The sequence below is a fragment of the Lycium barbarum genome, chromosome 2 (assembly GCF_019175385.1).
Source record: "Lycium barbarum isolate Lr01 chromosome 2, ASM1917538v2, whole genome shotgun sequence".
NCBI classification, from domain to species: Eukaryota; Viridiplantae; Streptophyta; class Magnoliopsida; order Solanales; family Solanaceae; genus Lycium; species Lycium barbarum.
The window spans coordinates 123,220,100-123,281,047 of record NC_083338.1 but is presented as its reverse complement, the minus strand read 5'-3'; the positions used below and the strand labels follow the sequence as shown (position 1 = coordinate 123,281,047).

The following is a 60,948-nucleotide window of genomic DNA, read 5'->3' as shown; positions in this document are numbered from 1 at the left end:
AATCACATCAAAGTCGACCATCTCCAACTCAATGAGGTCTGTCGTAGTCTCTCTATCCTGAATTAATACCATACAACCCCTACATACACGAGAAGCAATAACGGAATCTCCACTGGAGTAGATACTAAGAATGGCTCAAGAAGTTGTTCTGGTTCTACGCCGAAATCCAAAGCAAAATATGGGGTGACATAGGAAAATGTGGATCCAGGATCAATAAGAGCATAAACATCAAGTGTGCAAGCGGTAAGTATGCCTGTCACGACGGCGTTACTTGCCTCTGCATCAGCTTTGGGAACTAGTCCAAAAATTTGGGCCTGCCCACCTGAAGTAGAAGCACCACCACTGTTAGTGACTCGCCCAGCCTGGGTAGTAGTGCCTCGAGCTGGGGGAGGTATAGTCTTAGTAGTTGTGGATCCGGCCTGCTGTATTAAAGAACCACATTCGACAATCTTTCTGAATGTGTCCTTTAATACCAAAATAGTGACAATTACGGTTCTCTTGGCGATACGAACCCCAGTGGTTCCTACTACACCTCCCACATATGGGTACCTGCTGCGAGGACTGGCTGTTGACACCCAATTTTGTCCCTCCTCTATTTCAATTTATTTCCTGTAGCTTCTAATTTATTGACGAGTTAAACACTTTATTTTCACTATTATTTTTTATTGCTACTACTATTAATATCGATACTTTCATTTTTCACTATTTTTTTTACTATCAACATTACTAGCACTACTCTGTCACAAATCTCAAAAGGGTTCGTCATCATTTTATTTCAAATTTTTGTACTCATTAAAAATAATTATAATTTATCAAGCCTTTTATTTTCTACATATTGATCACTAATTATCATAGTATATGTTGTACTAGTTATTGAATTAGAAGCCCAAAAAATAATTAAATAGAGGAGGAAGGACCAACAATTTCAGCTAAATAAATGGCCCAATTAATCAGCCCACATTTTAATACCCAGCCCACTATTCATTCAACAACCAGCCCAACATTTTCAGCCAACCCAGTCCAAATTTTGACCCGACCCGCCCTTTCATTTAACAAGGAACCATTAGGGTTCCTTGTTCATTTTCCTCCATACGCCGCCGCACACCCCCCCGCTCCCTGTTCTCTCTCTACCCTCTCTCTTCCGCTCCTCCTCACCCCCACTTCACTCTGTCCCCCACGCTCCTCTCTCCCACGCCTCCGCCGCTCCCACTTCCCTCTGTCCCCCACTTCCCTTTGTCCCCCGCTCCTTTCCTCTTCACGCTCCCCTCTCTCTCTTCTTCACAAGAAACCCTAGATTTCGCCCTATAAATAATCGTTTCCAAGTCATTTGACGGGAGGATTGTTTCGATTCATGTAATTCCCCAAGAACAGGTCGTTTTAGCCGTAGAAATCCCCTAGAAATTAAAGTGGGAAACCCCCCTAAAAATATATCAATTTGTAGTAGTCATATATTTTGGTGATTGATAAGAAACATACCAAATCATTTCTGTCCGTTTTTCGCTCTGGGTTCTGTTTCGGATCTATACAAATTCGGAGTGTGGTGTTCAAGTGGATATCGAAACCTTCGCCTCGCTTCGCTGCACCCGAAGAAGGTAATTCTCCATTCCTTCTTTTTATTTTTTTGCATTCGTTGGTTGCCTTGTGTTATTTTGGTTTATTATTCCGTGATTCAAGCATGTTAGTTTAGTTAAGTTGATTTAGTTTGATAGATAAGCCTGTTTCTGTGTTGGTTTGCTTGTGTGGTTAAGCCTATTTTCTATGATAATTTAGTTTAGCTTGTTTAATCATGTGAACAACTCCTCCTTATTTAGTTGATTTCAGTTTTGGCAGTTTAAGACGTGTTTACGTGTTTATACGCTAAGTTCGATATACTCCTGTGTTAGTTGATTCAGTTTGTACAGTTAAGCCATGTTTCTGGTATAATGCTTTTAGTTAGTTGGTTTGGTCTAATATAGTGTCATTTAAATGCTTATGTGTTGGCTAATGATTGTGTTGTATAATTAGATTGATTCAGTTTGATTAGTGTTAAGGTTAAGTTTAAGGATGTACTAACTAATTAGTCTTTATGTGTGTCGAATCTAAATTCACATATGTTTGAATGCTAGTCAATGTTAATCCAGTTCCTTTGATGTATAAACATGTCATTTCCTCATTGCTGAGTAATATGGTGTTAAAGTAATTAATATTTTTAGATTGATTTATAGGCTGCACATTTATTTAACTCGTTTAGCATGATCCTTTGGTGATTAGTAGTAGTCCAATATGGTTATCCACTCAGATTCAGTTGGGGTTTATATCTAGCAAAAGGGCTGAAAAGGGTTTCAAATTAGTTGTATGAAATCCCTACATGTAAAATAAACCTGAAGTATTATTTAAAGATTCTAATATGATTATTCAAGCTTATGGTCCCTCAACTTGATACAGACATACCTTGAATTGCTTTACATCGAGATAATATGCCTTAGCCCCTTAACGAAGCATCCTTTATCTATTCTGTCAATCTGAAGTTAAGCGTATAAAATGCCTCAAACCCAAATGATCCACAATGTCTGTGCACTTATCTGATTTCTTTTGTGGTATATGGTGCATCAATGATAGTCTAAGATATTGATTTGTTCCTATGTGTTGTTTGAACTGCCTTATATTTGCTTTGATTCTTCAGTAATCTATTTGAGAATAAAGCATGTCTTACATACGGTATTGATTAGTGATGCGCTTTTTATGCTTTACTCATGTTAGTCTGTTAATCTAAGTATGCAAATGCACTTGAATAATCATGTTTTATATGCTATTTATAGCCTAAACAGTCTTAAATGAACATGACTGCACTGTGGACTCAACTGGTGTGATTAAGCAAGTTTCCTGCAAGCCTGTGTCATTTAAATTTATGTTAAAAATGGGTTGAGACCATACATGTATGCCGTAGCATTGGACTTAGGCTTATGTGTTAATTAGTACCTTTGGATTAATCTGAGTTTGGTTGCTAAAAGAAGTGGCATACAAAAATGATCTTTTAGGGGCTTATTATATGATTTTTCAGTGTTAATTTACATCTTCAAAGGGGGCTTGAACCTGTTCGACTTTCCAAAATGGAAGTGTAGTAAAATAATAATTCAATGTTGAATAAGAATATATCATGTGCTCCCCTGTTCTCTCAAAATAAGTGGTGGCTGGATTTTGTGTTAACTTAATTTCTTGAAAAGAATGTTGGTTTAGATTTGAGGTCTGTTACTCTACCTGTCTGAGCTTTGTCTCTGATTCGTTGTTTTGTTTTTCCCTTTATATGTTCATGATGAACGAGAAACTGATAGTAAAATGTGAACTGAGAGGCGGCGATATATTGCTATAGCTTTAGTATTATAAGCCACCTGCAGAGATGATTTTTTGCTAGAACCATAGGTGTTTTGCCTTGTTAATATAAAGAATATGAACTGAAATGTGTCTGGATGCCATAAATATTCCTCCAGAATTCAGTAGGTGTTTTGTATATCATGAATCTGCCTTGTTTAGACTTGGTATGCATTATGTGTTGGCAGTAGACTTCCTTCTAAGCTATGCACGTGCTACATATACAAATATGCTTGATTTAAATCCTTCAAATGGTCGAATATCGCGTACGTGTTTAGTCTATATCATGTGCATTTTCGTATGAGCAAATATAGAATAGCAGGTCCCGCATATTAGTTTAATATCAGTTTGGTTTTGTTTAAATTCGGTGCGTTGTGGCAAGCATATTTCAGCTAAAGTATGTATATAAATGTATATTACGAGTATATTGTAGTTAGCACATTGATAGGGAGGTTGGTTGGTCATTAGGGATCAATCTTGAACCCTCCCCGGTGTTAGCCATGCCTGCGATTCATGAAATCCCTTGGAACTTGTGCAACATCGGGAAGACGAGGGCGAAAGCTTTCCAATATTAATCTTCTATACATCCTTATAAATGTGTATACATGAAATATACTTAGATATACATAGTATACATGTAACCTACGGAGTTGTTTTGAATTTGTATTTTTTTACATGTTCAACCTTATTGATCATATGCTAATCTCGTTCTTTCATTTTTTTCGCATGAACTTCGCATACGAGTCCCTTGGACTCGTCTCCCTCCGCATTCGGTGTTGGGCCAAAGCCCAACAACACAATATTCTCTCTGCAACCTTCTGTCCACAGCAAAATGGAAAACAAAAATTCTGGGCCGAGGCCCAATAGCAGCAACAGTCCGCAGCAGCATATAAATTATTATTAGGCCAAAGCCCAACAACAACTCTGATTACAGCAGCTCTTTTAAAAAACTGGCTGAGCCCATTCAAATTATCTACTCCTCTATTCATTTTGTGCATTTAATTTGTATTATGCAACTAACTCTTTGTTTGTTTTGTTTTCTTAGTTTAGATAAATCCTAATTAATTAGTAGGTTTAGTTTTAGTAATGGGTAGTTTAGTTTAAGGAAGACTAACCATTAATTCCATAAGTTATTCTCTTCTTTTCATGTTTTATTTTATTTGGAATAACTGATTTGCAAAATGGCATGACTATATATTTTAAGGGAATCATATTTTTATCCTAAACGTTTCAAAACGTCACTAATACGCAAGTATAAACTCAAATGTATTTTATAGATAACTCTTCAAGTTTGAATCAATCATGCATATTTTTAACTAAGCATAATTAATAAGATAATAAAAGGAGAAAGAAAACTCACTTCCTTTTGAATCCTATTTATAAGCTTAGATTTTTCTACATTGCTACATTCATATAACATAATTTATCCAAAGTTCAAAATTGTTAAATCTTTTCTCAAAAGTTATTATTTATGGGCAAAATATCATATTTTCATCAAGTCTCATCTTCGAATAGTATTTACTATATTTTCATTTAAAGTCTAATCGACATTTGTAAGTCTTATTTTAAAGTAGCGTTCAAAGTCCTCTTTTATACAAATTCTCACCTTAATTAATTAACCTAAGTTTGGCCAGATAACCGTAGTTAACGGATTCTAAAGGATGCCTAACCCCTTCCCTTTAGGATAATATAGAACCCTTACCTAGAATCACACTGATTAAGCAGACTATTAACGGAGGTTTAGTTATCTTTACCTTAGTTAATAATTAGGTGCCCTAATTCACCTTAAAATCAATTAGGTGGCGACTCCTAAAAATAAAAACAAATAGGAATCACCAAAATGTTGCACTCTACTTTAACCCGGTTAAAATGGGGTATAACACTGGCTCCGATGAGTAACATTCTGAGCTGGCCTAGAATGGCCTCTCTGATTCTGTACCTATCTCCTAGATGGAACCCTTCCAACAGATAGTACTACCTCCTCCAAAAGAACTACTATAACCACCCGTTGTACGATCCTTTTTGTTTCTGATCCCAATCTATCTTGATCGGCTTGTTCCACGCTTCCAATTTCTCAGCATGGCTCACAATAGAAGAGAAGGAACATAGGTGCATAGTGGCAGTGGACGCATATGATCTGATATGAAGTCCTAACCTATCAGCAAACCTCTGAACTCTAGTAGCCTCATCTGGAATCATATGGGGAACATACTTTGATAGATAGGTGAACTCGTGACTATACTCTCTAACGGTCATGGACCCCTGCTTTAACTGCTCGAACTGGATGCTAAGGGCATGTCTATCCGTATCAGAAAAGAACTGCTTCATGAATCCCTTGGAGAACTCATTCCAGTAACAAGAGGAGCACTCTCTCCCCTTTCTTTCTCCCAAGTCTAATACTAGGTGTAGGTCACACATTTCAGCTGATAAGAAGCAAACTCGACCCCTTCTTCCACTGTAGCATTCATCACCTGCAAGACTTTCTGGGTTTTATCCAAGTATTCAAGAGGATCATAATCAAGTCTAGTTCCATGGAAAGTCGGTGGAGAGAGCTTTAAGTACTTGTCAATCCGTGAATTGGAATCATGAACATGTGTCAGGCCTTCAGTAACCACTGAGCCTGTGCCGCTACCACGGTAGTAAGTAGCTGGATTGGAAAGACAGAGTATTATCAACCACAGGAGGTGGCACTGCAGATGTATCAGGCATAGGTGGAGGTGTATGCTCTCCTACTCTCTCGGCCCTCGGGTTCCTTGGGGACAGCCTCAACCCATTGGAGCCACTGGCAACCTACCAAGTCACATCTGGAACAACCTCATCAGGATTAGCTGGTGCACTTTGTGTCACGGACGCACGAGTACGAACTATACTGTCGGCGAGCCACAACAATATATGCGTTATAGAGAAAGAGAAATTCATAAGATTAACCTCTACTTGCACGATCTAGAATGAAAAGGAACATGAAACTTTCTAAAATGTCCATAGCCTCTAAGATAAACGAGTGGTCGACCACACACGCATAAGTTAGACTCTACATGACACGACACCATATACTCCCAAGGACATATTAAACCTACAGCTCTGATACCAAGTTTGTCACGCCCCAAAATGGGTTGCGACGAGACCGGCACCCGGTGTTTACAAACTTACACCGAGCGAACCATTATGACATAATAAGTAACCCCAACTCATTTTCACCTAACTCAATTAATTAACTTAATAACAATATGAGACAAAATAAAATAACTCCCTTCACGATCAAAGTACATGAAAACGTAAAGGAAACATAAGTAGAAATGTCATTCGCTATGCTATATGAGTACCCACTGCCCAAAATGATACAAAGTCTCTATGGAACCTCTGTGACGCTACGAATGAAATAATAAAGTTACGGGGTCATCTTGCACTATACAAAAGTATACAACTAAAATAGATGATCCACGAGTGCAAAAGTGGGCCCACCAAAAGTAGAAAGCTGCAGTAACTCTAACTCGTACGTTGACCGCCCTGCACCTGACCGCCCTGCACCTGACCGCCAGCTAAACCTGACATCATTTAACTGAGTATGGGAATACTCAGATATGCATCATAGCCGTCACTCGTGGTGTGGTAAGAGTTAGGCAATATAAATGAAGAAAATAACAAGTGCATAAAAGATAAATCAAATAAACAATATAATTCACTGGAGTATGTCATGAAACACAGCTACTTTATAGCATATTTAGGATTTTTAAAACATCTCTAGTGTCTAGTTCTGATCTATATTTCGAGTCTCAAAATCATATGTCATGTATACACTCGGGACGTCATCCGCGAGGCCTGACGTATTCTCCCCGCCAGATAGGCTATGATACACCGGGGTACAGAACCCACGGGCCCAATTATCCCCTCGACTGGGTGAGCAATGGTACGCCGGGGTGTAGAACCCACGGGTTAGGTCATCCCCTTGACCGAATGAGCAAATAAATATCAAAGTCCTTAGCATTGGTCATATCTATTTCATTAATCAAACTAGAGTAAATAAAATCGATTCAAGTATTAGAGTAGCTTTTAAAACATAAAAGTAACTAGAAGCTCGACATGCCTTGAAGTCTCATTAATTAATCTAAGAGTCGTTCCAAGCGTTTCAAATGGTTCTAACAACTTCAATCTACATAAACGAACTCATATTCATCAATAACGTATCACAACTATGCCAATTAACCAACTGAGTGTCCAACACTAAATTTTCAACAATTCAATATTCATGTGATGTCTTGGTTAATCACCCTAACTAATTCCATCAATCGCGTTGATACATTCATTCTAGCCGTATAAGTCTACCATTTACCCCCATCGACACCATTCATCATCTCTTTCACTAATTTCATGCCCTTTATTACTATCAAGCTAGGGTTTTGTATTTAAGGTCACTCCAACCACCACCAACTCAAATAATACCTTTCACCACCATAGATACTCATAACTCCATTCATGTACCTGATAATATTTTTCTTGTCCTTCGTCATAGCTTACCCACATAAAACGATATTTTCAACCTTATTAGCGCGCTTTAAGTACTAAACTAAATTTGAAATTTTCCGAGGCGCTACAATAAAACCTTACAAAACTTTCAGAGTCACTACACCGTGTCAAGTGGGCCAAACATGAACCAATGCTCTAAAGATGGGTAAGACACGTCGGTGACCAGAGCCAAGTACCATACAAGTTGTTAGCAGTTACCAGCAATCTTACAGCTTTATTAATTTACCCATAACAATGTTATCATGTTTACTTTATTTATTGTATTCATGATATATGATTTTTGTTGCATACTTGTATATCGATTTTATATTTTATGCCTTAATTGTAACGACCCGCTAGGTCGTTATGGGTATTTTGATCATTTTACCCTTGCTGGTACCCTCCGGAAGATAGAAATGAGCTAATAATAACTCAAAGATGTAGAAGTCAAAAAACTGGAATTTGAATTGTTTGTTGTTGCTGTGTTTTGTTGAAAAACCCGAGCTACTAGTCAGTATGGACCGCTGCAGCTGTGGTGGTACCGCTGTAGCGAGTCTGCCATAGCAGGTAGGTCATCTCCACCGTAGGGGCAGGAAAAGTTAATGAGGTCTGCCATAGCGGAATTTCCCGCTATAGCGGGACCGCTGTAGCGAAAAGGTCTACTGCTGCAGGGGTCGACGGGAGACAGAATCAGCTTTTTATATTCCTTATTCTGAACTGATAGGTATAAATTATTCATGTAATTTCAATATAAAAATATAATATTTTAAAAATAAAACATGAATAATTTATATCATATTCTTGCACTTTTCTAACAAATCTTGTAGGAAAAGAATACATGGAAAAAGAGAAGAACCAAGAGCTAAAAGCCAAGAAAGGAGGATGCATCCGTGTCAGCTTCACCAAAGACTACACAAAGTCAAGAGAAACAAAGTTATGACAAATTCTCACCAAAATTTCATGATAAATTGCCATGCCAATTTCTCAAGATTGCATGATAATTTGCGATGCTAATTTCTCAAGATTGCATGATAATTTGCTATGCCAATTTCTCATCAAGAAAATATTATTATATTGAATTTCTCTTGCAATGTCTCTCCAAGACTTCTAGGAATTTTTCTATAAATAGGCATATGTTTTGTAGAAGAAAGGGGAACCCATCTTTCATCTTATTTGCATCCAAGAGTGAAGTGGACACAAGAACTAGTCTTGGTGTCTCTCTTGGCTCTTTCTTGTAGAAAAAAATATTCTCTTAGTATTTATTTGTATTTAGTTTTATACTCCATAATGGAGTAAGTTTCCTTGGTTGAGATACTAGATGAAGCTTGATGAAGCTATTATAATAAATATCTTTATTTTATTATCTTCTTATGTTGAGATTTTCTCTTTATCATCTTTATACACCAAGGTATTTGATATTCATTATATCTATTATTGGATATAATTATATCTCTTTACAAAAATCTTTATCTTGTTATTTTATTTCTTATTCGGGAGAAGAGAACGGCTTAAACAAGTTTATTGATTTAAATGATCTTTATCTTATTTCTTTTAGTCCTAATTCTCGCGGAGGAATTAACTCGAATACGTTATTGATTTAAATGATCTTTATCTTATTTCTTTCAGTCCTAATTCTCACGGAGGGATTGACTCAAATAAGTTTATTGATTTAAGGGATCGTTATCTTATTTCTTTCAGTCCTAATTCTCACGGAGGGATTGACTCAAATAAGTTTATTGATTTAAGGGATCGTTATCTTATTTCTTTCAGTCCTAATTCTCACGGAGGGATTAATTCAAATAAGTTTATTGATTTAGCAAAAGCTAATCGAAAGAGGCTTTTGTTCACTTGGTGCACTCAACTAAGATAATTCTTACTTTATTTGGTTAACTACACTAATGGAAAGAGGTGTTATTAATTAATTATTGTTTAATGTCACTAATTAATTATCAATAAATTACTAGTATAAGCGAGAGTGGTGCTATTAACATATTGTCGTTATGTGGAGTGATTGTATTAGAAATAAACAACCATTCTTTAAACGGAGAAATAAGTGATAAACTTTTGATTTTATTATAATAATTTTATCTTGCCGATTCAAAATATCTCAACCTCTTATCTTTTATTAGAAAAATCCAAAAATATTTCTTATTTTATTATTATAATTTTCAATACTTTTGAACAACTTTCTTTTCATCAGTTTGATCCGCTCAAATAGTAACAAAAATAATAAAAATCTGTAACCTAGGTGGTTCCAATCTCTGTGGGATGATATCTTAAACTTTACTATAATTTGGCAGAGTACGAGCAGAAAATACCTATGCACATTGGTCTCGTCATGAACCCATTCCCCATATAACTCCAAAACAGTTTCTAATAACACTTGTGGAGATTTTCTAAGGCTAGGGCTAAAATACTCTTGAAAGGTAAGTCTCAACCCTTTACTTTGTTCATTCCATCATCATCTTAAGTTCTGTGATTAGTTTAAGGCTCTCTAATGGTGAATGAGAAGGACTAAAACCCTAGAACTTAAGAAAACCCTTTAATAATGAATGGGTTAGTGATTTTATTGTGTTTATTCATCTAAGGTTATAGATTATCATTTTCTAGGGAGCGAATTCAAGTTCTAATGGATGAGAATGATGTATTAAGACTTAGGATTTCATAAAGATGGTAACTTTAGCATAAAAGTTACTTGTCAAAGGGTTGAATTGATTAGAAACCCATGAATTAGAATAGTATGATCATTGGGAGAGAGGTAATGATGAGTTTGTCATAAGTGAAAGTTCAACCCATTAGAAAAAGTAGAAATAAGTGGTTTTCCCTTGTCAAATTATTGTATTGTTTGAGTAGATGATTTGAATACTCATGTAGCGCTATATTTCTAGACTTTGAACGTTCTGAGGTGTTGCGGAAGGGAAAGGCTCACATGGAATAGCTTGCATTGTTTCAGTTCTGATTGTTTCAGTTCTGCGTTGAGGTAGGTTACGGTCTACTTGAGTCAGCCTTCAATTAGTTGATTATATATGTTATGAAGTTGATAGGAGAAAGCATGATTAGGTCTCCGGACATAAAGGGTGGTTGGAAATTCCTAAGTTTGATATTAATTGATTGTTATGTGATGAACTATTATGATATGATAAAGAAGAAGTTAATGAATACTGTTATTGTTGACTTGGAGCAATCCCTTATTCATGATATTGGTGAATTGATTCTTGAGTCTTGATATTACTTTTGGCATGGTGACTTACGTTCCTTGATGTTGAATTATTGGTTGTTCATATTTCTTATTGATTGTTGGGAACGAAAGTACATTGAGATGAGAAAGAACATATAAATATGAAAAGACATATTTGATAGGGGTGAGGATGTGGCCTAGTTATGGGCTCGTGATCCTAGATCAGTTCCGGAGCAAGTGGTACATGGACATCATGGGTCCCCTGCAGGTCATAGCTATTTGGGCAAACAATACCATTTAGCATGTGTGTACGAATATAAGACAGAGTTGAGATAATTCGTGAGTTACGGTTGTTTTAGTGATGACATGGGTTGAGTTACTTTTATTGATTGTTGTTTGTGTGTGCTTATCTTATTTCAGTGTTGGATGATTCTTGTTGATAAATTCATATGGTTATGCGTTGTTGTGCCTATCTGTCTATTCTATTGATTTTATGCGTGATACTAATCTTAGTCGGCCTATGATATCTACCGGTACATAGTGTTTGTACTGATACTACCTTGTTGTATTCTTTTGAGTGCAGATTGTGATCCAGAGACATCTACTAGACCTCGTATTTAGCGTGAGGCCAGTTTCCAACAGATTTGAGGGTAAGCTCCTATCCATGCCAGGCCGCCTGAAGATCTTCTCTTGTTGATGTTGTTACACCCCATAGTTTCGTACGTGAAAATTTATAAGTGTTGGACATTCTAAGAATGGATACTGGAGTTCCCTTCAAGGATATATGATATTATACGAAGTAATCCTATGTTCATGATGGTTTACGTTCATATAATAAGCTATGGGAAACTCCGGGACCAAGCAAATCGAAGAAAATAAATTTGTCGAAAATTTGAAAAAAAGTTGATAGAATTTTGGGTCAAATTTGGAGGGGTATATCTCCTAGTATATTGAGAGTTTTAAGGTGTTTCAAAAGCCTAAAATGAATTTCGTCGAGTCTAGTTTCCAACGCAACAAACCGCTCGTCGATACGATATCGAAGTAGAGAATTATGGACGTTACAAGTTCATCTGACCGAGCAGAAATGCGTGCTACAGTACTGCTACAGTACCGACTTGCTACAGTATTGCTACAGTGACCCAACCCGAATTTGAACTAATATAAAAGGGGCTTGCCCCCTCTTTTTCAGCCAAAACCTCTTCCAAATTGCTCCAAAATCCTCTAGAAATTTCCCCAACTTCCAAACCCAAATTTCAAGCCTAAATCAACGATAATTCCCGAATTCCGGTTCAGGCAACGTATAGTTGCGAGTATAGAATCGTATAGCGACGCGTGTGGTTCAAGTTTAAGGTGAATAAAGTGAAGTTCTTCTACTATAAGGTATGTTCTTGCTATTATTTACATTATTAAGATGATATAAAGGTTTAGCAATTCTTGGAAAGGAAAGAATCATAGGAGAAACATCATAAAGAGTTGAATATAATTCTTTGATTACGGTATTATGGATGTTGTTATGGTTGGTTTGAATATTGGAGAAACATCGTGTGAGATATTTTATGGAGTATATTGGTATTAATATGGTTGTTGATGTTGTTGGTATTGTTTGGAAGTTGTTTTGGTATTTGGAGGAGGTAAAGAATATAGAGGAGATGCTGCCGAAATTTCGGCAGATTGTAGAAAGATTTATTTGAAGGATTAAGACAAGCGTATAAAGGTGAGTCTAACAATAGTATAAATTTTCTTGAATATAGATTTACGAGCCTGGGAGGACAAGCATTGAGTAGTTAAAGTTAAGGCGACCAAAAAGGTATGTATAGCTAAACCCTTTCTTTCTAAAGGCATGATTCCTTGTTTTAAACCTTTGTACCATATCCATAATATCCTTGCCTCCACAAATTCTAGAAGCCTATGAATCGCATGATCCTTACGATATTATTGAGCTTATTCATGATCTTTGAGACTATTCTTTGTGATTGATCTCGCCTCATAATTCTTGTTCTTTCGAGGTGAGATATAGAGGTGACGATTCTATTTCTAATGCTATCTAAGTTCATGGCTCTCGATACTCTCATGATATTATCTATTTCATCTTACGATGGTTGATCCTTCAAGAAATGATATAGTGATAATGATAATGCTAATGATGATGTTGATTTCATTTATGTATTCTTATGTATATGTATGTATGTATGCATTGAACTCCCACTGATCAGTTGGGTATGACACTAAGTCCCGAAAGGGCCGGGTACGGATGACACCGAGTCCCGAAAGGGCCAGGTAAGGATGACACCGAGTCCCGAAAGGGCCAGGTAAGGATGACACCGAGTCCCGAAAGGGCTGGATACGGATGACACCGAGTCCCGAAAGGGCGGGGTACGGACGACATCGAGTCCCGAAAGGGCCGGGTACGGATAACATCGAGTCCCGAAAGGGCCGGGTACGGGTAACACCGAGTCCCGAAAGGGCCGGGTACGGATATGACAGATGTATGTATAGTACGTGTATGTGAATGCATATGTATGTATGTTGTGTATGGATGTGTATGAAATGTTTTTTTGTAGACGAGTAGTTTACATGATAGAGATCTTGAGAAGAGCATGAGGTATAATTACTTACTTTATCTTATGTTATCTTCATTCTGATATCATACTACTATTCATGCCTTACATACTCAGTACATTGTTCGTACTGACGTCCCTTCTTGTGGACGCTGCGTTCATGCCTGCAGGTGTAGATAGACGAGACGAGGATCTTTTATCGTAGGCTGCCTTCAGGTACCTGTTTTGATTGGTGAGCTCCACTTCTTCCTGGAGCATTGCCGAGTCTGAGTTGCATATGTTTTTTTTGACAAGCGGGTATGTCGGGGGCCCTGTCCTGACTTATATACTTCAGTTATGTTCATAGAGGCTTGGCAGACAGTTCCTGTGTACAACTTAGTTGTATTATGTCGGTTGTTATGTCGGCATCATGGGTCTATTGTACATTTACTTATGCATGATATCATATTCATTATTTAGCCTCTTGATCTTATTATTGCCATTCGAGACATAGAGAATGTGAGTTATAAGTTGGTTCGCTCGGTTTTCACAAGGTGCCGGGTGCCAATCACGCCTTATCTAGGGTGGGGTGTGACAGATGTCAACTTTCATTCCAGACATTACTTATGCTATTTCAGACAGTTGTTATTTCCTTAGACAGTTTATATTTTAGAGTCCTTGTACGATGACTTTTGAATTTTGGGGTTGTAATAGTTAGACTTCCGCAATCGTTATTTATTTATGGCATGATTAGACGTTTTGGGTGGTTATTATAATTGTTATATCCTTGACTTTTTCTAAAAGTGGTTAATTAATTGGTAATCGGTTGGATAGTTAGTTAAGTGAATAGTTTGCCCACTAGGGGATTTGTGTGGGTGCCACTCACGGCTACTTGGGTCGTGACAAAGATTATTTGTTAAATTATGCAGTTTTTAAAGACTTATCCCATGGGTAAAATGAAAGGGTAAATCAGCGATCATGTTGGCTTCTTTAGACATACAGTTAATGTGTTTTGCATGTCTGAGAGAGGGTGATCTGCCTATCAAGCAGTGATTCCAGCTAGTACTAGTTCTATCAGCTGAGGTGAGCCATCAGTGGCGGACTCATAGGGTTGCAAGGGGTGTCATTTGACACTGTTGCTAGAAAAAGTTAGTACTAATTATTTATAAATAAAGAAATGAACGTAACGAATAAAATGATTACGGATGACACCACTTGACAAACTGAATTCGCTAGCCGAGCAATAATACTATTGTTATTTTGTTGAAAGGCCGCATGTTCGATTCCTGCAGTTGGGACTTTTTTCTTATTTTCTAAAGTCAAACCCCAAAACACAATTCAGCCAATTTCCAAGGAAAAACAAAAATAACAACAAATACAATCATGACACATTTTTTGAGGAGTAATTCAGCCTAAGAAATAAAAAAAATAGGGGAAAAGAAGAAGAAGCTTTTTAGTGATATTTCCAAGTGGTTCTCCACACTCTCCTCCTAACCTCCAACGAGCTAATAGGCGAGTAATTTTTTTTTTTTTTAGTGAAAAACAGGTATTCTTTGAGATTAGTGTTAGTAAGTAATGATTTTAGATTTTGCAATGTAAATTTGTTTTACGTTTTTCCTTTGGAATGGAATGTGAAAATATAGTTTTTTTCATAATTGAAAAAATACAAGTACATAAGTAATCCGGGTGAAAATATTGACAATCGAAAGACCACATAAAATCAAAGGACATATTGTAGACAAAATATACATTATACACAATATACATTTATTATACACTTTCATATATATATATATATACACCGTAGCCACTGTAATCCTCCACACTCATCTTTCTGCATAATTTGTTTATGATAAATGTTGTTTCCAGTATTTTTCGGTTAGATTCGGTTAATTTTCAGTTAGATCTGAAAGTTTTAAGTGTGTATCTTGTGAGATTCACAACGATGTGACGATGTGAGTGATTGTTTACCCGTAAAACGGTATAGTTAAATTTGTACACGTGGCTTATGGACACTCGGATCAAGATGACCAAATTGACAAGATAATGAACAAAAATGAATTAAAACAACAATGAAAGATAATCAAAATAGAAAACAAGATGAGACTGGATCCCGAGGACTCCGTGGAATCTGGTTTCCAGAGAAATACCCTGAAGAAGCTTGAAAGTATCCTCAAGAACAAGAACTCAAAAGAAACTGCAAAGTGTTTTACTTGTTGAAATCATAATGTGTTACACTGATAGTGAAGCTCTCTATATATAACTGACATATGAGGAACATGATCCACTAATCACGTCCTCTTAATTAAACAGTGTAAGGCGTTTTAGTAATAAAATATTAAAAGGTTGAACTTATCGTATTTAAAGCATGGATCCATCTCAATTATTGTGCCTGTTACGAAGATTTGGTTATAGTTACTTGATTGTTGATTTTCTTAAATGTCGACACCACTTGAATTTAACTTCGACATTTATCTTGAAAAGACACTTATCTTTTTTGTCATTTTTTTTGTCTTTTCCTTCTTATTTTCCTACTAATATAACTAGTCTCTTCATCTTAAATATTCATTTTCTATGAAGGAATGCGATGAGTGGAATGGTTACGTATCAAGAGTAGATAGGTGAGAGAGGCAAACAATAACAACTTTTAGCATAAACATACTGGACACAATATTTAGCATTATGTGTGTTCTGAAAAATTGCTTCCAACAGTTACAATTACCGATTAGATCAATTCCCAAATCAATTGTCTTGGTTCTTTTTTCCTTCCTTATAAAGTCTCTATTAAATGTATGTAATTTGCCTAACAATCGATAGAAGTTTAAGGGTCAAATAATGCATAAAATAAGCCCAAAAAAATAATTGGACCATTTTAGCTTAGCTTATCTAAAGCAGCTTATAAGTCAAAAAAAATAAGTTAACCTATCCTAACTTATTTTTTTTTAGCTTCTAAGCTGTTTCCAGCTTATAAGCTACTTATTTTAAGCCCATCCAAACGGGCTCTTAGAGTAGTCTGTAACTTCAAAAGTCATCACAAAAATATAAAAGTCATGCTTTGACTTTCATTTTTCCCAACATTAAAAACGTGAACGGATCAAATTTTATTTTGAAGTTTGTCAATACTAACAGTAAATTGAAGAAGACCAAATTTACTTTAAAGCTTGTCAATAAATATTTAAAAAAATGAAAACAAAAGAGACCCTACGTGTGCGCACATCCCACCCAATGCTCCTTTCACTCCCTTAGCCTCAAAGCAAAAGGCTAAGTAGGATTAAAAAGCATATATCTAACTAAAAAGGAAAACAAAAAAATATAAAAAAAATAAGAAAGCTTACAAAAGAAAATAGAAATGAAAAGAGAAAGTAAAGAAAGGAAAAGAAACGAGGAGAAAAGACGACAAAAGAATCAAAAGTCGGCGCAATTGTCTACGCCGACCAATCATCACGTTCCTTTCACACCTCCCAACCCCATCCTATACTCATACCGACTCCGTTTCAATTTACATTCACTATTTGACTTTGATATAAAATCTAGTTTTTTTTATAAAATTTGTAATCTAAAACAAATCTTAATACTTAAGGGTCGTTTGATGCATGGTAATTAATTTTTTATATCTTGTTAGGTAAAGAGTATAAATTTATTTTGGGATAAATTTATACCTCTTACCAAACAAGTATAAAATGAAGCATAATCCTAAAGGTGGTATATCCCACCTTATCCCACTAAAGTTGGGATAAATTAGTTCCGGAATTATAATCTCGGGACATTTTTGACAACCTACTAAACGACCACTTATGGTTACAAATTATTTTAATTATAGAAATATGGTACTCTTTCCAAGTCTCCGTCTCAATTTAAGTGTTTTATTTTTTTTTAGTTTGTCTCTAAAATTGTATTTCTTTCTCTAAAACTATATATATATATATCAAGTTTAAAACTAATACAAGATTCAAAAGATATTTTTTAATTTAGAACCACAAAATTTTAAAATATCTTTTTATTTCTTATACATAATGTCCAAACAAACATTTTTTTTTACAGGGTAAAAAGAAAAAAGAATAACATAAATTGGAATGGAGGCCGTCTATAAATACGGCAATAGTCCCTCCATTGCCTCGGGTTTCTTTTTTTTCTTTTCTAGTTCTTTTTTTATTTCCTTCGTTTTCTTCTTCCGTCAATTTTTATACATCGGAAGATTGCTTGATTCTTGATTTCTAGTTACGTTTTTTTGTCCACCTTTTTTCTTTCCCTTGTGTGCCTTATTACTTGGGCTTCGTTTTTAGTTTTTTTTTTTTTTTTTTTGGTTCTGTTTTAGGTTTAAATTTGAGAACATGGGTGTACTGGTTGCTGAGTCATCTGGGCAAACCCAAAATCAGAGTGGTGTAGTTGTTGATAATAATAATAATAATAGTAATTTTAAGGATAAGAAGAAAAATCGTCGATCTAGACGATCTAAACAAAATTCTTCTCCAACAGGTACGTGTTCAACAATATATCTATAGTTTGTTCTATGTCATTATTTATTGTTTCTTGATTTTACTAGTTTAACTTTATATCATTAGAAGGTCTTAAGACTTTAAGCATACCTGAATTAATTACAGTCCTCTATTTACCGGGCTTGTACCCAAATCAATTACCGAAAGGTAGCAGAGGTGGATCCAGGATTTAAAGTTTATTACTCTCTCTGTCTCAATTTATGTGATATAGTTTGACTAGGCACGGAGTTTAAGAAAGAAACTTGCGGTCTAGTAGTAGATATTTGTGTGGCTGTAAATTATTTCATTATTAAGGTAAAAGGTGAAGTTTTTAGTTAAATTATTTCTAAATATAGAGATGTATCATTTTTGGGATAGACTAAAAAGGAAAGTATATTACATAAATTTGGACAGAGGGATATGTGTTTAAATGTAATGGTAGGTCCACTTTGCTCAAGTGGGTGTTAATTGAAACCCCTTTGCTAGAAATTTATACTGTTTAGATAGGTGAAAAGAATGGTGTACATATACTATATATGTTGAATCTCCTTGATTTTTCTTGTCTGTTTGCTTTTCTATATTTTAACTCTTTTAGTGAGAATTCTAGCTCCACCACTGTTCCTGTACCGACCTCATGTTAATATACAATAATAACCTGACTGAGGTAACCGGATTAAGGAATGAGTAACGATATTCAATATGTATGTTTAAAAAGTAAAGAACCACTTAAACAAAACATATGAATGCATAAACATTATATTACAATTGTACTCAACGATTTGTCAGGTTTTGAAAATGATCAGTGATGGCATCATTAAGTACACTTTCAAATATTTCATTTTCTATAACGCAACTAAACAATCATTCAAAAATTCATCATCACTTCTGCTTTGCAAGTCATTTATAGTATGCTTATCGAAGAAAAATCTCTTTCCATCAGTGCAGTGGCATAACAATTTTTAGTGACCTAAGCCCTTCTTACCTCTTACTTTTTACATTTTCTTGTTTCAGAGTTGATTTTAGATTCTAAAGTGATACTTTTTGCAAGTTATTAACTCCCTCCTGTCACAATTAAGTGATTTTTAGGGGTTTCACCCACTTAAAAAGTCAATTAATAATATTAGTTAAGTGAATTATTTTACTAAAAGACCCTTTAATATATACATAGAAAAATGTAAAGAAGTTTTAAAAGACTTCTTAGAAATTTGTTCAACACTTATTAAACAAGGATAATTTTGATTAGGTAATACTTTTTTGTTTTCTTAAAAGACACTTATTTTTGTTTGCTTTTCATTTATTGCATTTTGTTAAAAACAAAAGAGAGAAGCAGAAAAATTATTTGTCGTCGCCTTGTCGGGATGGTGTTTTTTAAATAGAAGCGGAAGTAAAAGTTAAAAGATGCAATGTATGGAAGTGAAAGTTAAAAGATGCAATGTATGGAGGTAAAAGTTAAAGTGCAATGAATGGAAGTAAAAGTTAAAGTATGCAACAAATGGAAGCAAAACTTTAGTATATAAACAAATGAAAGTAAAGGTTCAAATATGCTGAACGGGAATCAATCCCTCCTCGCTTGCCACATAACCAATATACTATTTTAGTACTGGGTTCTCAGCTAAATATACTTAAGTATCTAGTATTTGCTTAACATAAATACAGGGTTTGGCAAAATGACTGGCTTCCCGTGAACCCATATCTTATGCTATAGATCCATCCCTGAAGGGAAGGAATTGTGTACAACCATTAGTGTGCGCGTGTGGATGCGTATGCATATGTATATTCATAGATCTATGCTTGCGTGAGGATGCGTTTAGACAATATACGAGCTTCACTCCTATCTATCAAAATAAAAAGAATTAGGGATAATTTCAGAGACACCCCTTTAGGTATGACTTTGTAACACTAACCTCTCCTATAATATGAGATATTCCACCTCACTTATTTTCATTTTCTTGTAACAAAACATATTTAAATGATAAATTTTCTATTATATTCCACAAATACCCTCTTTGGACAGGAGGACTATTAGTTATTAGGTTGAAGAATGTTCTTCAATTCATGTAGAATTCTGATATGGAACTAAAAGGATATTAATTGGTAGATTTAATAAGATACACTTCCCTACGTAATTTTGGAGTTCTATGTCTACTTAAACTAGAAAGGAACAACTTTCAGAACGCGGACATGCTTTGGGACTCTTTCTTCGCAATCTCCAGATTGTCTCTTCCGTTAATTTCATCTCATTATTTCCGCAAAAGCTTTTGATCTTTTATTGAAAGACATGTGAAATCGAAAGCTATGATTACAGGAAATATCAAAACAAGAAACCAAAGATTTAAAAAAAAAAATCAATTCTATCAGAAAGTTCATATCAAGTTGATCTTAAAATGTCCGGTTCACGATAAGACACCTTAATTATCGTAGCATTGTTTGTTGTAAACCAGGAAGATGATACTTACGATTTAACTATGGGAGCCGATAATTGATGGGAAAAATGTATTTCCAACTTAGAGGAAGAATTAATGGTGTCATGAATAGGTTTAGAGAGAGGAGACAAGAGGGGAACTCTATGAGAGGGTTAATGTCATAAACAGGTAGATTTGGAAGATTATAGAAAATTTACCATTTAAACATTTATAGTTAAAAAACTACCAAAATAAAGGAGGTGAGTGTAATATTTCAAATCACAGGGGAGGTGGTTTATCAAGGCAAACCTGGAGGAAGGTTTGTGATTAGAGTAGCTACTCTCTTCGGACCACATTAGTTTGCCAAAACTAGAGCTTGATGCAAGAGTTGAAATGCATTTATCTTCTTGTGTGTTCTTTTATGTTAATTGTGTTTCTACTTTCTGTTTCTTTTAAGTTATTGTACCTCCTCTTTGGCTTCTTCTATAATGGATATATATAACTAGTTTAACCAATTTTTAATTATAGTGTTTGCCTTTTAGTGTTGTGAGTCCTTTTCTTGAGTGGGGAAAACAGTTGAACTTTTTACGGATTGAGGTTTGGAACTGTCTGTAGTTTGTAATTTCCTCTCACTTATTTGAGCTTGTACTTGCAACAGCAAGTAGTTCGTTGACTGGCTATCTTGGAGAATCAAATTTCAAGGGAGGTGTTCCCATCTTGGATCATGGAGGATCTAAAGAGCTTTCATTGCCTAGAGCATCAAACATTGCTTTTACTTCGATGCCCACAATGCGTTTAAATGAACAGGCAGCAGAGACTGAAAGTCTTCCAGTGCAACTAACTTTTTCACCTGGTTTTGGTGGACAATTACATTCAGGTTCATGCCCAGACCCTATTGTTTATGGTGACCCGCCAATTACTTCTTACCCACAGAGGAAATATTTTTCTTCACATTGGCCAGCAGAAGCTGTTCATAGAGCACTAGAGGTCAGCCCCATAACGTGCCTGAAAACTTGTATATTGATAGATAAAGTAATTAAAAAAATGTGGTTGTTGAATGGGAGTTTGATGATACGGTTTTGTTGTACCGCAGAGGGGTCATGTCTTTAAAGCATCATTTCGCGTCAATGCCCACAATAGACTTGAGGTAATCTGTTGTAACAGATTCAATTATCTCTTTGCTGCTCCATTTTAGTTATGCGTCAATTTGATAATTCTTCTGATGCTTTCATGAGAAGCATATTTATATAACCGCTGCTTCTCAGGCCTATTGCAAAGTTGATGGTGTGCGAACGGATGTTCTTATTAGTGGAGCTGCAGCTCAAAACAGAGCCGTAAGTGTGGTGTATCTTTTGTCCTTGAATTAGTCATTATAGGTGTCAGTTTATTTGTTGGTTTCTGAGTGTGCCATCTGCAGGATTACCTTTTCTTTTCTACAATTTCTTGCAGGTTGAAGGAGACATTGTTGCTGTTGAAGTTGATCCTCCTTCTCTTTGGACCAGAATGAAAGGATATACAGTTGGTGTTGAGAATGCATCTTTGGTAGATGATGGTATGTTGGAATCTGACAATTTAGACTTTGTCAGAGAGAATTGCAAAGGGAAGAACAAGGTAGACACAGATTATGAGTTCAGTAGCTGCGGAAATTGTTCTAGCCCCTTAGAAAATGCTTTAGGTTATAGAAATAGGGGAGAAATTTCAGATCCTGAAGAGAAGGTACAAGCGGAGAATGATTATGTGAATAGACATAATTTGACTGCTCCGAAACCTTCCATAAATGATGCTATGCATGCGACTGAGAGATTGTCAGCCGCTGTGAATTCATTCCCATCTAAACGACCAACAGGTAGGGTTGTGGCTATCCTTGAGGGGTCGCCCCGTCGGGACACTATCGTCGGTTTTCTCAGTGTCAAAAAGTGGATGTGGAGTAGGGAGTGTAACAAAAAGGACTTGAAGAAGAATAATAAACATTTATCGACTGCCTTGAACTGTCAATATCTCTTGTTAACACCAAATGATCCTCGGTTACCGAAAATGATGGTGCCATTTAAGAGCCTGCCAGACTTCATTTTGAAAAGATTGGAAGCTGGTGATGTGGCAGTGGAATTGGAGCTAGTAGCCGCACGGATTGCAGATTGGGCAGAAGAGAACTATATTCCAGAAGCTGAAGTCACCAACATATTTGGACGAGGTGGAGAAGTGGAGCCACAGCTTGCTGCAACCTTATATGAAAATGCAATTGATTCTTCAGAATTCTGTCAAGAGACCCTATCATGTCTTCCAAGTATCCCATGGGAAATACCTAAAGAGGAGCTTCAGAGTAGAAGAGACATCAGAAATTCGTGTGTTTTTACTATTGACCCTGCTACTGCCACTGATTTTGATGATGCACTCTCTGTTGAAAGGTTGCCTGACGGTAATTTTAGAGTTGGGGTCCATATTGCTGACGTCTCATACTTTGTTCTACCAGACTCTGCTTTAGATGAAAATGCCCAGGCAAGGTCAACAAGCGTGTATTTGTTGCAAAGTAAATTGCCAATGTTACCCCCATTGCTCTCTGAGAATCTGGCTTCACTTAATCCTGGGGTGGACAGACTTGCTTTTTCTATTTTTTGGGACATCAATCAATCTGGGGAATTTATTCAGCGCTGGATTGGCCGCACTTCAATCCGATCTTGTTGCAAGCTCTCGTATGAGCATGCTCAGGATATTATTGATGGGTTGCTTGATGATCCAAGTTCTTATAAAGGAGAACATTCATTGCCAGTGGTACATGGCCTTTTTAAATGGTCTGATGTTGTTACATCTGTCAAGAACCTTTATGAAATCTCTAAAATCTTGAATAAAAAAAGGTTTGAAGATGGGGCTTTATCACTCGAAAGTCCCAAAATAGTTTTCTTATTTGATGAAGAAGGGATACCTTATGATTGTGTGCTCAGTGGAAGGAAGGAGTCGAACATGCTTGTCGAGGAGTTTATGCTTTTGGCTAACAGGACAGCTGCTGAAGTTATAACTAGAGCTTATCCTTCTAATGCACTATTACGAAGGCACCCTGAACCCAACCCGCGTAAGCTCAGAGAGTTTGAGTCCTTCTGCTCTAAACATGGTCTGAGATTGGACACTACTTCTTCTGGCCAGATTCATAATTCATTGGAGTGCATTAGACGAGAGCTCGCGGATGATTCTGTGTTATTAGAAATTCTTATGTCTTACGCCACAAGACCCATGCAAATTGCAGCTTACTTCTGCAGTGGAGATGTAGAAGATGAAAACGATAGGGGTCATTATGCCCTTGCTGTTCCTTTATACACGCACTTTACTTCTCCGCTTAGGCGCTATCCGGATATTCTGGTGCATCGGATGCTTGCTGCAGCTTTAGAAGCTGAAGAGGTGTATCTGAAGCTCGAGTATCCAGATGGGGGACGCCAAAGATGTTTGACCGATGTATACTTCGATAAAGATGCAATTGGATCACCTGAAGCTCAAGAAGCATTATCTGCCGCAGCATCAAAACATAAGGTTCCGTGTGCAGAAACTCTTGCTGGTATTGCTTCCCATTGCAATGAAAGAAAGTTGGCTTGCAGGCACGTGAAAGATGCTATGGAAAAATTCTACATGTGGGTACTTCTAAAAAGAAAGGAGGTACGTAAAGTATGTTTAAAGCATTCTACTCTTGTACAACACATGAAGGTTGAAGGCAGCAATTGGTGTTGTGGGATGAACTCTAATTAATATGCATGTTAAAGACAAATGTTGGTTTAGAAGAAATTGCTTTAGTTGGTGCCTGAAATGCTATCAAGTCTTAGCTGAATGTTTGTAAGTCACAAATCTTGAAGCTGAACCTCAGCCATTGACAAAAAAGTAGGTAATGGCTTGAACTTGGTAGTATTTTTATTGAGTATTTAGCAAACACAATAGGCCTGTTGTATTTTTAGTAAAGAACATGAAGTCTTTTGGAAGTACAGCAATGTAGGGTGTAAGAAAGACATTTTAGGGGGCTGAATTTACAGCCCAAAGAGCAACAGAACGCTAGAGAAACTTAAAAATTTGTCATGTCATTTAAGCTACTAAATTTGTTAGCATACGGTTTGTAAATCTCACATCTTGCAGCTGATTTCAGCCATTGAAAAATGAGTAGGTCTTGAAGAGAATTCAGCAAACACATAAGGTTTGTTATATTGTTTTCTTGATAAGTAAGGTAGTTTCATATATGAAGCCAGCATCAAGTGATTGCTTGTTATACTTTGAGTAAAGAACATGAACAAATTTAGAAGTTCAGCGAAGTAGGGTGTAAGAAAGACAGTTTGGGGGCTGGATTTACAGCCCGAAGAGCAAGAGAATGCTAGAGATCCGTGTACTTTTAGTTGTTCTACAAGTCTTTGTGTAGGAAATTCCAATAGCTTTACATGGGAAAGAGCTGAGGATATCTTCCTTGTACTGTATCAAAATTTCTAGGATCAAAGTAGTCCTAATAACTTTTGCGTCAATCACGTTTTGAATGAAAAGGGCCGAATGGCAGGATAATAATGGCATTTTTGTACTCTTAACCAAAAAAAAAAAAAAGGAAAAAAAAGAAGATATTTTGCACTGTTATTTGTGCTACAAGCTATGTTGCTCGGATACGGGTGTGGGCACCCAACACAGGTGCAGATCTAGAAGTCAAAAGATCTTTCTTGATCAATCCCTTTGCCCCTCATTCTTCAAGAATAAGGAAGATCCTTTCCGAGTTTGAATTTGTTCATTTGGAATCTGGGTTCTTCTACTTCATATTTATCTATAAAAAGTTGCAATAGCTACACATGGGGAAGATGTGAGGATTACAGAACCTGATTATTTGTATAACCTTTTCCCTTGTTCTTTATTAAAATTTTCCTCTCACCTCTGGTCACTTATCTGACTTCATCCTTGTACATTATCAAATCTGCAAGGACAAGAATAGTCCTTTGATTATTCGTGTGTTATCCTCCATGCAGATATTGTTCTCAGAAGCAAGAGTTATGGGTTTGGGACCACGATTCATGTCATTGTATATTCACAAGCTTGCTGTAAGTTTGTTACCTTGATTAGTTGATCTATTTAGTATTTACAATCCAGAAGTTTCCTTTGGGACCAGTTTTCTCCATCGGATTCCAGCAAGTTGTTCATGCCTTTTTCTCTAAATGTCTTTCTTTTTGTACTTGTTATGTATATCTGGCATGCCCTATCCTCTGAATGTCTTGTTTATATTGTTTTGTACATACTTTCAGACTGAACAGCGTGTCTACTATGATGAAGTTGAGGGACTTACTGTGGAGTGGCTTGAGGCTACTTCAACATTGGTACTTAGTCCGTCTGCTAACAAGCGCTTTAACAGGAGGAGCAGCCCCGGGAAGTGCAGGTCACTTGAAGAAGTAGCACTCATTCTTAGCCCATGTGAGCTGAACCCAGAACTCGATCTGTGTGGAACAAAGATCGAACCTGCTGTTTTCCCTGTGACTCTGCAACTCCTTTCAACAATCACTGTTGCTCTTCATGCTATAGGAGGAGGGTATGGGCCCCTTGATATTGGGGCGAGGCTGTTTATTACTTCATATTTCAAGTAACTTGGCCTTTATATGTGAATGTCACTGGTTGAAAGTGTGATATCTTGGAAGTACGCGCAACTCTGGTGTATAGATACCAAGGTAGTTTGTAGGTTGAGTAGAATGCAAATATTCTGACTAGATTGCCTGATGCGTTATATAGCAAGGGCTCAATGTCGGACTGACATCTAATAGGTGTAGATAAATGGGGTCTGTTTATATAGTGGCTGTTTTTAACCAAAGCTACCTTTAGGATATGGCCCTTTTTTTTCGTTGGCCGTCTCCGTCCTATATATGTTAGCTGACTCTGTTGCATCGACACTCTAATGTTCTGATGCCAATTTCTGTTTAATGTTTTTCCTTCAAGTTTCTGCGGGACTAGGACCCATTATTTTTGAAGTTGGGAGTCCTTGACAGTTCTACTTTTGTATGGTCGTTTGATTTCGGGCTGTAATTCGTTGCCTACATAAGTACTATACTTTTTCTTATATATTTTCAAACATTCTCCTTTGTACGCTATGCCAATATTTTTGTTTTCCTTTGTAATCTATGGAAAAGGTTATGCAAAGCGTCCATAGAGTATCTATACTAGCGTGCAATATTTATTTATCTTTTAGCTTATTCAGAAGGATCTCATAATTCATTTATCCATCATTGTCCATAGAGTATCTATACTAGTGGTAGGATGCAACTGTTAAAAAAAAAAAAACAGTTTTCCGGATTTAAAAAATTGTACCTTTGTCAATAAAAATCCAATCCTATTTTTTTTTTTTTTTTTTAAAAAAGGGGCTTACCACATGTTTAAAAAAATTAGTTGTTCCAGATTTTATAAAAATCTAATTTTTTCAGATTTGGGAAATCGACTAGTAATAAAATGTTATGTGTAGTTTTTTTTAATTTACTATTGATCGTCAAAGAGTATAAATGAGCCAAAAAGTTGAATTGAGGGGTATTTTTTAGTAAAATAGATGGATAAAAGGTATTTTTAGACCTTTTCTAATACTTTAAGGGCATTTTTGCCCTTTTTCATTAAATTTTTAACAGAATATTTGGGAGTTGAATAAAAGTGCACCACTTATACAAACATAATAGACGCTCTATATAATAGAACATGTATGGTTTTAGGTCCAAACTCAAAGATAATGTACTATTTTGTTCATTTTCTCCCCGATGCCACACCCGAATCTACTCTGAATGAGCTTAAATTTTAAGTATAAGTTTCAAATATCATAAAATAAACTCCGATCATAACAAACATAAGAGCTATAATTGGTGACTATGTCCAGCTATGTTAGAACCTTGAAATAGAAAATCGCTAGATGAAGGAAATAGAGTTTTTAATTGGCAGCAATAAAATTTTCGAAAAGAGAATGTTTTAATTAATACCGGTAGCTGCTCTTTTTCTGATCTACTTTCTTTTTCTGTACATTTAACAAGAAGAAAATTTGTATTAAATTAGTATTAATATTGTATGAAAGTCGTATACAATGTTGTTGTAGTTGTATTAAATTTAATCCGAATTTCGAAGTGAGATTCAAAAGTGTATTAAATTTGTATGAATATTGTATGAAAGTTGTATAAATGTTGTTATAGTTGTATTAAATTTCAAAAAATCTAACATGAACTTTATACAAAATTTTATACAATTATATACATATTTCATACCGTTTTCATACACGAAAAATGTGAGATTCTAAGCCTTGAGCGAGATATACATATTTCATACAGTTTTCATACACAATATTTTGAGCGAAATTTTTTGGCCTCGAGCGAAATATGCACATTTCATACAGTTTTCTCACACAAAATCTAGAGCGAAAAATTTCGTATATGTTTTGCAAGAAATCCATCGTTATGTTTTGTAAACTGACATGTATCGTCAAATATACCCTATTCTTATGTATATATACATCATTCTCCATGTAATTTTTCCTAATTTTATGCTGAAGGTGCACGGGTCATTCGCACAAATACCCTTATTCAGGGATGGTCTTTAATTTTTGGCCCTCAAATTGCTCGTCTTTAATTTTTTCCTTTGGCACTATAAGTGGCCGAAAATACCCCTTAGATTCTGGGTTCGAATCACAGCATAGTATAAAAAAATTTCGCAAGCCAGAAGTTAGTAGCAAATTAGGCCTAATCGAGTAGAAGTTACGGCTTAACTTCTGTAGAATCTCAATAGAGTAAAAAAGTTTTTCTTTTTACTGAGCGGGATTTCGAATTTTTTAAGTAAAGGACAAAAATTAAAGACGAGCAATTTGACGGCCACCAATTAAAGACCAGCGCCTTTGAAGCACAATCCGCGCAAAAAAATGAGGGTAATTCGCAGAATTGCCCTTCTTTTGGGGTGGTCTTTAAATTTTGCCCCTCATATTTGAATTCTTTAAGTTTTGCCCTTCGCCTAAACCCCATGGGTTCCAGGTTCGAACCCCCACACAGTCAAAATTTTAAAAAAAATTTGCAAGACAGAGTTTAAATTCGCTATGCCCCCACCGGCATACACTTGTGAAGGAATTACCAAAGTTATGCCGGACCCGACATACTTATGCCTTATGGGCAGACTTGGCATAAGTATGCCGGGTCCGGCATAACTTTGATAATTCCTTCACAAGTTTATGCCGGATCCGGCATAAAAGTTTGCCCATTAAAAGTATGCCCCCAACGACATAAACTTGTTAAGGAATTACCAAACTTATGCCGGTCCCGACATACTTATGTCTTATGGGCAGACTTGGCATAAGTATGCCGGGTCCGGCATAACTTTGGTAATTCCTTCACAAGTTTACGCCGGGTCCGACATCAAAGTTTTCCCATTAAAAGTATGCCCCCACCGGATGAGGGTACCTAGGAAGAATCTCATTGTCCTCCTTCCAATATTATTACAGAACTAAAAGGCTTCATGGTAAAAACTTTGTGCGTGGCCTCTTCCACTCATCGTCATGCAAATGCTGTCAACAATTATCATAGTGTTAATACTCATGAAAAAATAGGCTTAGATATAATGGAACAAAATCACGACAACTACTCTTTTCTAACACTACCCCATAATATATTAACAAGAGTAGTTATAATATATCCAATACAGGAAATGTAGCAAAGAAAGTCTTTAGGCCACATTGACACAAAAATCACTTGAATTTTAATAGAGCATTTTGATGTCACTAAAAATCTGTAAAAAGTTGACATGAGATCTCAAAGTTATGCCGGACCCGACATAAACTTATGAAGGAATTACCAAAGTTATGCCGGACCCGGCATATTTATGCCAAGTCTGCCCATAAGGCATGAGTATGCCGGGTCCGGCATAACTTTGGTAATTCCTTCATAAGTTTATGCCGGGTCCGGCATACACGCGACCCAAACCTTGCCTTGCAGTTTTTTTTTTTTAATTTATGCTTGAGCGGGAGTTCGAACTCAGAACCTCATGATTTCTGCGTGAACGCTCAGTGTTGCAATGCGAAGGGCAAAAATTAAAGACCAGCAATATGAGGGGCATAATTTAAAGACCACAAATATGAGGGGCAAAATTTAAAGACCACCCCAAAAGAAGGGCAATCCGCGCAAAAAAATGAAAAAATGAAGGTGCACACTCCTACATTGGGCTTTTATACGAGGGTATCCCAAGAGAGACCATAATTTCGTGGCATTTTTTTGTGCGGATTGTCCTTCAAATGCACTGGTCTTTAAGTTTTGTCCCTCAAATTGGTGCTCTTTAATTTTTGTGCTTCGCATACGATCATGAGCTTTGAGGTTCGAATCCTGACTCAGTGAAAAAAAAAAAAATCGCAAGGCAGAGTTTTGTAACAAAGTTAGGACTATTCGGGCCAAAGTTAAGCGTTACAACAAAATTTTAACTGAGTGAAAAAAAAAAAACTTTTTTCCTTAATGCAAACATCTAAATGTTAGAGTTTCAAATATCTGTCTTACAAATTCAAACTCTACCTTATAATTTTTTTTTTAATTTTTAACTGAATAAAGATTCAAACTGAAACCAAAGGGTTCAGAAAAATTAAAGACCACCCCCTCGTGCAAATTGGGCATTTGGTGGCCCGTATCTAACGTCTGGGGTGGCCTTGAAAGACAGAGAGAAGAGAAGAGAGAGAGATAGAAAGATGAGAGGAGTGGGAGGGCCATTGTTGTGCATCGGCGATCTGCTGAGTGACGTTGGTGAAACTGATGATCTAAACAACCTTCCTCTCAAAACACAAACACCTTCACCTGAGGACTACAATTCCAACCTCCAACCTTCCGATTTAAACAACCTCTTCCAGGTACTCTCTCTCTATCCTTAATTCATTCTTTATTATTATTATTATTATTATTATTATTATTATTATTATTATTATTATTATTGTTATAGATTGCATAGAGAGCCCAAACTGATTTGTACTAATATGATCTTTAAATTATGACCTCGTTAAAATAGCTGCTCCCTCATCCCAATTTATACGAGGGTTGACCTATTTGGAGAGTTAAACTAATTTTTTTCTTTGACTCAATTTCAAACTGGGATTCTTCTAGTATTTTAAAATAAAATTTACATATTTGAAAACTACGTAAGAAGGTACTATAAGTCCGCATATTCACAATGTATAAAAAGAGTTGGAGAAAATCGTAGTCAAAGAAAGAGTTATTTGACTCCCCAAATAGGTTAACCCTCATGTAAATTGGGACAGAGGGAGTATGTAAAAAAGTAACCTTTATGGCTGAATCAGGAGCAAAATCCTGCCAACTAGCCAGAAGACTTGCCTTAAAGCAATTTATAGTGGTGATCACCATAATATGCTGTGTAGAAATTCATCAATACAACATGTTATGGTGATCAACGGGATTCGTTTAGCATTTGTGACTAAAAGTCATGGCAAATCGTCAGGATTTATAGCCAAATCCTGGTGATCACCATAACATGTTGTGTAGAAATTCACCGACACAACATATTTTGGTGATAACTAGGATTTGGGCACATATCCTGACGGTTTGCCAGAAAATTTTCAATATTTTTGGCTGAAGTTCTGGCGATTCACCATAACTTGTTGTGTAGAAATTGCAACAACAAATTTTTGCTTCAAAATTGATCCAAATTGTTCAAAATCAACTCCAAATTTGATATCCAGCCTTGTAATGTCAGTCCCAATAATTTTCAATTGTTAGATTCAATTCAAACCTTCAAAAATCAATAAACCCACTTTGTCTTCTTCTACAAATAAGTTCAGTAAAACCCAACAATGGCGTTCTTCAAGTTTCTTCAACCAAAGACAATAAAAAATAATCAAAAGTAAGTAACATGTCTTCAATTTCTACTGCACATATGAAAGAAAATGTAGGATAATAATAAGAAGAAGCACCAAAAGGAAGAGGAGGAGAAATCCTGACAAATATATATGTATTGCACAACTTTTTAACGAGATCAAGAATTCCTAAGGACCCTGCATAAATTCCTGAAATACTAGGCTGGGAGAGCCTATTTAATACTAGACCTAAAGTTTAGTCGTATGACAACGACTAAACATTAATAATGACTTGTTGGTGTCGCATATGTTGATCCTTTTCTCTATTTTGTTTTGTTCACGATTAATGACAATTTGAAGGTCTACATAGCACATGACAATCATCTTAGGCGACCTTCTCTTTTTCATTCACGTGTGTACTACCTTCACGGGCCATTTGACTTTATTATTCTTAACCTTGTCCAATCTTGTATGATCGCACATCTATCATAACATCTGCATCTTTGTGACACTCATTACATCTGGATTTCTGGAGGATTGTTTGCTGTTCCACCTCTTTCGAGAGGGTGTGTGTGTGTGTGTGTGTTTCTTGTCTGGGAGGAGAAAGATTGTTGTGAAGGCGTGGACATATAAAAGTAAGGTTTTACTTGTGCCTCCTATAGTGATGAGAAGTTAATTCCATTTCATAATTTTAAAATGTCCTCCTTATGTGACTATCCTGGCAGAAATTTTAGGTAAATTTGCTGTTGCTGCTACAATTTTCGGGGCACAAATGTTTTCTTTGAACTGTATTTATCTCTGAAGTTAGTTAGTGGTTTGCAGTAGACAATACGAATTGATGCAACAAAAACTCTGACACTACTGTTTGGGGAATTTAAAGAGATCTTAAACTTCATGCACCATATTACGTAAGTGATAAAATTCTGATGCACGTGGAAGTAATGTGTTCAAAACCATTTGCTTTTATTACTGCTGCAATTATGTTGGCAATTTCTTCTCCTATGGTGATGAAGGCTGTGAGTTCTCCTGCAAGCGTTTGGTTCTTGATGATGAAAAGTAGGCTATGATGGGAGGATAAACAGAAAAGAACTGAAGGGGGAACCTTTTTGACACACATAACCCCGTAGGACCTCGCGAAAACCTACTTTGTGAATATTGCTAACAATTGATTTTGATCAGTTGAAGTCTTAATAGAAATGGTGAAACAGTGAACTATGTTTTATTTGCCTTTTTTCCTATTTCAGCCTGGCTCAGGATAGTTTGCACCTTTACTGGGGAAGTTTTAATTCATCCACAGTACACATTGACAGTTTTTTCTTTCGCAACGGAACTGTCTGCTTTATATGACCTTTGTTAACAGCACTTCTTGGTGTAGTGTAATGTCTAGGGAGTTCATTTTGCTCTCTGAATGCACTGGTAATACTCTTCCTTTGGATATTTAAGTAACTTAGCAAGTTAATATTTTGCTTGTTGTTTAGGAAAAGTATGAGCAGCTGAACAAGGCACTTGCTGGAACAGATCATTCATGGACGCATCTCACACTGGAGGTAATAGAAATTGATCTCATAGGAGAGGTTATAGAGGATACCTCAATAAGGCACTATTGAGACAGAATGTCATTTCTACTTTAGGTCTTCGAGATCTTAAATATTTCTATTCAACCTTATCTAGTGCTGGTAGTAATATTTACCAAATTGAATCCAGTAGCATTATAATTTGCAGCATTCACATCCTTTCATGTTTGAAACGGAGTATTGATTTCGTATTGTTTATAGACTATGCGTCTGTAATTACCAAAACAAGTCATGGGTGATTGTCCTCTATGCCATCACATCTTCATGATGTAATTTAGTCTTCATGCAGTAACTTGGAGAGATGACACATTTGTTGAATTTTTTCCTGAGTTCTTTACCAGTTTCAAAAAAAAAAAAAAAAAAAAAAAAGAAGAAGAAGAAGAAGAAGAAGTCATGGGTGATAAGCAGATGGAGTGTTGGTAACACAATTCCCTTTTTATAGCTGACACATTAGCTCATCCCCATTTTCTTAATGCCTCTAAAAAGACTATAAATCCGTTCTTATCCAAAAATTAAAAATAATAAAGAGAGCGAGGGAGAGACTCTATATCTATCTCGGTGTTTGTTTTCACTTTACTAATACATTCGTATTCTTTATTGCATTCTAGCTATGCACTGCTCTGGAGACTGCAAACAAGTTGGTTCACTCAACCAATTCTAATGTTGGCATGTTGAAAGATAAGGTTGAGGAGCTTCGGGAAGTCATTAATAGAAGAGACTCAACTATAGAAGCTGCAAAAGCCTTTGAAGTCTCTCCAAAACAACCTGAGAGCAGTTAGTGAGGATGTCTGATTATGATGATCAACCAGTTGAAGGTCAGAAGTCTTGTTTTGCACTGGACTTATCACTTCTAGCTTTTGCAAGGACATGCTTAGTTTGTTCTTGCTGTAATTATGCTTGAATTAGAGATATTGGTACTGGTAAAGGTTAAGCTGCATTTGCTGCACCTGCTTCCTGGTCGTTCCTTTGCCAAAGTTTAGGTTTAGAGATTCTCCTTTGTACTATTGTAACCCTTGCTCTGATAATATGTAGTATAGGTTTGTCTTATGCTGAAGCAGTGATAGATCTCATAGATTCCCTTTAAGATAGAAGGGATATTCTTCTGGCGCTTTGTAAGTATTTTTGACAGCTCCTTCTTGGTGCTACATTGGTAATACACTTACCATTTCTCAAAAAAGATGGATTTCCTTGTGTAAAGGTGGCAGTCTGTGCTTGCTTTTCCTTATCAATATACAAAGCTTCTTCCTGTCTTGTAAAGAGAGCTACTACAGTTAACAAAGCATGCGGAAGTGCTGATCTTTGGTTTCATGTACTGTATTAGAACCTTCATGAAGGTGTATATATATATATATATATATATATATATATATAGGCTAGTATGTTTTTTCTTGATATGCAAAAACCAGCACTAAAATAATGTTCTGAGAGTAGCCCCAACACTTAGTTTAAGTGACAAAGGTTGAGGGACTTATGACATAGGTCATAGGTTCGAACCCTGCGCCATGCGAACTATGGGTAATTAAGTGGATAAAGGTAGAGAGAAGAGCCCATTTGCTCCGAGTTTCGAAGGCTGCAGTTGGTCCTAAGGGTTGGCCACAGACAAATTTCTCGGTCATAAAATAAAAAAGTAAACTCTGAGTACAAAGCCGTTCCTGATCCTAAATCTATTCTTAATAATGTTAGGAAGTCAATCACCGAATCCACTTCGTGTTGAGTTTGCACCACATAGCTAATTGATGCAAAGACCTATACCTCAGGTTATGTACAGACTCAGCCTTCCCGTCAAAACATCTTACCATTCTTTCCTTCCTGAAAACCTGCAAAACAGTGGCAGCAGAAGGTTCCAGATCTTCTTTTCTTTGCTAAGAACCCATCCTATCCATTTATCAGAAGTTCCTTTACTGTCTGAATATAGCCCAATCTACTCTAAAAACATTCAGGGAAAACCCCCGTCACCATTTTGTTATGAGGCGGTGCAAAAGAAGATAATCAGTGTCCTCATTGTCCAATTCAACAGGAAGTGTCCGCTGCAGTGATGCCATTTCTTTGTAGTTTGTTCTGTGTCACACATGCATATGAGCAACTTCCCAGCTCAAACAAGCAACCATGGTTGGCGCTTTTGTTTTCTGTATCTTCTTCCGTGTCACTGATTGTTGGACTAGGAGGAGATTACACAAGCAATATTCTTTTGTGAAAATGCCATTCTTTCTAATCTAAAAAATGCCATTCTATTGCACATGAGCAAGGTTTACCCTCTGTGTGCACCCGAAGGGTAGCGGCTGCGGATTCCCTTTTCATCCAAAAATAAAATAAAATTGCCATTCTTTTTGCCAAGACAACAGCTCATTGCAGTTCTTCTAATCTTCTGAGGACTTCTGCCTACAATTCCAATTCCCAACAAACAGTTTCTTCTGATCATATTTCCCTGCCAGTGGAGTGTCATTTGCCGCAAAATAGAACAACACAGCAAATTGCTATATTAGGAGGCAGTTTCCTGACATGCACCAGCCGGAAGGATATTGTCCTTCCATTTCCAACCTTCAGATAAGTCTTTGAACAAAATTCTTCTCATAAGTTTCTGATGCATCTCTAAACACCAATTTCATATCAGTAGTACTTGGCCTGATTCACCCAATGTTCGGAGTTGCTTGTGGGATTACACTGGGTATGTTGTTGATGTTGCTGCTGTATCACCGCAGCCTTTTTGTAATTCATAGAAGGCTCTTATTAGGAGCTCTCAGATTTGTCCTTTTTACAGTGTGCGAGTTGTTTAATTGATTATCTCTCCCCTCTTTATTGCCTTCACACAGAAAATTCCTTATCACTTTGTCAAATCTTTGCTGCATTGATATAGCGAGGGAAAGATGGACATCATGTATGCGTGCACCTAGTACACAGTTGCCAAGTACTATTCTACCCCCACGGAATAAGAGCCTGTTTGGATGGGCTTATGCCTTTAAGCTGAAAACAACTTATAAGTCAAAAAAAATAAGTTGGGGTAGTCCAACTTATTTTTTTTGGCTTATAAGTTGTTTTCAGCTTATAAGCTGTTTTAGATAAGCTAAGTCAAATGGACTCAATTATTTTTTTGAGCTTATTTTAAGTACAAAATGACTTTAAGTTGGTCAGCCAAACACTCAAAAAAGCTAAAAACAACTTATAAGCCAACTTATAAGTCAATCCAAACGGACTCTAAGTATTGCTTGTTTAGGGTCTTCTTTCCGCTTTCTCAGTGCCCCGTTCGCCCCTCTTTAGATTGTAATTGGCACCTAAAAGCAATCCCAAGTAAGTAGTTAGGAGGGAGTCTACACTGCAATCAACACTTCAGTTTTTTGAAGTCCTCAGGGAGAGTTGACGGTGTATATGCAGTTTTTGGTCAAGATAGCGTGGAGGCTTTATTGATAGCTTTAAACAACGAAAGTATAGTCTTCAGATACCTTAATTGTTATTCATCTGCATCACATAAAATGAGGGTGTCATCTGCATACAAAATATGGGAAATTGTGATCTGATTCTGCCCACATTGAACCCACTAGTCCGCTCCTTCCTGCATGCAGCCTTAAGTATCGTTCAAGGCCTTCTATTGCTAGGATGAAGATAAACAGAGATAATCTTCTTGTTGTTAAGCCCCTTCTACATGGAAATAATCCTTCAGGTTGAAGGAGAATTTGATTGTGAATACGCAAAAGTGGATCTAATTGATCCATGTTTCCAAACAGATATTCCGGTTGAAATGCCATAAAGCCTTCTAAATTTCTTATTTCCATTAAGGACAGGGTTTCCTTGTCTTTTTCTCACATCCAAACACAAAATTGCGATTAATACTGCATCAATGATTTGTTTCCCTTAACGAAGGTGGTTCGCCTGATATCAGGTCTCCGTGACCAGCTTCAGCCTTTTAACTATCAACTTAGCAACTGCTTTGTAAAACCTTCCAACCACTCTTATAGGCTACAAAGCACCACTTTTCTTGGGAATCATTTCGATGTAAAAGGAACTTAAGCTTCTTTGGGCAAAAATTGTATCACTTATATAGTTTTGGGACAGAAGTACCTTTTGCAGAGATAAAAACTTGGAGATTTGGGAACAGCCTTTGCTCCCTAAACTGTAAGAGTGCAGAAGTATCTTGCCACCACTTTCTTCCTTGCCACCACCAAACAGTATTGCCCTCATTATTTTGGACATAAAAAGTGATCGTGCATTGCAGCAAAAATTGCATTTTCTTTTTCATAATTCCAATAGTCAGCTTGCAGAAATCAGTCATCCATTATAGATAATGCTAATATTTACTTTATAATACTCCTATGTGTTTGGTTAAGATTTTCTACGGATAAAATAAAAAATGAACTTTCATTGAGGTAAATTTAGTGAGATGTTCGTTTAGAGTATTCAGAACAAGTGCAGCACGTCTGTTATACAAAGTGCTTTCATTGTTCACTTGTAGAACGCATGAAGTAATTTGTTTAAAGCACTTCATAAAAGTAGCTTTTCCTTATTTTATTTAATGGATAATAACGCTATTAATCCCTCAGTTATTGGTAAATTTTGATGTTGGTCTAATGTTCCATAGTAGGATCATGGACGTACATTAGCCAGTTTATAGAGATATGAGAGAAAACTAATTCCTTCAGATTGCATTTTTCATTTTATTATGGATTTGATGATACAAACGGCAATGGAATAGTAAATAACAATAATTTCAAACCAAATTTAAAGATAAAATTTAATTAAAATAATAAAAAATAGTATGAATAATCAAACAGAGAAGAAATCTAAAACCTTACAGAAACATCGAAGGCAACAATCGACATAAGAAATCGATCTCCTCCAAAGAACGATGAAATAAAACCCCAAAAATATAAAGAAATAAGAAGGAAAATACCTCAGAGAATCTCAATTCTTGAAAATAGACAATCATAAGTCAAATTTGAACTAAGAGGTCCATTTCTTTCTCAGAAGAGTTTTTTAATCTCTCGATTATCCAACTACTAATGAAAAACGAGCCTAGGATCACATTTTAATGGCTCAGTCGCTCACTGGCGCACAATTGTGCACTTCTGTAGCAATTGTGCACAACTCAGGGCATGTTTCTGCCAATTGCACAAATGTGTACTCCCTAGTCCCGGTAAAGTGATCTGTAGCCCTTTCTGTCTTCCTTCAGCCCTTTCTTGCTCCATTTGCTCTCCAATATCTTCCATAGTATTTCAAGTAATGGATATTCATTATTTAATTTTTTGGGTACCAGTACCGAGGACATGACCCTAGATAAGAGGGTGTGGAGGCCGAGGATTAGGGTAGAAGAGTACAAGTAGGATTAGTATTACTTTCCTTTCCCGTAGGATCAGTATTATTTCCGTCATGTTTTTGTATTTTTATTTTAGTATTCACATATTTCTTATTCTTAGTTTCTATTACTAGTTTTTTTTTGGCTATCCTAATGTTGTTTCTGGTTTACTTGAGCCGAAGGTCTGTCGAAAAAAGCCTCTCTACCTGCCAAGGTAGGGATAAAGTCTGCGTACACTATATCCTCTCAAACCCCACTTGTGGGATTACACTGTGTATGTTGGTGTAAGTAGTGATATCCATTTATGTTTACATCACCAGCTTGATCTTCTCGATCCCCCAAGCCTCCAAACGCGGTATTCTTTGCATGACTCATGAAAGTGATTCTCTAAACACCTTTAGTCAATTCTTGAAGATCATGCAGCTCCCTAGCGTGCATCCTTGGACGTTCTTGAACTTGGATGCGAGTTAATAATCCGTTAAACAATATGAGAACATCCAGAAGCCAGAAGGTGCTACGCTTTACCCCGACTATCTAGGATCATATCAGGTTTAGAATTATTTTGCCTTTTCCTTTACTTTGGTGCAAATGTCAAACTCTCGGGGTTCAAGAAATAGACATTCTCTTCGTCTTTTTCCAACTTACACTAATCGAAATTCCTCACAAAGACATGTTTGACTAGTCAAACTCAATCTCTTTTAGTTTTTAGCAATAACTTACCACCAAAGATTGTGGTGGATTAGTAAGCATTTCCTTCATCTTTATCAGAGGTCTCAGGTAGGGGTGTACAAAGTAAATCGACAAATCGCACCAAACCGAGTCAAACCGAGAAAAAAACCTAACTAGTGGTTTGGTGTTGAAAAACAAACCCGACTATAATAGGTTTGGTTTGGTTTTAACTAAAAAAAGTCAAACCGAACCGAACCAACCCGACATTACATGTATTCAATTTTTAAAATATTTTATACATAAAAATATTTATTTGTAATGTAATTTATAAATATTTCTTAAATTTTTTCTTAGTTTTTTTTTATCTATTATCATATTATTCAAGCTTGAACTTAGAATTTTGAACGTCAGTAAGTTTTATATCCTATGAATGTTAGTAACTCAAATAAAGTCCAAACCAAAACCAACTCAACACTAATGCTAACAAAAGAAATTCAATTTACCATTAGGAATGACAATAATGTTGGATATCTTGCATAATTGATTTAGAGAGTGAAAATACATAACTTAAGTTTTTTTTCTCTGTCATGTAATTAATACTTATTTGTCGTACTTAATTTAGCATGACTTGATATTTGTAGATTATGGTCATTTTCTTTATGGCTTGTTAATTAGCAATATTTATTTTAACCGATTTTATTAGCTTTTGTTAAATATTTTAATTCAATGTCATCACTCTTCTCACATTTTATGTTATTTTATTTAGAAACACCTTAATTATATAGTTGTACCTTACTGGGACTAAAGAAATATTTGAAGTAAAAGTTACATGTTTTGTATCAAGACTATTCCGAAAAAAAAAAAACCCGAAAAACCCGAGGTTGAAAAACCCAAATTTTATTGGTTTGGTTTGGTGTATAAATTTAAAAACCCGACGCAATTGGTTTGGTTTGGTGTTTAAAAAATCCGAACCAACCCGATCCATGTACACCCCTAGTCTCAGGTTTGAGTTCGGGAAATGAATTCGCCTTTAGTAGGAGTGCTTTACCCTCCAAAGTAACACGTCTCGGCATGTGGATTAATCAGGCCTCAAAGTGAATACCAAACACCGAGTGATAACAAAAAAAAATGCAAAGGTACAACTTCAAGTTTAGAACTTTAGTTGTGCTTTAACAGAAGTTCAATATATCGATCAAAATATATTTCGCAAATGACGTTGATATTATTTTGTGGTGAAATATTTTTAGATTCTTCAAGTACAGATTAGCACCAAAGAAGTGACAAGATTAGCACCAAAGAAGTGACAATAATACGATATACACTTTATTTTATTTCGCCTTCTCATGTCACTGACTTTATGCCACGTAAGATAATTCAAATTGGAAAAAAAATTGGAAAAATTTGAAGGAAAAAATTGGAAAAAGATTAATCGTCAAAATAGAATAAAAGTAGGAATCTTACTGTAGGAGCATAAACTTTATAGCTTAGAAAACAATTGGGTCTGAATACGTAAGAGTTGAAAATCTTTAAATGCATGAAAGTCATGTATTGTAAACACCAGATAGGCCTAATTGTCATCGAGTGGTATAGAAGGGTAATCGAATAACGTCAATTTCAAGTAAAAATTTAACCACATCGGGTGCTTACACCAAACTAATATATGACATGTGTTTGTACATATACAACTATCACGTAATCATGATTAACTAATGCATATATTCACTTCACTAAATCACGTAACCATGAAATATTTAAATTAAGTTTTAGCAAAAGTCATCCTTTAAGTTTTGAGGATTAGTCTATTTTCATCCCAATTGCACACTGTATACAGGCAAAACCGAGGACAAGGGTATCCTCGGTTTCCCGACAAGAAAATTAAGATCATGATGGCCTTTGCTAGGTCGGACGAGTCCCAATCGGGGTCAAAGTCAAGCGTTGGATCGTAGCTAGACCAACCACGTTTGGTCCCGGGTCATTGAGTTCGGTTGGAGCTAGCTAGCGATATAGGATGAAAAGGCGGTTAATCATGATAAGTGAGGATCCGAAATATCCGCCATCAGTCGGATATTTCGGCATCGATTCGCTCGGCAGTTATTAAAGATTATGTACTTTATTTAGACTTGTACTAGGGTTAAGAGTCCTCTACTATATAAAGAGGAGGACCCCTTTTACTTTTGGCAGTTCTTTCATACGTATAAACAAACTAAGCAATACAATTTGATTATGAAGTGTTCATCCATTTCTCTTAGTGTTCTATCATTGTCCATTACTTAAACATTGTAAGATGAGCCCGGTTCCCAAGTCCCGAGATAACCGATTGGTCTCTCCGAGGACCAATCGTTGCTTTCCCATGGTTTGATTGTTTCTTACTCGCATTCACTTTATTATTTATTGCTCTATAGTCAATCGTATTAAATTAAACCGCGTATTCTTTGCACCTCGTATAAATCTAATTATTATCCATTTTAAGGGTAAACAGTTTGGCGCCCACCGTGAGGCCTAGGAGAATAGTGGTGGTTTAATACGAGTTTTGATAACACACAATATTTTACACTTGTTCTTTGAAGTTTGATTTCAGGTCGACCTAACATGTCAGACTTTCACTCTGTCAATTTTCATGTTGAACCGAGACAGTACGAGGAAAACGACAATGGGGAACCCAACAACAACGTGCCCCAGTCGATCCTAATCAAACTGGGTCATCAGCAGGGGATGTGCCGGTAGATGGGAATAATGGAGCCGCATTGCAACAGCTCCGGAACCAGCTGGACATGGCTATGGCACAATTGCAGGCCCAATAAGCGGTTACAACACAACTGCAAAATCAAAATCGAGTATCCAATGCTGCTCAATCTGAACAGACCGAGGAAACTGCCCCAAGGGAGGAAAGGCACATTGCTCGGAACAACGGGAATGACCCCGGACAAAATGTCGAGCTGATAAGAATGCTCGAAGAACTGACGAAACGAGTAGAGTCCGGGGAAAAGAAGATAGAGGTGAACGACAAGAAAGTGGAGAGTCCGGGGAAAAGAAGATAGAGGTGAACGACAAGAAAGTGGAGAACTATAACACGAGGGTCGATCAAATTCCTGGAGCGCCCCCGATATTGAAAGGACCGGACTCGAAGAAGTTCGTTCAAATGCTTTTCCCACCGAGTGCTGCACCAAAGACGATCCCAAAAAGGTTCTGCATGCCCGATATCCAGAAGTATAATGGGACCATTGACACAAACGCGCACGTGACCGCGTGCACCGTGCCATTAAAGGCAACGACCTCGCAGAGGACGAGGGGGAGTCTCTGCTACTTAAGAAATTGGGGAAACCCTGTCAAAGGGAACGATGATATAGTATCATAATTTTCCCAAGCATTCAATTGACTCGTTTTCTATGCTTGCATATGCCTTTGTCAAAGCTCATACTAGAGCCATTAAGGTTAAAACGAGGAAGTCAGACTTGTTCAACGTCAAACAGCAAGATGACAAAGTCCTCCGTGAGTTTGTGGCCCGATTTCAAATGGAACATATGGATCTACCACCGGTTCAAGACGATTGGGCCGTTCAAGCTTTTACTCGGGGGCTCAACCCAAGGAGCTCGATCACATCCTGGAATTGAAGCAAAATTTGGTAGAGTATCCAACAATCGCTTGGGCCGATGTACACAATAGATATCAATTAAAGGTCGGAGTCGAGGATGATAAAATTTTGTGGACTGCGTCGGGATCATGGTGTCCCGGTAAAGGGAACGATCGGTCGAGGAGAACGACGGATCAAGAACCGAGACTACCCCATAATAGGTATCAGCCTTATCCACCTGATCGAAGGGGCAATGGGCGCAATGGTGACTTAGCAAAATCAATAGAAGGAATGATCACGGCTCGAGTAATCGAGGGTTGATGAACAAGAATGTGATCGACAGACCATCGGGAAATAAAGAAGCCCCGATATTGTCAGAGTATAATTTCTGCGTCGATGTGGCGACCATAGCAGAAGCTGTCATTCGCAACAGGGAAACGAGACACCCAAGGCCTATCTAGTCCGATCCAGAAAAATGAGATAAGAACCTGATTTACAAGTACTATCATACTTACGGTCACCAAACCAAAGATTGTCGACAATTAAGGGAGGAGGTCGCTCGTCTGTTTAATCTGGGTTACCTTCAAGAATTTCTAAGTGAACGGGCCAAAGCTCATTTCAAGAATGTGGATGCCAACAAGCAAGATGGTCAGGAAGAGCCTCAACATGTGATCCACATGATTATTGGGGGAGTGGACATTCTTTAGGGGCCGATAATGAAACACACCAAAGTTTCCATCACTAGAGAAAAATATACACGGAGTTATGACCCCGAGAGTCCCATCTCGTTCAGCGATGAGGATATAGGAGGCATCGTTCAGTCCCACAACGATGCATTGGTAATATCTTTCCTTGTTAATAAATTTACAGTTAAACGTGTGTTGATCGATCCAAGTAGCTCTGTTAATATCATCCAATAGAGAGTCATCGAAAAATTAGGACTAATAGACCAGATCGTGCCAGCAGTCCGAGTCCTCAACGGGTTCAACATGGCCTGCGAAATGACGAAGGGTGAAATCACCTTACCGGTCAACACGGCTAGAACCACACAGCAGAATAAATTTTACGTGATAGAAGGGGACATGGGATACAATGCATTATTTGGAAGACCATAGATTCACAACATGAGAGCGGTACCCTTAACTCTGCACCAAGTGAAAGTTCTCGACACCAGAAGGAATCAAAACTGTTCATGGTGACCAGCAAGCCGTAAAGGAAATGTTCGCGGTCGAGGAAGCGGTTTCGTCAGCTAAGGCTTCGATGTTGCAGGACGGAAATTCGAGCAAAGGGGAAGACCCCAAATAACATTCATAAGTTCCGATCCCGGTGTCCTTGGAAGATCGGGAAAGGAATATACCAGATGAAGAAATCGACTTTGGGTTCCCGAGATCCTTCGTGGTACCCGAATATTTTAGACGCTACTAAGTCAACAGTCGAGGAACTTGAGCAAATTATACTGTGCGTTCATCTACCGGACAGGAAGGTATACCCCCGAGCTCAGGAATTTTTTTATTGAATTTCTTAAAAATAAATCTGATTGCATTGCTTGGTCCCATTTAGACATGACAGGTATCCCACTAGAGGTGACAAATCACAAGCTGAGTCTGGACCCAAGTTTTCCACCAGTTAAACAAAAAAAAAAAAAGGCCACAGCCCGAGGTCAAGTATGCATTCATCAAAGACGAGGTATCTAAAATCCTTAAAATAGGTTCCATTCGGGAAGTTAAGTACCCGAATTGGTTAGCTAATGTAGTAGTCGTACCTAAAAAGGGAAACATGTTTAGAATGTGCATAGACTATAAAGATTTAAATAAGGCATGCCCGAAGGATTCATTTCCTTTGCCCAGCATCGATCGTGTGATCGACGCTACGGCGGGTCACGAGGTACTGAGTTTCCTTGATGCCTACTCCGGGTACAATCAAATACAGATGGACCCGGAGGACCAAGAAAAAATTTCTTTTATGACTAGATTTGGCACATACTGTTATAATGTAATGCCTTTCGGCTTGAAAAATGTCGGTACCACCTATCAACGCCTAGTCAACCGCATATTTGAACACCAACTAGGAAAATCAATGAAAGTTTATATAAATAACATGATTGTCAAATCCCTGCGAGTAAAGGACTATTTAAAGTATGTACAAGAAACTTTCGACATTTTAAGGAAATACAACATGAAGCTAAACCCGAAAAAATGTGCCTTCGGTGTCGGCTCGGGTAAGTTTCTCGGCTTCATGGTATCGAATCAAGGGATCGAGATCAACCCGAATAAGATAAAGGCAATAGAAGATATCAACGTTATAGACGGCATCAAAAGGGTGAAAAGATTGACGGGGTGAATAGTTGCACTAAGCCGCGTCATCTCCAGATCCTCGGATAAAAGTTGCCGGTTTTTCTCAACTGAAGAAAAAGATCGAATTCGCCTGGACCCCCGAGTGTCAGAAGGCTTTAGTAGAAGTCAAGAGGTATTTATCAAGCCCACCTTTGCTACACACACCAAAGGCAAACGAGCAGTTGTTCCTGTACTTGGTGGTATCCGAGATAGCGGTAAGTGGCGTCCTGGTTTGAGAAGAAGAAGGTACGCAATACCGAGTCTATTATATGAGCAGGACTTTAGGTGACGCTGAAACCAGGTACCCACACTTAGAAAAGTTAGCACTTACTTTATTGAGTGCATCTAGGAAATTAAAACCTTACTTTCAGTGTCATCCCATATGTGTCGTAACGTCATACCCCTTAAGAAATGCTATGCATAAACCCAAACTCTCCGGCCGGTTAGCAAAATGGGCTGTCGAAATTAGTGGATACGATATTGAATATAAACCCCGAACTTCTATCGAATCCCAAAAACTAGTGGACTTCGTGGCCGACTTTGCACTGGCTATAATCCCCGAGGTCGATAAAGAATTAATTCTCACCTCGGGGACTAGTTCGGGGTGTGGAAAACTTGGGCTCATTGGTAAAAGCAAAAGGATTCAATTCTAGAGCGGTGGTGTAGCTGATAAGTTTATAAGACATCGAGACCAGCCACGAGGAACTGACTATGCTATGAGGGAAATCTACGAGGGGACTTGTGGTAACCACTCGGGAGCCAATTCACTGGTGCGCAAACTGATCAGGGCCAGTTACTATTAGAATGAGATAGAGAAAGATGTAAAAGCCTTCGTCAAAAAATGCAACCAGTGCCAATGACACGCTTCCTTGATACATCAACCGGGAGAGGAACTCCATCTGGTCCTTTCTCTATAGCCATTCATGAAATGAGGAATGGACATAGTAGGGCCTTTGCCCTGGGCTTCAGGTAAGCTACACTATATTTTACTTATGACTGACTATTTCTCTAAATTAGTTGAAGCACAGACATTTGAGGAGGTTAGAGAAAACGAAGCCATCGACTTCATATATGACCACATAATCTGTCGGTTCGGGATTCCAGCAGAAATTGCATGTGATAACGGGAAGTAGTTCATAGCCTGAAAAGTCAGCAAATTCTTTGAAGAATACAAGATCAAAAATATCTTTTCAACCCCGTATCATCCAATTGCGAATGGTTAAGCTGAATCGATAAACAAAATTATATTGCAGAACCTGAAGAAAAGGTTGACAGGGTCTAAGCATAGGTGGAAGGAGATTTTACGCGAGGTTTTATGGACGTATCGTACAATGGTAAGATCAAGTACTGGAGAAATTTCGTTCTCCCTAGTGTACGGAACCGAGGCATTAATACCCGTCGAGGTCGGTGACCCAAGCTTAAGGTTTCAGCATGCTACGGAGGCATCGAACCACGAAGCACTGACCATTAGTCTAAATCTAGTGGATGAAAAGAGGGAAGCTGCCTATGTCCGTTTAGTAGCTTAAAAGCAAAGGATGCAAAGATACTATAACCGGAGGGCCTATATTAGGCACTTTCAGATTGGGGACTTGGTCATAAAGAAAGTCACACTCCACACTAAGAATTCCAATGAAGGGAAATTGGGACCGAATTGGGAAGGAACATACAGAGTCACTGGCATTACCGGGAAAGGTTCTTATCAACTCGAGATTGAAAATGGAAAACACCTTCCAAACAACTGGAATGTGGCGCACTTAAAACGGTACTATTGCTAAGGTATGAATAATATTTACCGTTCTATTCTTTTGAGTCTAATCATGCAGGCATACATCGAAGTTGGCATCGAAAGTAGCACAGTGGAAGTCGAGAAGTCACAGACTTAGGACTGAAAGCACGTGCTGCACTCTTTTTCCCTTCGACTGGTTTTGTCCCGAGGTGGGTTTTCCCTCAAGGTTTTTAATGAGGCAGCGCCATACAACATGCTACTAAAGTTAAGAAGACCGGTCAAGAACCGGAGACTGGGGACTGCCCACGTCGGATCAATAGTACTCGACCCCTCACACTTCAGACTCCAGTAATAGGGGACTATCATACCCTGAGCAAATCGATACCTATTCAAAGCCAAGGCTTGAATGATAGGATTTTTTGTATGGGCCTGTCACACCCTAACAATGGTAGGGCATAATGGGCACCCGACTTTCATCAGAGTCGAGCGAACCCTCAGACATTCGCTCTATCAAAACCTGTCATTTCAAAAACTTTTAAGAACATAAAACTTTTCCAAATAGAAATCATTATCTTTATAACGATTATGAAAACTTTCAATCAAATAAGTACTTTAAACCAATTGAAATCATCAAAAATACATACTCTTTTAAAATCCACGAATGACTCAACTGACATCACTTTGTCGACATCTCGACAAACATACCACAAGACACTGTCTACAGAAGCCTCTAAGAAGTAAACTGAACATTATGAGTCAGGACAGGTCCCCTGACATACCCATAATCATACATATCTATACATGACTCAGCACAACTCCAGAATGAGGTGGAACCTGCCAATCTTAGCTGACGTCCACATATCCTAGTTGTACACTTAACCTGCCAAACAATTCGGGGCTACGGGCATGAATGCAGCGTCCCCAGGCAAAAGGACGTCAGTACGGATAATGTACTGAGTATGTAAGGTGGTAACAAATCATAATCATAATTTGACTTAGGAGAGTAGAAATCACAATCTAACTCAATACCTGCAGCCTTCGCTGGAAGAAACATAAATATGCACACGAAGTCTCAAAATAATCTTTAAGTAAATTATGCAACCCAACACACATGCCGCTTCTGACATGTTAACAGAATAGTCCCTTCCGACGGCCGCTTCCAGCATAATAATGATGGCCTCTTCGGGCAACCGCTTCCGGCTTAATATCACAATTATGTCAACACAAACTCAATCCACAAATATAAATTTCAATTCATATCATAAGTCACTAATCAATCCATCACAATCCAGTTATTATCCTTAGTCTTTCATAAGAAGTTATCAAATTTGTATCTCACTAGACTTAGGAGGACATACTTCCAGGTTTGAGGGTAGGATTGTAATGAAATTCTTACTACTTATATTCTACTCAATTTCATCGTATTTCCCTACCCAAAGAATAAATGATCATATCAATACAAAGGGATGATACTATAAAATGTAAACAGAAATCGTAAATGAAATGAAGTAGTAAAATCTCGCGCCCCTTAGGAGTGGTTTTAAAAATCAAACTTTATGTTTCCTTTATTATAAAACTCATTTCCTCGAAATCATTAGTAAAACCATATACAAAACTCAACTTGGCACCTTATGTGTGTTCCCTTCGGGACAGAATAGGAGTACAATATCAATAAGCCATCACAAGAAACATTTAGACCTTACTCGTCTAAGAATGGAATCATTTGGAGTACATATAGAATGAACAACAACAAGAATCATGCCAAAGTAAGAAAGGTTTTCCTTACATACCTTGTCTCTTACGTGACTAGCTTAACTTATGCTTCCAAACACTGGCCAATCTACAATCAAGGTAAAGGAAACCGTAGACAACTTGAAAGTGGTTCATATACTACTCTAAGCTCGTAATTAACTTCCGTAAATTTGGGCAGCATTTTTCCTGTAATCTTCGTTTCCCTCTAATTCCAATTCAATTTAACAATACAATCAGCAGCCAACAACAACAAGAACCATCTCATATAAGCCTGTTTAAACTCAAAGCATCAACTCCCAAAGATAAACACCAAAACAGCCCGGTATACGCTTTGTATACAATATCTTCTTACACTTTATTCTCCCAAATTCAAGAACAACAACTTATAAACAACATCAACAACAATATCAACAATCGTTTTATATCAATATCCACCTAATTCTATCCATTTAATCATACCAAAACAACCCCCAAATTATTTGATATCCAAAAATGATAACCGAACTTCAACGTCATTTTCTCTATTCTAACTTGTCAAATCTGTCAATGATCATGATACGAACATCATTAACATCTTAAACATACCTTATATGATCATCCACCACGAAACCAACATCCCCCAAGTTCAAAATTTAGCTTAAAATGACGGCAACAGCTTGTACTACACTTTATCCTTCACGAGCCTCGAGATTCGGGGCCTTGAACTTGATCGAACCCTTGTTTTATCTCTCTAAACTCCCCTCACTCTCTCTATACCATGTTCTAGACCTTTTGGTGTGAAATGAGGAAGATAAGGGTTAAAAACTCCCTTAAATAGCAAGGGAAGTGGGCTTGACCCGAGTTGGAGTCGGGTTAGGCCGAGCCCACTGCCCAGTTTGACCTTTCCGCTTTAAAACGTCCATAACTTTTTATCCCTATATTGCATGAAGGCCCACAACCTATGGTTGGAAAGGTATTTCGATTATATATAACTTTTATGCTTTGCATTTTCCCAAATTCTAAACTTAAAATGGCGTGTTGGCCTCGTAAATCTAGATCACCCGAAAACGTACCCTTAAATCATCGTTTTGGAGTGCTTATGCTCATATTTGGCTTAAGTGTCCTTCTTAAGACTTTCTCAACTTTCCATGTACTATTCATATAAATTTTCATATGCCCTTTATAAAATCCCGACATGTGAGCCCCACCTCAACTTACGATTATGAGGGCTATTTATCTTTTAACGTATCATTCCAATCATGTTGTACGAATTCCAAATATCATACTCATGCTATCCTCATGCTAATACAGTAGAATTTCATCCTTTATACTCCATCTGTTTCAATTTATATGAACCTATATCCTTTTTAGTCCGTGACAAAATGAATGACCTCTTTCCTAATTTGGAAACAAATTCACTTTATGAAATGATTTACAGCCATACAAATATTCAAGACTTATTTTGAACCACAAGTTTCAAAAGTCTTACTCTTTCTTAAATGTCGTGTCCAGTCAAATGGGTTCACATAAATTGAAACGGAGGGAGTACTTGTAATATTTGCTCCTCCTTGAGCTCACATTAAGCCGTCTGTAGCCTTAGTAACGCGAAATTTTCTTAGGTGTAACAGGGCCAAACGGTCGATTTTAACAGTTAACAATAACCTTGAATTCGGTACTAAGGCAATATCATGTCGGTAACACTCGAGACTGAGTCACTACCACTTTAAATTTTATTTTTTGCTAAGGAAATAATGCATGCTAAGGCAATAGTGCAGATCGGACAAGTGCTAAACCAAGTCAATGATTATTCTAACCCTTAAGCACAGAAGATAAGGGATATAATGCAATGAAAAACAGTGAGTAAAACTAGGAAAAAGTTTTCTTACATATATGTTAAAAATTTACAAAGGCTCAGATAACAACCTTGAGTTTCAAAAAGCAAAAAGAAATATAAAGGCTCCTAAGCCTGATCTTCATCCGAGTCCTCGGCATCACCCTCATCCTATTCGAGGTCACTATCCGACCCCTCAGGATAATACTTGGACTTCGCCTCTGCCTCGAGCCCTTGGACTCTTCGATATGGACCGGTACGTCCACCCCGGTGGCATAAATATCTTCTAAAGTCTCCCATCGGGATAGACACCGCATATACTCGGCCCGAGTGTCGCTCTTCCTCTCGGCCGCAGTTACATTGGCTTTGTACTGAGCCAACATCCTATTAAAACTTGAGATTTGGCCCAAGGCGTCATTCTATTTGACCCGCAGATCGATACTATCACGACCAAGATTGTCCCGCTTCGACTCGGCCAAGACAAGTTTCGATTGAAGTTCAGTAATTAGCTTCGACACCTCATCAGCTTTTTTCGTCATCACACGGAGCTGATCCTTAGCCGATGCTAAGTCTTCCTTGAGAGCATCTCGCTCGGAGGCGACACCATCTATTTTTCCCTTCAAGGCCTCTAGCTTGGGCTTAATCGCGTTGAGCTCAAACTGAAGTTGTTCAATCTGGGTCACATACTCCTGGGCCTGAGAAGGAGTGGCATTTGCATCGGTTATTAACTGCTTATTATGAACTTCAAAAGACCTTACCCTCTCATCTAAGAGGTCATGTTCATGTTTGACCTCAATGGCCTCATTCCGGGCCTTCTCCAAATCGGACTGAAGAGTGGAGGAGTCGGGTAAGCTCAAGATAAACTTCAGGTTTTGCTCGTAGAGCTTCTCGAGCGATTTCATCTCTCGAGTTTGCTTCTCGAGCTGATCATTAAGATGGTTCACCTCCATCCTCAGTCGGTGAAAGCTTTCATGATGAAGCACGGAGGCTTGGAACAAAAAGGGAGCAATTGTTAGAATGAGAAAGGAAAATAAAGTTAAGTATAAGAACAGAAGAGGAAGGTGTGCCCAGTTTAAGTCTTGTTGGGCCTCTTTGAAAAAGTAGGATCCATCGACCTTATTCATCTTCTTTCGATCCTCCGTGGTCGGTAGAGGGTACAGGTAGCTGGCCATCCTGATCGGCCTAGGGAGTATGTTCATATCGGCTGGTACCCTAAACGAGACCCGCCTTTTTTGGTTGGAATCTGTGCTTAGGGCCGAAAAAGGTTTCTTCAATCGGGGACTAAAGTTAACCCCAAATTGGTAGATGGCTGAACCCTGATTGGCCCTCGATCGTGGTAGCATATTTCTCGGGCAAATGACCAGCAGTATCTTTCAACTCCACAGGTCCCTCAGTCATTTTGCCTTTGGCTTTTGAGCCCTCAGATTGGGTGGCCATTGATCGAGGAGACGAGTCCTGTATGAAAATGATGGTCTCCGCCGAAGCCACAACTTGTATAGGAAGGACGAATCCTATACCATATAAAGTTGGAATGTAAGTTACCTTCGAGCCTGAGGCAGTAGGCGTCGCCCTCGATCTAACTGCTGCAACTATCTCCTTCTCCGTTCCTTGAGTAGATGAAGGCTCGGTGGCAACATCTTCGAGAATCCCCGCTCCCAACCCGATGATTTCCAAACCCACCGGTTTCGGGGCATTATTTTTCAGGCCTGACAGCTCTTGATTGTACTATCCACCAATGGTGGAATGGTTTCTATCGAGCTTTTCAGCTCTTGGTTGGTGTTTTCCTCAAAAGGCCGGTGCCCGACTGACACGACGCCCTCGTCATCGGAGTGATTCTTGAGTAGGTCAATAGTCTTTAGTTCCAGAACCCGGGCCTTGGCATCTTCTTTAGAAACTTCATTGAGGGTGAGCCTCGGCTTCTTTCTACCCTCGGAAGTAGCACCAGAGGTTCGAAGGATCGTCTTTTCTCCTCGCTCCTCTCTTCCTCGGTGGCCTCGACCCTAGATTGTGGAAAGGTAGGGGGCTTAGAAGGTTGCCCCTTATCGGTGACCTCAATATCAGCCTCATCTTCTGAAGCCTCTTCTTCATCCTGCCCCCGGATCTTGGTGGCCTTTGAAAGGCCTGCAAAGCAGAAAGAACAAAATAATTAAACGAATTATGAGAAAATATAAGAGGAGGTAGAACGGTCAGATGCTCACCATGATTCTCGGCCTTCCATCTGCCCTTGGATAGTAAACGCCAGTTACGTTCGGTGTAAGTAAGCTGAGAGCAAATTTTCCCGATCCACTGCCAACATACGAACAAAGTCAAAAATCATCACAAATAAAGCATCAGAGGTGCCACTTAGCTGTTTGAAAATATAATTCACTTACGGTTCGGGTTCCACTTCTCGGGGAACAACATCTTATCTGCAGGAATCAGATCCTCGGTCCTTACTCGGACGAATCTTCCCTACAAGCCTCGGTCGCTATCCTCATCGAGGCTAGAGAAGGGAGCTTTCCTTGCTCGTCGTGTGAGCTTAATCATAATGCATCAAAATACCTGAGGACTATACAACTGGAGGAGGTGGTTGATCGTGAAAGATTCGTTCATATTAGTCGCCAAATAACGGAGGAGTGGAACGATCCTCCAAAATGAGGGGTGGATCTAACCGAGGCAGAACTCGTACCTCCTACAAAAGTCCACGACCACCAGGTCGAGTGGACCAAATGTGATGGGGTATGTGTAAACACTCATGTACCCCTCCACATGGGTCATGATGGCTTCAACATTCTCGGGAATAACGACCTCTTTGTCTTCCCAACTGCAGTCCTTCTTGACCTGCTTGAGTTTATTAGGGGACATTGTGCATATGTAGTCCGATATTTCAGCACCCCGATCCCTTTGCTGAGAAGGCCTCTCAACCTTAAAATCCTTGGTCGTAACGTAATCACATGGGACAAAATCTGACGATTTCGATTCCGATTTTGGAGCCGAGGAAGACTCACCAGTTTTGGATTTCAAAGATTTAGTCATTGTTCTGAAAATAGCAATGTTTGAAAGTTTGATATGAAGGTTTGAAGGTTTGGGAAGATTTGTTGAAGATACGAAGTTTGGAAGTATGAATGTATGAAGGTTTGCGTATTTAAAGGCACGATGGTAATTTTGGAGAGTGAAAATTCTGAAAGTAAAAAACTAAAGGGAAAGCTTGACTTTTATAGGAAGAGGCCGAGACGGTTGACATTCTGTAACCGGCGCCTCACCCAATTGGGATATGACGCGTGGCTGGTGTCAGCGCGATGTGACTGATGGGACGCTTGATCTCATCAACTCATATGAAACTTACAGGAGGAGGAATCAGATCTGTTTCCACTCCCCATCATTTTGAGCTATCTACTGTACATGGGTGAGATTGAGACCAAACCTACCCACTATTTCCCGTTATGTTAAGTAATGATTAGGACCGGTGTACGGAATTGAACGGTTTCTAACCAAGGGTCCCGTAGTCGGGACTTCAACATAGTAGAGGGAAAATATCGACATTGATTCAACCGAGCCTAGAGACGGTTGAGTTTACCGAGTGTTGATCATGACCGAGCATGGCTTGAACGGACTGAAAGTACTGAGATGGAATACAAAGCAGTTGAGTAGATAAACGTGGGGGCTGTTGGTGTGGTGTTTGACTTTTCTTGCGTTATTTCAAAACTGACAGGATAAGACATCCTCGAGTTTGACGTAACGAAAAATGAACGAAGATAAATGTTTAAACGGAGGGTAAAATCCAAATGCATTCAACAAAAATTGGTAAAAGGCCAGTCCACGAGTTCTGCTAATTTTCTTCATATAGCGAATTTTCGATTTCCTCGGTTACATCAGTTCCGCAAAACAAAAATGGCCTAACTTATAGTCCTAAACAAGAACGGGAGGGAATCCCAAATTGGTATAATGAACCGAAGGTTGAGAACTTTGGCCTATACCCTGGGTTACTAATACAATATTAAGCATCAGCGAAATGAGCTCGGGATTATCCTCGAGAGGAGTCGAACCAGGTTTGTTTGGGCCCGGTAGATCCTCCTCATCAAGAACGATCATCGAGGGTGGTCCATCACGAGGTATTTCCTATCGAGTCTCCATGATATGGGGTGTTCTAACACGAGGGCCTATCCTCGAGGGAACGATAGAGGTGCTTGTAGAGACTCATCGACTGGACGGTCTTACCGACACAAATGTAGTCTTTCTTCCACCAGTGGCATCCTCAGAAACCTCTTCGATAATGTTTTTTCCTTCTAAAGAACTTTTTATCGGGAGCCTGAAAATCGAAGAGTCAAGGTTAGAGTATGAAATGGAAAAACTAAAGAGCTCCACAAACAGATTGGGAATTACCATGGTTCTTGCCTTTCCACCCTTCGGGTGCCATGCTCCTCCAAGAACGGCCCACGTCAGGGGAAGCACCTAAGAGTGAAACTACCCATCTAAAGATGGTAATTACAAGCTCAAGTTCGACCAGATTCGGGATGGGGTTCCACATCTCCGGGAAGTCTGTTGATAGGGAACAATGGAGTTGGTTTGTACGGATCATTACGAACCGATGTAGCCATGCCCTGTCATAGTCATTGTTGACACCCAATTTTGTCCCGCCTCTCCTCCGAAATACCTATTTATGCTTCTAATATTTTTGGAAAAAATTAAAAAAACATATATATTTATATTTTACTATAATTATTAGCCTTTTATCAATACTGGCGTTTCATTATTCTATTACAGTTACTAGCCATCATCATCATCATTTGTTATTATTATTATTATTATTATTACTATTACTATTACTATTACTATTATTATTATTATTATTATTATTATTATTATTATTATTATTATTATTATTATTATTATTATTATAATTCACAATTTTTATGACTTCGGCATTTTACCAGCTCACGCACACGCATCGCATTTATCTTTGCATAATTAAATAATAATGTTTATGTACTGTGGATTTTCGAAATATTATTGCACGGCTATTACAACGCCATTTTTTATCTGAGCATTAATAATTGCATATTTTTATATTAAGTAATGTTTTAACACAAGTTATTTAAATAGGTCTTTTATTTAAATGTAGTAGCCCAATCAACTCATACTATTTTCGGACCAATGCACAAAACCAGTCCACATTTTAATTCACCTGGCATCATTTTAATTTACCAGCCCAACTTAATCCACCCCAGCCCAAATAGTTAACCAACATTTTCGGACCAGCCCATTCTTTTAATTTTACCCAGCCCAGCATTTTAAACAATTAGCCTAATAATTAAAACAACCCAGTCCAAAATTCGACCCGGTCGGCCCATCTCCTTTAACCAAAGGAGATGAAACCCTAGGGGTTTCATCTCCTTCCTTTCTCATTTTCTCCGCCGCACACCCCATTCCCTTTCTCGCTCCCCTCTCCACTTCTCCTCTCTCTCGCATCTCGCTCCTCTCCACTTACCCTTGTCCCCCACGTTGCTCACTGCCAACCCATTCGTCTTGTCCCCCCGCTCCTCTCTCTCCTTCTTCAACACAAAAGCCCTATAAATAGTTGTGGTCGGAAATAAAAAAGGACAGGGATTGAAAACCCAAAATCCCCTTACAAAAAACAAGGTTTTAGAACCCCAAAAATTGCCTTGCAAAAACAAGTTCTTGCATCGCCTCAAAATCTCCATAAAAATCAGTTTCTTTAGCAAATCGTAATTTTATTTTAATCGGGTCAAAATACTAGATCTCAATTTATATTCGTTTGCCTTGTTGTTGTTGTGAATCTAAGTATATCGCGAATTCGAGTCTCGCAACATCGAATTTGAAGTGTTTCGAGTGTAGATCGAAGGCCTTGTACCCACTTCGCTGCACCCGAAGAAGGTAATGCCCCTTCCATTAGCTATTTTTAGCAAATGTTTGAGTGCTTAAACTGCTTACATGATTCGTTTGATCGTTGATGATTTAGTTCCTGTTTGTGTTCGGTTTTAGTTGTTTTACGCGTGTTTGAGCTTAGTTTAATCTTGTGTCTAGTTCTGTAGTTATTCAGTTCTATGTTAGGTATCGATTTGGATTAATCATGTATTTTGTTAGGTTCACATTGCTTATTTGTTCTTCATAAGATTAGTTCTGTATAGTTTGTGGTTTGCTAACGATGTGTATGTGTTTACTTTTCAGTTTGTTCCGCGATGGTTCATTTTATGTTTTTGTTTTGATCAACCATATGCATCCAGCTTATAGCAGTTTAAGTATATTTTATGCTCAATAATGTTTGTTTCACATATTAGTCCAGGTCTGTAGTTACTTAGCTATGCCATACATATCCAGCCTTGACTAGTCATGCATCAGATAAACCTGTGGTTTACCTGGCTATGGTAATAACATTTAGTTTAGGTTTATTATTATCCCCCATACTAGTTTAGCAGAAGTCCTATCGGTACAATTGTATATGTTTACCCAGATGTTTTAGTAGTTCAATAAAGAATGTGAATGTTGTTTCAGTTTAGTGTCTCTTTCGTATCAGTTTGGCATAAGCATATTGACCTTTTGTGCCTCTGTAGTTGTTTGGTTTGATCTGAACTTTGTTTGGCAGTTGTGTCATGGTAACCTCACTCAGAATATGACAATGGCTTTCCTTATTTGACTAGAATATGTTGTAATAAAAAATGAATGAGTTTCAACATGTTAGACTAAGTCATTAAAAATCTATGTTCTGAATCTCATCTGTCTGCACTAGAAATGCCAGTTTTTGACTTTGTATTGTTTGAATTCCCTAGGTATGAGTTCATACACTAAGGTCTCTGCTTGTTCTATAAGAGTTTGGATAAACATTTGGCCTTAGCATAAGTTCATTTTGGTCTGCTTGGTGGAGTGTATGTTAGTCCAAATTAAACATTAGCCTGTTTCTTTTGTTGCCATTCTTAGTTTGGTTGCTGTTGTAATCTATACCTAATCTAGATATTAGCATATGGTGTAACTTTAAAATGGTTTTGAAGCCACTGTTGAGACTTCAAACTGATGATAGTTTTAAAAGTGTAACTTTGTTTTCAATATAGTTGGTCTAAATTTCTAGTTTATAGCTGTTTCTTGGCAAGAATCTGCATTGTTGTTGTTAACCTCCAGATCAGCCCTTAGTTGGACTCTAGGATCCAGGATCATATATTGCATCTCAACCATGCATTTGTAGGTCATACTACCCTTAGCATCATCATTGACTAGTCTATCCTGTTGGAACACCATATTGGCTTCCTCCTGGTTTATGACCTCTGTGCATGTCACCATTTGCATTGTACCTACACTGTTCTGATTAATCTCCTATATGTTGATGTTGACATATCTTCCTTCCCTGCTATCCTGCCTCTCATCATAAGCATCCCCTCCATCTCTGTGTATGTTTCCTTTCAGTTCATAGCCTACTTGTATCTCTTTGCATCCATTCATGTTATGTCATAAAATCTAAGACTTCTTAAACCACCTATTCTATTGACTAACTGCAGTAGTTGTCTCTGATGATCCTGACAACCTTGTGATCTAGCCTCTGTTTTATTTGTTTTAATTTGGGTACATGTAATGATCTTGAGAAAAGAGGTAACTACGACAATTATTTTTAACTAGATAATGCATTCTTCTTTTCATTTGCTGAAAATATACAAGTAAGCGTTAAGATGATTCAATATATATGAACTAGTCCATTGAACTTCCACCTGTCTGTGTTATGTCTCTGCCTCAGTATTTTGTCTTCCTCTTTATATGTTCATGATAAATGAGAAACTGATTGAATAATGTGAACTGAGAGGCGACGATGTTATGTTATCGCTCTAGTATTATAAGCTACAGGCAGAGATGATTTTTACTATAACTACGGGTGTCTTGCCTTGTTAATATAAAGATATGAACTGAAACGTGTCTGAATGCCATAAATGTCCCTCCTAAAATCAGTAGATGTTTGGTATACCATGAATCATCCCAAAATCTGCAGACCCTCGTTACTGCTAGTGCTGGGCAGATGTTGCCTTAGTATGTATAAATACTCTAATGCTGTTTGCTTAGCATACTGGGCAGTTTTCTTGCAATATTCACTGCTATTGTTGTGTTGATGTTGTTTTTCCTTAGCATATTGTATAATTTTTTTTTTGTAATGTCCACTGCCATTGCTGGGCAGATTATGTGCCTCAGTACGTTATAAATGCTTTAACGTTGGTAAGGCAGTGAGATTGTATACCTATGTATACACGAGGTATACTTCAAATATACATAGAATATACACGATCTGCTGATTTGTTCAAATTTATATTCTACATGTTTAACCTTATTCATCGATTATATACTAATCCTTCTCCTTTTGTTTTATGCATGACCATCGCATACGAGTCCGAGTGACTCGTCTTCTTCCGTATTCGGTGTTGGGCTAAAAACCCAACGCAATCTCCTCTCGGGTCAATGTACGTCTGCAGCAGATATAAAAAAATAAAATAAAAAATTCTGGGCTAAGCCCATACAGCAGCAGGCCACAGCAATACAATGAAATTATTAGGCTGAAGCCCAACAGCAAATCTGATCACAGCAGCCATGAAATGGGCTGCGCCCATTTAACTTATTTACTCCTCTATTTTATTTTTTATGCATTTAATTTGTATCGCATGACTAACACTTGTTAATTTAGATGAACCGTAGTGAAATTAGTGGGGTTTTAGTCTTAGTAACGGGTAGTAAACCAATAATTAATTCCATAAGTTTTATTCTCTTCTTTTCATGTTAAAACTATTTATAATGTCTAATATCTATTTTATTTGAAACAATTGATTTGCAAATTAACATGACTAGATATTTAAAATAAAGGGAATCACATTTTGCTATCATAGACACTTCAAAGCATTGTTAATACTCAAATATAAACTCTAGTATATTCATAAATAAATATCCAAGTTTGAATCAATCACGCATTAAGCATAGTCGATAAAAGATAATTAAAAGAGAAAGAAAACTCACTTCCTTTGCTTCCCATTTATAAAAATAGTCTAGATTTTTCTACACAGTCATATTCATATCACACTATTTTATTCAAAGTTCAAATTTGCTAAGTCTTCTATTAAAAAACTATTACTCATATGCAAACTATCTTTTGCAAGTTTATTTAAAAATAGTATTAGTATTTAAAATCATATCAACATATCTTTAAGTGTTATTTAGCATTTCAAATCTTCTTTTGCTAAACGGCCTTTGAAATCTCCTTTCTATGTAAATTATCATATTTTCCATCAGTCTTATTCTAGCTAATATTTCTCATTAAAGCCCCTAGCAATATCTATAAGTGTCATTTTAAATAGTATTATTACAATTTTTTTCTACTCTTCTTTTAAAACCTTAGCAATAATTTACAAATTATTTTCTTAATATTATATTTGCGTTTAGTCTATATTAATTAACCTAAGTTTGGTCGGATAACAGTAAGTTAACGGATTCTAAAGGATGCCTAACCCCTTCCCTTTAGGATAATATAGAGCCCTTACCTAGAATCACATTGGTTAAGCAGACTATTAATTGAGGTTTAGTTTTAACTTTGCCTTCGTTAACCATTTAGGTGTCCTAATTCACCGTTAAATTAATTAGGTGGCGACTCCTTAAAACAAAACAAAATAGAAATCACCAATACGTCATACTCCTAAATCGACCCGGTTAAAATGGGGTGTGACAGTCATCTTCCGGATCTATGAGACCTCGAGCTCCATGAGGGAGAAGATTAACTATGCCCCCCTAAGATTACCCGGGGTACATATATATATGTCAGATGGTTGAGGGTAATAGAAACCCCGGCTATGTTGGCTAAAATTTTGAGGCAGTACATAAGCCTCCAAATCTGTGGAGCAATTTAGCCAATACAAACGCGGTACCGACGATAAAAGTCCTCAATCACTTGAGAATGGGAAGAGAAAACCCATTGGCAAAGGGTAGGTACAGCTCATCGTGTAACCAACAACATGACGGTTGATCCATGCCCCATTTTTAATAGGGCGGACGTCGACATCTGCACCGAGGTTGAAATCATTCTGAACTACAAGGATAGAGGACTCGAATTTATCCACAGGATCGAGATGAGAAGATATTTTGCAATCGTTAGCATATTTGAAACCAGCAGAAAGAATGTCTGCAGCAAGGAACTCTAACTCCTGCTCAGGGCTGGTCGCTCCCATCGCTAATAAGGGCAGTGAATATGGCGGTGATGAAGGATGGTCCGCACTTTGGGTTAACAACGGTAGATAAGTCATGACCAAGATTAATGCGTAGTGTCAACCGGAAGAAGATGAAGGTGTTCAAAACTCAGAAGAAGAATATAAAGCTTGGCAGTGGCAAACAAAGGTTTGTTGAAAGATGAGGTTTAGGGTTTAGGTTCAAAGTGCATGGAAAGGAGGAAGTATATGGGCTTTATATAGTGGGGAGAACAGAAGGTTTTTGAAGGATTTAAAAGTTCTGACAAGGGGCAGATTCCGAAGATTGATTAGGCAGCTGAAGTAATTATGAATTAACATCGGGCAGAGTCCAAGGATTTGATGGGAGTGTCTTTTCCTATGCGACTAGGTACAGCCTACTCGGCTTTATCTGGATCCATTTCCCGAAGTTAATACTTCCCTCTGGAAAATGGGAGGACTATTTGTATACGGACAAAACTGAGGACAAGGGTATCCTCTATTTCCCGACAAGAAAATTAAGATCATGATGGTCTTTGCTAGGTCGGACGAGTCCCAGTCGGGGTCAAAGTCAAGCATTAGATTGTAGCCAGACCGACCACGTCTGGTCACGGGTCGTTGAGTTCGGTTGGAGCTAATACCGAGATAGGATGAAAAGGCGGTTAATCATGATAAGTGAGGATCCAAAAGATTATGTACCTTATTTAGACGTGTACTAGGGTTAAGACTCCTCTACTATGTAAAGAGGAGGACCCCTTTTACTTTTGGTAGTTCTTTCATACGCATAAACAAACTAAGCAATACAATTTGATTCTGAAGTAT

At 37.6% G+C, this 60,948-nt stretch overlaps 2 protein-coding genes across 3 annotated transcripts; both read left to right on the top strand.

The window, feature by feature from the left end:
- The first annotated feature begins 17,684 nt into the window (after nucleotides 1–17,684).
- LOC132627027 (DIS3-like exonuclease 2) lies at nucleotides 17,685–26,514 on the top strand. Of its 2 annotated transcripts, none has more exons than XM_060342078.1 (7): nucleotides 17,685–18,042; nucleotides 21,102–21,430; nucleotides 21,537–21,590; nucleotides 21,709–21,786; nucleotides 21,893–24,085; nucleotides 25,417–25,488; nucleotides 25,690–26,514. In XM_060342078.1, the coding sequence occupies exons 1-7, from the start codon at nucleotides 17,898–17,900 to the stop codon at nucleotides 26,023–26,025; spliced, it is 3,207 nt and encodes a 1,068-aa protein (XP_060198061.1). In that variant the 5' UTR covers nucleotides 17,685–17,897; the 3' UTR covers nucleotides 26,026–26,514. The 2 variants fall into 2 exon arrangements, with proteins under 2 accessions (XP_060198061.1, XP_060198062.1); XM_060342079.1 differs by having other exon boundaries at nucleotides 17,686–18,042; nucleotides 21,709–21,777.
- A 3,503-nt stretch (nucleotides 26,515–30,017) lies between these two features.
- LOC132627026 (uncharacterized) lies at nucleotides 30,018–34,057 on the top strand. Its single transcript, XM_060342077.1, has 3 exons — nucleotides 30,018–30,275; nucleotides 32,711–32,779; nucleotides 33,415–34,057. The coding sequence occupies exons 1-3, from the start codon at nucleotides 30,117–30,119 to the stop codon at nucleotides 33,583–33,585; spliced, it is 399 nt and encodes a 132-aa protein (XP_060198060.1). The 5' UTR covers nucleotides 30,018–30,116; the 3' UTR covers nucleotides 33,586–34,057.
- Nucleotides 34,058–60,948: the final 26,891 nt, after the last annotated feature.

Coding starts and splice junctions, on each gene's coding strand:
- LOC132627027 (XM_060342078.1), top strand. CDS start 17,898: ATGGGTGTACTGGTTGCTGAGTCATCTGGGCAAACCCAAAATCAGAGT. Junction 21,431..21,536: donor CTGTTCATAGAGCACTAGAG/GTCAGCCCCATA, acceptor GTTGTACCGCAG/AGGGGTCATGTCTTTAAAGC. Junction 21,591..21,708: donor ATGCCCACAATAGACTTGAG/GTAATCTGTTGT, acceptor GCTGCTTCTCAG/GCCTATTGCAAAGTTGATGG.
- LOC132627026 (XM_060342077.1), top strand. CDS start 30,117: ATGAGAGGAGTGGGAGGGCCATTGTTGTGCATCGGCGATCTGCTGAGT. Junction 30,276..32,710: donor ATTTAAACAACCTCTTCCAG/GTACTCTCTCTC, acceptor CTTGTTGTTTAG/GAAAAGTATGAGCAGCTGAA. Junction 32,780..33,414: donor GGACGCATCTCACACTGGAG/GTAATAGAAATT, acceptor ATTGCATTCTAG/CTATGCACTGCTCTGGAGAC.